Genomic DNA, 57,743 nt, shown 5'->3' on the forward strand with positions numbered 1-57,743 from the left:
CTCTCTCTCTCTCTCTCTCTCTCTCTCTCTCTCTGACACGTATATGCAGTAATATTTATTCAGTTAATCACGTTAAATAACACATTTAACACGAATGTTAAACTATTTTGAAGAACAAAGAAAGATTAATCTTAATGAACAGGGACTAGATAGGTGATGTAAATAATTTAACGTTATCTCCTTGACAATTACTACAAATGTTTTTAAAGCGATACATTAACGTCACAGTTACAAGCTTACCTTTTCTCTCGCAGATAAGCCATACTCGAATGTGGGTCCTCCATATATTGCACATCGTGGTATTTGTCATCCGGTTGATAAAACGGATATGGAAATTTCCGCTTTCTCGTGTAAGTCGATTCCTGTTGTTGAAGTACCACGATACCGTTACTCTCCGGCCTGTTCATCACTTCAATCACGGTCTCTTGCGACGTCGGCTGATAAGCATTCTGATTCTGATCGACATAATAATTGATGATGTATGGCGATTTTGAGACATCGTAAATACCAGTCGATTGATAATCAGCCGTCGTTTTCCCGAACATGTCTTGCATCTCTGGCTTCTTAACGTTTTGGAAGAATGTCTGATCGACAAACATGTGGCTGACAGTGCCTTGCTCGTATTGCGATCTCGAACTCTCCGTAACGGCCTGCTGATCATCGAAAGAATGACGGTTATTCGACGTTTGTACTATGCCGTCATCCTCGAATTTAATTCTGCTCGATCGCGTCGCCTCGTCCAGCAGACTGGAGACACCCTGATACGCATCCTGAATGATATTCTGAATCCGTTCGCGCTGTCCATTCAGATTAACGTTGTTATCGAATCTCACGTGTTGAACATTGTTAAAGGGGTTTATTCGGATGATCGGTTGCTCGATTTCGCCTAAATGCCGGCTAGGTTTGAAGATGTTGGAATCGTTTCGAGAAAGAGCTTCGATGACGGTCGGTGATGTTAATTCTTGGTTACTGTCTGTAACCAGTCTTAATGATGTAGCGGACGTCGTTGTTTCATGAACGGAGTATTGATCCGATGTTGAGGAAGTCTCTTCAAAGATGACTTTCGTTTCGCGAGTCTCTTCAAGCGCTTCGAGGATCTTTGCAAGTGTAAGGCCGATGATCAGAAGACGAGGCAGGAGGAAGCGACACATGGAGATCTTGCGCAACCACATGTTTCTCGTTCGATTAAGTCAGCAATCAGTGCGAATGATGTTTGTGCGTCTGCGATGACGAGCGAGTGCAGTGAACAGTTATTTCCATTGCGAGATGTCCGCGTACTAAAGCATTTGCTACGACGTACTGAGTCTTTAACTTGTTAAAAGGCAAAAGTAACAACGGGCGTATTCTGAAAAGCGTGAACGTGAGAATAATTTCTTAATTACTGCCCACCGTCGTGTTCGTACCCCAATTGTCGTTGACAAAGTGAGTCGCTGCGACGTTTAGTTCAAGCAGCCACAACCGTGATAGATTATGATGCATCATGGCGTAAATACGTGACAAGATCATGTATTTGAAAGCAGTTTCACATAAAATTAAAAAATTAATGACAATCAAAGAGAAAGTAATCAATTTATTATCTTCCCTTCGCCTTTCTTTTTACTCTTCGAGTTTGTTTCTTCTTTTTGATCTCGTAATTTGTAAACTGATAAATTGATTGCGATTTCAAGAGACATGAAAGTTAATTTGTGAACTTTTCTACTAATGTTGTAGCAAAAAAATTATTTATGAACAAGCCTGAAGTATACGCTGAAGCAATTGGATGTTATCGTTTTTCTACGTGTTTATTTCATACGACTTCGTGAAAGAAAACTGGAGAGAAATTCAGTGGCACACAGTAAAATGGAAACGAGCGAAACATAGCAAACTGCTAAATTGCATAAGTAAGATACGAGACGTTACTTGCTCCAGCAGTGTTCGCGGAACATGAATATAATGGACGGAAGGGGTGAAAAGACTTTCTAAGCCAAGTTTTATCGCCGAGCGGTGAGAGTCTGACCCTGTTTCGTGGCGAGGTCATTTCGATATGTTCTATATGCTCCGGGATGATTTTAAGCTCGTATTCATAGTCTGTTCTTATAGAATGTTTTGAAGACTCTAAGTACCTCTTAAGATATCATAAATCAATCACACGTATTAGCATTTTAAGACAATAATTAAAACGTCTTGAAATAAGAACGAATTATAAATACCGGCCTTAGAGAGTATTCATGTCAAAAATATATACTTTTTACACAAGCTGGTTTACATTTTCTTTAAATAGCTCTATACCTTGTACAGTTAATCTTATATGAAACATATATATGACATTTATATGAAAAATATGTGTATGTACTAATATTCTATTAAATTATCGACGAATGCATTAAAGATAGAAGTGAATAATCTACGCGCTATATATATATAACGAAAATAAAATTAATGAAATTAATGAAGAAATAATCATTTTAATAATACATTATTTTTTATTGTCTTTTTGATCTTTTTTAATAGACATTTTTATGTATAATTATATATATAATTTTATTTAAAATGTGGACTCTCACACTAATTATCTAATAAAAATTATCTGATGTACTAAAACATCCACACAAATACTTTCTTTGAAACTTTCTGTCATTGCGTAGATTTCTGACATCTAAGATAAATCTTGCGATGCTCCTTTCCCTTCTATTTGCTCTTATATCGTTTTCATCATCGCGACTCTCCCTCTGATATGATCGGCAATGAAAGTAGTTTGCTATGCACTCGCGGATCATTCTACCCTTTCTTTAACATTATTATAACCGTTTTCGCGGTTTGACGTCTAAGTCGATCCAATTCCGATTTGGAGTAGGCCAGCTAATCCCATAGTAACTGGAATCAGAAGAAAAAAAAAATCCATCTGTCTCTGCAATCTCAAAAACGTGCTATTTCGTTCCCTATGAAAGAAGAATTTGTTTGACGTAATTATCCTAATTCTTCAATGTAGTAAAGATCGATTCATTGATCAACTAACTAATTGTATGCTGATAAATGTGTTGATTGTTTCGAATATTTTAAAAAAGATGTTGCAACTTATACTTAATGCTTTGTTTACATAAAGACTTTCCAAAATTTACAAATTTTTGACTATTAATAATAAGTGTCAAAAGATGAAGAATGTATACATTGTATACAATGTAGATAGTAACATATCTATACGATGACGCAATGTGGCCTTATCTATTAATTTTGTTTATAATGACACTTAATGTAATAAATGTGCAGATATAGCGGAAATCGATGAAAGAGCATTCCTATAGCTGTTCGACAGACGAGAAAAGAAATCGTCCGTTTCTGGGTCGGCGCCAGACAAAAAATCCTAGATCGGTGAAAATCTGGCGGAAGAATCGGAAGCTGCTCGTAAAACGGAAACTGTTAAGATGCGTTTCACTCGCGCGACGAGCAGGAATCACCATCGGCGACGTGAGAGAGGAAGGCACGGATAAAGGAAGAAAAAAAAAAAAGGAGTATGACGGAGGTTTCTGGGCCGCGAAAGCGCAAAAATCGGTAAACGGGCGATTCTACGATTTGTTCGCCGATTCGATTCCGTCTACTATACGTCGAAGAAGGCCAAATCAGCGATTTGCCGAGCATGAAAATCAGCGGCGGCCTTCTTTGTCCTTTACGCCGGCGCGATGCCGGTGTGTCCTTAATTGTGTGGCTATTCAGCCAGAAACATCATTTCCTGTACCATCATTGTGTGTACGATTGAAGACACAAATATATAATATATACAGAAAATATGAATAATATATATATTTTAAATGGATAATTTTTTATGAGAAAATTAAATATGTGCTTGCCAAAAGAGATTATTGCGCATTACAGTTATTTAATTATATATAATAACACTAATTAATATTTCTCATTGCAGAATTTAACTATTTAACGAGAACAAAGTAATTTAAATATTTAAATAAATACCGCGTTATAAATTATTTAAATCTGGTAGATAATATTGAGTATATTTTATTTTAATGTATTTCTGAAATAAAAAATAGAAAACAGATCGTGAAGCTGAAGAAAGAATTGCGTGTCCCTTGGAATAAATTTAGAATTCTCCTGCAAATTGTTTATATGTTTTACACTTTTATCATAGAAATCAGTAAACGAAGTAAGAAATCGGTCTCTAAAGAATTGAGGATTCTTGAAAGATTCCCATACGCGATCTCTCTGAGGCTAGCCGAAACTTCTCATGCCGCGCCTAGAAGAGAGAGCAACCCACCACCGACCCACGTCAGAACGTGAGTTCTGCTGCGTTTAAACGGTGAAAGTAGCGATTTGACAAAAGGTAAAACTCGCGTGAAAATGACACTGTCGCCGATCGGAGCGGCGCGCACGGAAGCGGGCGATGGCGACGTTATATCGTCACCCTGATTGTCACGAGTGCCGCAATTAGCGCGTGACATGAGCGGCTTAAGTCCGTTTCTCATTATCGTTGTCTTCCGTCGTCGGCTTTCCGTCCTACGATTCTCGTCACATTGAGAAGTGAGGGAGGAGGACAATGCAAGTACAAGTAACGACGAGTACGGGGGAAAAGATTGGAGACCGTCTCCGCGCCACTTCAGTTTTCTCGGTCAATCACTGTAATATCTTCGCTCATAAAGCGATCGCTCGCTTTGCTATCGCTAAGCGGCATGAACAATCTCATTAAGAATTAAAATCGCCGCGAGATCGGAGACAGGTTGCGTATGATCGTTTCATTGCTTTTCGTCCGGATGCATTAGACGCGCGAATTATTGTCTGGATTTTTCCAACGTTGTAAGTGTGCTTGATTAGAGATACTGATAAGTGAGAGAGCGTATTGTAAACAACTTGTCGAAATGATTGCTTTAACGTTCAAGCGGACTGATCAAAGATTCGTTAATGAATGGAATGTTAGTAGTCATGATGAAAGCAAACATGGGAATGTTTAGGAATTTCATTTCGACAGGTGTAAATAAATTTGCAGTTTAGTTAATATGCAATACATACATGGAAAGAATATTTTTCCTGAAATAAATATAAAACAATTATGTAGAACGCTTAAACTGGTTGCAAGAATGTCAAACCTTTTTGTAGCATTAGTTATTATGCTTGAAATTCTCACGTTATTATTTTGATGGTAGGACAAAATTATTTTTAGATCTCTATCTAGCCAAATTTTTAATTATTTCAGCAAATCATCATTAATGTGTGTTAATGCAATGTTCCAAAAATACATAAAAAAGAAACTATATTGATCGCAATTACATGGAAAGAAGAGTATTGCTGAAACATTTAAAAAGTTAACTACAAATCCAAATTAAAAAATAATTTTATTGGACTATCAAGATAAATTATGTAGAATACTCCAGCTGATTGTTAGAATGTTAAAATTATTTGCAACATTGTTTATCCTACATAATTATTTTGATGCTTCAACAAAAACATTTTCAGACCTATATCTAGCTAAACGTTTAGATAATAAGCAAAATATTTGTTTCCGTGAGTACATACACTTGTGCAATAATTTTAATATAACATTTTGCGATAGGATCATTCAATTAGGACATGTTAATATCTAATGTACCACGCTATTTGCAATGTAAACTGTAAACAGAATTAGAAAGATGTTTCAGCCTCATTTGAGAGAACTTTCCATCTCCATTATTTTATTCTAGTCATCTAACGCTTGTTATTTCTACAGAAATTCACGCGAAAGCGAGACATTTTGAAATAAATATAAGTATTTCTTCATGCAAGAATATGAAATGCCTTGTATTTCAGTCATCAAGGAGGCTGTTAGAAAAGCGAATGCCTTAGAAACCGCTATATCCCGTGGTACCGCATAACGTACAACAGTGTCTCGTGCAAAAATACAGACATCGTTCACTTGTCGGAGACCAGTGATGGGCCCGATCCCATCGATCATCGATCGTGGCCAGCATGACTGACCTCGCCTCCCATTGTTGTTCCATTGTATTCCAAGAAGGATCGTTATCCAAAGGGAAGGAGAAAGACTCCGTGGGGAACCGTGGTATAGGATGACGGCTGGAGCGAGAGGAAGAAACCGCAAGATGGAAGGAGAGAAAGAGACACGCGCGGAAATCGCGGGCGAGAAGGAGAGACAATGTGGCGCCCGTTCTCCAGGTTGACCAAGCCAAGGAGGTAAGAACGGAATAACACAACAGCCACGGGGAACGGAGGAAGATGCAAAATGGACCAAGCACCGACGAAGTGGGGATCTGGATTAAAAGCAAACGAGGGCAACGTCTCGGCAACAGAGCCATCTCGGACCTTGAGGAGTCGAGGTCGCCGCCGTACTCCACTTCCGTATTTCGTAACATCGCTCTGTTATTGTTGTTGTTGTTGTTTTTATTGTTGCTGTTACTGTTACTACTGTCATTCTGCTGTCATACGCCGGCGCACGTTGCGCGCAATTCCCGTTAACGGATCTCCGGAAACGACGAGCGGGAGACACACGGGCCTCGTTGTTCATGTAATTGAAGGCGGCTCGGACGGCTAATATTGACACGGTTAGTGCGACGCGTTGTGTATCATACATGAAATGTTCGTCCTCTTTCAGCGCTCTGTCGCGTTACAATCACGCAGTAGAATCCTATAAAATCAAGTAGACGTGCGAAGTCACGGGGTGGTCGTTCACGAGCCGGGTGATGACAGTGATCTTGACAAATCGTAATTCTCTAACTGTTTATCTATGTATAAAACTCTAGCCCATTAACACAACACGGTTTCGTCGATTATTTAGAAATTTTTATAACTAATCTTATTATTATATTTAATGTCTTTTTCAAAATAAAGTAAATTTTTCGTAATTATTAATGCGCGATATTTGTTATTCTTATTCTCATGTGAGAAATAAAACTACATAAAAGTAAATTTGAAAAAAATTATTATAACGATATTGGATAGCTACTTGATAAACACGAAATAAAAATAACACATTATGTTAATATTCTAATTTTCTATTCAACAATAAATATAAATAATATAACGTATATAAGACACGTTATATATGTAACAGTTATTATTGAGTAGAAAATTATAATATTGATTGAGATTACCGTTACTTTGGGTGCGGTTCACTTGACGCTACAAATGCTTCGAAGCTTTTGATTGACCAATCGGAAGAAAGAATTTTACTAATTGACCAATCAAAAAAATGTTTCAAAAGCGTTCGTAGCATTAAGTGGATCGTAGCCTTTGTAGAATAAAAATTTTTTTAGCAGGTGAAAATTTCATTAACGTTTTGAAAAATATATAAAATACAGCTCTTCGTGTTTCAGATGACGACGAGAGGAGCGGTGTGTCTGCTCCTGACAATCTTGATGTTAGGAGGTAAAGGTTCTTTGGGTAGCACAAGATACTTTGTGAAAATGCGAACGAATGCGTCCGACATGTTTAAAACGAAGGCGGATAATTTAAGGATTCTTCACGATCCAATAGCGATCACACCGAATCCTCTGTACAATAACGCGGGAAACGGACATCAAACCGATGAGAGAATGACCAAAGAGATATCGAGCGATCAGTATAATCGAAGAAATTCCTTCGTCGAATCTTCGACCTTCAATCCGGACGTACTCAATAAGTTCCTCGAGGATTACGCGAATAAAGTTAAGAGCACCACCGAGAGAAATTTCAAATACCCCTTCAGAATCATAAAACCACCCGCGGAACCTCTTATGCTTGAAATCGATACCGAAACGACGACACTTCACGAACAGGATGAGAAATTTGATCAAATCTCAAATGCTACTTCAACGGACGATGCGGTAAGAAACATATGTTTCAGATAATAAAAAATATTTTATTTTTTGAAAAAAAAAAATGAATAGAAAAGTAAATGAAAAATTAAGCATAAAGGTCATGTTTTAATAATTTTAAATTTTGCAGTACTATTTATTATGCAATTAGTGTTAGATAATAAAAAATATTGCTCTCTTACCTCAAAAGTTACAGTAAAAAACATGATTTTTTATTTATTACCATGAATTACTTAAGTAAACATTATCCTATTAATCATTAAAAGTAAAACTAACTAAACTTTATTAAGGATCGTTAAAATTGTCATAATTAAAAAACGATGATTTTTTATTAAAAAGTTACAAAACAAAAATAACATTTGATTATGCCAAAAGAATATATCTTTTTCACTGATATTATTGCACTTAAAAGTTAATAACTTTCTATCAAATATTGAAATATAATTTTTCTCCTTCTCTCTAGGAAACTTAATTTTTTAGTTGTGTTATTTTTTAAGTAAGGTAGTGATGTCAGCTTATGTTTTGTTATCTTTGCTGATGTAGTTAAGCGAAACGTTAAATGATACCTTGAAGAGAAACAAATACTACGGTACAAACACTTATGAAGATAGAAACGGCTGGGTGACATTGGAAGCAATTCCGTGGTCTAAGAGCAAAATTTCCAAGTGGCAAGCAAATCTCAGTACACAACGACCTTGGCCAGAGATAAAACCATGGGATAAACCGAGCATGAAACCATGGGCCAGCGACTATACCGTCAGACCCACTTATGAAAACAACAAACCGTGGTAAGTACCACAACCGTTAATTTTCCTTTCACTACGTGATCCTATGTACAATTTGAAAATGGGTTTTGTGGTTGTTATGATGAGAGATATTTATCATTAACATCGACACAACTTTCTTTCTTATAAGTGTGTTTATAAAGTCCAACAAGTGTACCTTTTACGATACTCTCTACATTAATATTAAGAAATGTAGCAAGAAAGTCTTGCAAAAATTTATTTATATATTTTTTATTTCAGCTATATTTCCTTCTTTATGTAATAAAACTAATTTATATAAAAAATATCAATAATTTTTTGTATTTTTCTTAACATTTTAGTAAAGATAATTTTTTAGTTACAAAAGAATCTTCAAGCTAAAAAAAATCGCATTACTTGCCTATTAATTGGATATCTATTATTTACTTTATATTATATACTTCTCGACGACATATCGGCTTTAGGCAAATGAGAAAACAAACGATCGTATCTCAGGTACGACAAGCCAAAACCCAACTGGCCAGAGAGTAACGAGAAACCGTGGCAGAAACCGATTTCACGTCCCTCTTACCACCCTGATGACGCGTCTAATCAGGCGCAGAAGTGGCCGCCGGAGAGACCGTCATGGAACAAGTACGATCCTCATCGTCCTAGTAGTGATATCATCACAGATGACAGACCGTCCAACTTTCCCAACACTTGGTCCAGACCGCAGAGCTCCTCATATCAGTTTATCGATAGATATTCGGATCAATCGGGGGATGGAAGTAATTGGCACGATTATCCATCCAAATACGAGCAGGACCGACCTCGGCCGACTTTAATCACCGAAAGGCCAAATTTCTCACATTATCAGTACATAAATAATCATCCACCGAGTCATCCGGCGAGTGGCGACGGTCAGTGGATCCTCCTGTCGACGAATCGAGGATATTCCAAGTCGAGGCAGAGATCAATCAAGTTTGACGCAATGAACTCAGCAGAATCATTCAAGAAGATCAATACGACAGGTCGCGAAAATGAAGAAGAAGAAGAAGAAGAGGAAGATCCTGTACCTGTGATGACATCGAAACGCCAGGTTAGGCTAAATGATCAAAGAGAGGTCAAGAGTCAATTTTAATTAAGCTAAAATATGTCCTCTCCCTTGTGTCGAGCAATTTTTTTTCACTTTAACAGATCTGTAACTTTATTCAACAATAATTATTCAAGCAAAATGATAAATCATGAAATTAAAATAACGTTAACTGAAACATTACTAATTTGAAAAGTGATTTTTAAAAATATTTTAAAACGCTATTTTGACATTATTTTGTTATCATATTGACTTATGTTCTGTCGTAACAAAATGTTGCGCGATATATTGTGATACTAATATCAAATATAAATTATCAGATGATTTAATTTCTCGAGGAGATAATTATTATTAGTAACAAATAGATTTATCGAAGAGAATATTATTGACGGCCGCTTTATGAAAGATCGTTTACCTAGGTCAGATTGACGGTGTTGCCATCGATCAACGGCACGAATACGACGACGTCCCACGGAGGTCTTCTAGAAGTCGAGAAGACATTCAAGAGCGTCGACCAGAGCCGCAAAGAATACGAGATGGAGAAGTTGACGACCATACCGAATATTCTGAACAAAAGACCAATCAGGCACACAACTCTGAACGCGCAACCGTCAAGTTCAGCCGTTTTAGCAGCCGTCGGAGCAGGTATGACTGTAACAAATTAACTTAAAATATATTTCAAGATATATCAACTGCTTATATCGGCTTATATCTGAGATATTTACGTTGTGAATTAATATAAAAATTTAAAAACGATGCTCTGATCTTACATTCTTTTGGTATTTATTAAGATAAAATGTTAAAGGTTGAATGTTTAATTTATGAAAAAATAAAAAATTTTTAATGTGTAATAATATGTGTATGTACATAATTTTAACGTTATATTGAAATTTCTAATTACATCGTATTGTAAAAGTGAATTATTTAATGTTATTTAATATATTATAGTATAAATTCGTTATTCACTTTAATAGAAAACGATGATGAAAGTACTCTTATATCCAATATGCGTAATATATATCTCTAGAATTTCAATTGATATTAATATGTTTGTTTAAATTAATTATCGTACCATTTGTGAAATGACAGGTATGCTGCCGGCGACAATGGCGATGATGATACCGATGATGCTAGGTCGTCGAAAGAGAGATCTGAGACTGATGAACAACGATCTCGAAGTAGACTTGCATAAGTTCGCGAGGGGGTATAACGTTCAACTAAAGAGACCAGTAGGACTGTAGGAATTAAGATAGCAGAATTCGTTCGAGGAACTCATTAGGATGACGAATGATACAGAACGCAACACACATGTGTGTGCAGAATTACGTTGAGGTATAGGACATAATATTGAGGATCCAGAAACGGAAATAGTTTTTTGTCGGAAATTAGTTTCATAATGATTACCCGTCTGTTTCATATCATTAAATTAAACAGAACGCTAATATATTTAACATGTATATATTTTCATACTTTTATGTATAGAATTTTTCAAGTCTATCAAAAATCATTTCAACTGCAAAGGTTGAATTGCAAAAAGATAAAGTTTTAATTTTTCAATCGCATATTGGATTCGAAGTCAAGTAATGCGTTTCACAAATTACTTTTCAAACATTGCGTTATTGTAATCAGACTATATACTATGTATTAATATCGAATACGTTTCTGAATAATCAATGTGTCCCTATTCGTACAGACGAGGGTATAAGTAAGATCGATTTAGAATCACTTGTTGCTGTTCTAGTAGTTACTGAGTAAAGAGTGAACTTAGGGGTAAAAAGTCCATCATAATCGTACTAAAAAAAAAAAACAATTTCCAAGCTCTATTTTGCTATTTCTTCATCATTTTGCATTGTTGCATTTAAATTGTCATTGACATAGTGCTTCGATTGTGTAAAAACAAACGTAATAGATTCCGACTTTTATCGCCATCCACATTAATATTTATTATCTATATTTTACGCTTGATCAAATATCGTCAGTGAATGTTAATTCTCGATTTTTTCCGTGAAGCGACAATCGCTTTGTTTGGAATAAATTAAATTACGTCGCCATAAATTCGTTTATAACTCAGTTTTAGTATTTCAGATTTCGATTTTTTTCACAGATCGACTCGAAGTATTGCGGCAACCTTCCGCTTTAAAGATCAATGTTACGTTTTCACACGAGAGAAACACAAACGTTTACGTTCTCCAATATTTATTTACATAGCGCATATCAGGGTGTTACATAGAGAGTTTGCATACTTATCTATATTTATTTATTTATTCGATCTACTCATTTTATTTATTCAGTTATATAGCGTACTTTACAATGTAATTAAGCTGCCCAATAATCGGCTCCGTCATACGTCTTCGCTCGCCCTCCAGCGAGAGGGTAAGAGAGCAGCGCGCATATACCAAAACAATTGTAGAGAGATTAAAAAGTGACTTTCTCAATAAAGATCCAGTCGATCCTGTGTGTGGAAGAGAGAGAGAGAAAGAGAGAAAAGTCTCTCGAAACCCCTCACCAATCCTGCGGCTATCTCGATCGTCCTGCTTTCGATAAATTATCCCTAGAATGCATCGTATCACATTGTATATCGCGTGTCGAAATGCATTCTCACGCATCAGATCCGAAGGCTAAAGTTAAAACACCTCGTAGTTTTAATCAAATAAAGTTTTTTTTTTTTTTAAGAACACGTTAAAGGCATTGTTGTCGATCCCTCGTGTCGAGAAAGAACCTGAAAGAAGATGCGTCCCCCCTCTGCAATGTTCACGGCGATACCTTGAAGAAGGAGACGCGTATTTGGTGATCATAACAGTAGTCCGTGTTCCCCTTCGTCGTTTTAGCTTTCTAAGTGAAAGGACGATCGCCTATCGTATCGCATCACATCGTTTACGGATGGACAAAAATGATTGCCCGTGAAATCGCGTCTCGAATCAACCGCGAAGAAGTCGGGGGGAAAACAGCTTCTTCGCGTTCCCCGACTACCGTTATTAGGACTACGGTACGGTCGTCGTCACGTCGTCCGTCGCCGTTATCCACCGCGTATCCACCGTATTGCGCCGTGAAATTAGAAAATGTGTATCGCCACACGACTCGAGAACTTCTATCGCTGCTCCTCCGAGTTGTTCTCTTCCCTCTCATTCTTCGCCGTTGATTCTCTTCTGCACGTGACCTAGATACCGCGCGAAACCCTCGCTGGCGTGCTTAAGAATTGTCAGACCCAGTCTGAACTTGATTTCGGCCACCTTCTTTACAAAATTTATGAGACTAAAACCCTCTGAGGGCTTTTTCGTGGTCGAGCTGTCGAACCATTCGATTGTTTCAGGATCTTTCGAGCCCGCGGGATGTGTGGTATCCTTATCAGAAGGCTTCTCTGAAGAGACGCTGGTACCACCGTCATCCATTTTTCCGACGGTCGTGGAAGTTGCAGGTATCTCCGTTATGTCCTCCGTGTGTGTAGTTTTCGTGGTGGACTCTTTTGCGCGCGTATTAGCTTCTTCCTGTTGCTTCCTCCGCTGTCCCTCAAGATCCTCCACTTCATTTTCGCTGCTACCCTTCGTCTTATGTGGCACTCCGCCACCCGGCAGAGCCGAATCAATGATATCCAGAATCTCGTTGCTCAGATCTTCCTCCTTCTCTGCCTCTTCGCGTTCTTCTTCCAGTTCGCGTTTCGTCGGTATTATCTGAATTACTGATTCCCTCTTTGATCTTGAGTGTCGGCCTTGGTTACCCTTGTTAAGGGCAGCGCGTTTAACTTTAAGGGATCGCGGCCCATGCTCGACGGCCACTGCTGTTGGCGTTATTTCGATTTCTTCATATCCGTCATCCGCTCGGATAGTTGATGCTCCCAGATGGCCATAACTGTGCAAGCCGGCCGCGTTCGGGAAATCGAAGTTCTGCGTTACTTCTCGCTCGAATTGCGTCTGTCCGACCTCCGTCGACATGTAACCTTTCTTGCTGTCCACCGGCAAGTTCGCTGTTTTCACGTCAAATGGATACTCCTTAGGTACGTTGCCAACCACGAATTGCCGATTTGCCGCTGAACTCGCACCGACTTCCGCCGCGAAATCTGGACGTTTGCGATCGTAATAAACTGGAGTAGTCTGTGTTTCGGGATATTGGAAATCCGTGTTTCGATATTTCACCGCCGGTTGAGTGTTCTCTACGGTTTTATAAACGGGAGAAGTAGATATCGACGGATATCTCGTCTCGATCTTCTTCGTTTGAGTGTCATACGCACCATCATAATGCTGATAATGATAATAGTTATTGTTGTAGTTATCTTTCGTTCCCGGATACTTATTCTCATACCCTGGAACATTCGTCATACCCTGGAACACCTTAGATAACATCTCCTCCTCGCTCTGCCCGTAGTTACCGCCATATTCATCCATATTGTACTTGTAATTCGGTTCCACGTCGTAGTTCCTTCGGGTGATCGTACCGCCGAAAGGATACAGGAAATACGAAGCAAGACCGAGACCCAGACCTACCAGCGACATGACGCCGAAACTGGGCATCACTTCGCGACTGAGGAAGTTGTAGATCTGAGTGCTAATCGCCTTCTGCGGTTGTTTCTTCTTAGTCTTCGTCGTGTTCGCTCCGACTTTTGTTTCTGGCGCGATCTTCGATTCCTGAACCGCGTTATCCGCGATGGTGGAATCAGTAACACTGTCAATGGTTTCTATTAAAACAGGTATCATTGTCGAGCTTGGCGCCGAGGTCGTAGGCTTGCGCCTTCGAGTCTTGTTCTTCTTCCTCTTCGAGTTATGCCTCGGCCGCTTCGTCGTGGTCGACGCTGCCGTGCTTGTTGATATCGCATCCGTTTCTGTTTTTGTTTCTACATTGATTTTCGTCAATTCAGGATTAAAGTCAAATTTTAGATCTATTCTGGAATCATTAAGATCATCCGTATCCTTCATCACGATCTCGTCCATCTTATCGATCTTCTCAATTGTCAAAATTGGCGCGTTTACTTTGATCGGCTCTATCTCGATCTGTGTGGTCTCATCTATAGGCTTCTTTAGCTGCACCCTTAGCACGTTATTTCCCTTCGTGTTGACTGGCTTTGATCTCACCGGTACTTCTACGAGATCTACAGTCGACAAATTCGACTTGAACGTAGTACTGGTGCTAAGGGTAGTCGCGGTGGTAGCGGGAAGTAAAGTAATCGGAGTCTTCTGAGTGTCCATGAGTACCGACGCTTTTATCTTTGTAACGAACATTGGCTTCTCAGTATTTTCCGCCTTGTTTTGTGGAGTTGCGATGATCGGGACCGGTTTGAAGGTCACCTTCTCGATTTTACCAGTCGATGCGGAGGTCTCATTCTTTACCGTTTCAGGTTTGACCGTGGGTTTTCTCGTTGGTTTTGGTCTCATCGGTTTCGTCGTCGTCGGTTTCGTTGTTGCTGGTTTAGAATGCAAAGTTGTTCTCGGCGTGGTAATTTTCGGCTTAGAAGTAGTTCGCGGCGGTTGACTCTTCTTTGTCGTAAGAACAGTCGTTAACGTAGCTGTTCCATCGCTCGTCGTCGAAGTGCTTGTTGTTGTGGTGCGAATTACCTTCAAAGTTGTGCTCGATAAAGTTTCCGTCTTTTCTGAATTCTGAGTAACTTTTTCCGGTTTTGAAGTAGTCGCGATTTTCTTCGTTGTGGTTGTAGTCGGCTTCTTTGTTATCACAGTTACTTTCTCGGTGGTTATAACAGGAGTCAACTGTGGCGTGGTCTTCTCCGTGATCTTTTCTGGTTGCGGAATCGTTTCTTTCTCGATCGACGAACTTGGTCTTACTGTAAGTCGTACCTCTGTCTGGAATGGCTGCTGTGTCTTCGATTTCTCGGTTTCTACGCTCTTTACGGTTGTAGATGGCGGATTCAGCAGGATCCAAGTGGAGATACCGCCAGTAGTCGTCGGATGATTTTTGTAAGCGGTAATCAGCCTCGTTGTGCTCATCTCTCGTTCAAGCTCCTCCTCCGTCATCGCCATCGCTTGGCCCGGATGGCCACTCTCGAAATAACTGAATTTGGAATTAATTGGCCTACCGAAATGCATGGGCTCCAAATTAATTTCCGAACTAACATCTCTCATCAACAAAGGGATACTGTTCTCCGAAGATTTCGGCGTAGTCGCAATATTGTGTTCAGCCTTGATGAGTTCCTTGTTATTCACATTTACCATGTCCTGCGGATTTGTAACGTTAAGGAGTTGAGTGGCGACGGTTCTTAGAGATTGGTCCATATATTGTAGATCCTTCAAATCACGATGGGTGTCATTCACTTGCCCGCTGAAATAAAATTTAATCATTAGGTTTATTGAGGAATTATAAAATATAGTTTCGCCGAGTATTACTAATTTTTGTGTCATCGTCACGTTAACATCATACTTTATATATAAAGGAAAAGTAGATCATATCATATTGTGATAAAAATTGTATGATAATATTTCGTTTTGTTCTGAATCATGATTTTTATTAATATTCATAAAAAGATAAGCTACACATATACACTCATTCTCTCTTTCTCTCTCTCTCTCATTTCTTATGAATAATTTTTATGAATATATATATAGCCGGATGAATTAAATAATTAGCAAAAATGCCTAACTACGTTATTAAATTTCTTACCTTTTCTGTGCAATAAGTAAGGCTTGATTTGTACAGATTAACACCTTGTCAAACGCCATGAGTACAATTAATTGTAAATTAAGAAAACAATGAAGTACAATGGAGCAATATATATTGGAAAAATAAATTATATCTACAATGTTTTAGAGTAAAATGAAAAGATTAATAAATTGAAATTCTTATATGTAACCCGATCAATTATAAACTTTAGTTTTTTCTTATGAAAGAGGTTTGGAAGCAATAATTTTTAATTAAATTATTTTAATTAGTAGTAATCGAAAATAGCGAAATAAACGATTTTCGCCAATCTAATTTTAGAAGAATAAATAATAGAGGAAGAAATAGATAATGTAAAACTACAATCTTCGGTTTCCACAAAAATTTTTTTTATATTTGATACGTTTAAGAAATTAAAGTAAGTAAACAAAATATAACCGTAAATATTCAACATTTTAGCACAATTTAAAATTACAAAAAGATTCTTTCATTTATGATAAATTTTGTTATTTTTCAACGACAATAATAAAATAGGATTTAAAGGGATCATATAGGTATAAGGATAGGATTGCATATTTTTAAATACAACATACAAACAGGCGAAAGAAATTATATAATCGCCCAATGAGAAAAGTATTAATCTTTGTTTGGTATATTTTATTAACATTACATATTCATTGGCACAAATACTGTTAATGCCCTGAAATGCTGTAAAATTTATAATTAAATTAAATTATCAATACAATAAAACACGCTAAATTCTTTGCAGTTTTATGTTGAATTGAACTATTGAATAACGTTTTACGATAATCTATCGCGGTATATAATTATAATCACCGAACTCTATGTTATTGGAATCTCAATAAATTTCTCTGAATAAATAATAAATATTATTTGATTAATGCTGAATTCTCCAATTAAATGAAATTATAAACGAAATACTTGATCTTTACTTATTTACGAGAAATTTAATCCGCAAAGAAATAATATTAAATATTGTACTCAGAGCATCTTTTTTAAATACTATATAACAAATTTTTATAAACATATGATACGATAAAAAAAATTACGCAATATCTCATTATTCTATATATGATATTATAACGATAAATAGTAATGTTAATTAATAATTATTAATAGTAACGTTATAAAATATTGAGTCAATCATTGCACTGATTATCGCCCAGTTCATGTAATTATGTGATTATGTAAATATAGCGAGTATCTTCTTACTATGCTACATTTGGCGTAAGAATAAAAAATATGTCATCTATTTAATGTTATATAAAAATATATTGTTTGCGAGTATAATTACCTTAATTATTTTACATAAGTTATATTTATAAAGGACGGATGCGAAAACTATTAATTATTATATTTATTTAATTATGATTTTATCCACTCAGTTAAGTAAACCTCATTCTTAATGAATGAAAATACTATACAATTACCTGCGTTATCATTATACGTGCTACATTAGTGTATCCACATAATGTTTTAAAAAAAACAAACATAATCATCTAGCTACCTTCTCTCTTTGCTTTATTACTAACCACGTATCATTTTCAATCTGCTATCAAACGATGCAAAAGATCACTACGGTATATCTTGTAATTTCTATCCAATTTAAGTAAAAGTAATTCTAATAGCGGGAGCGTGTACTTGCTTCATACAAGCTTTATACTGTGGCTTCCCTACTTATCTGAAGATCACTAAGCGTCACAAGATCAATTGATGTACGATTCATCTTCTGCGCTTCCTACGTTTACTCTTCCATTCGTTCAGACGATCGTACTTGTGTACGGCTTGTCTGACGAAATCCTCAAGATTCGGTGCAAAATCAACCGTCTTGTCAGCGGAACGTCCGAAATCGAAGACACTCGGTAGTGCCCATGGGAAGATGAACGCGGCTATGCCAAGTACACCAGCCGCCATTGCGACAAACGGTGCCGAGGTGAGGCTGAAAACACCATAACCCAACGGATTTAAGAAAGAAAAATATGTGAAGGCCTTAGCCATGTACTGCAATACGTCGCTTGGCGACATATCAAAATCAAAATCAAAGTCATCATCATCGTCGTCATCGGGTGACGCTCCTGAAGAGCCTGAAGCTGGCGACAAGGATGAACCAGCACTGCTCGATAAATCGGGTTTAGTTACGCTACCAAGCTGACTGGGAAGATTCGGCAACGCTGACAGTTGCAAAGTACCCGAACCAAAACCGCTATTAGATTGACCGGTCACCGGACCGGGTTTGACTAAATACACCGGCAGTTCTTGAGCGACGGGTACAGATGGATTTTCGGAACCGAGTGTTCCGGCAACAGATGGCCCGCTCGCGGAAGCGCCAGCAGCTGGCGGATTGATCGCGGAACTTGACGCGTCATTGCCGGGACCGTCGACGGATGATCCGGCAGGGCTCGGCGTCTCTTCCGCATTCGCTAATGACAGGCTGATCTGAGTACCCTGGGACACCTCGACTGTGTGGAGGCTATCGATGGTCGACAATCCCAAGGATTGAGCGGGATCTAGAATTTCATTGGGATCTTTCGGAAAATCGTAATAGTCATGTTGGCCTGGTTGTGACGTTTCGAGCAAGCTGGAATCATATGTTCCGGTCGATGCGTAACTACCCACAGAATCCACATAGGAGAGATCGGTAGGCACATTAGAATATTTCTCGCTCTCATCTGCGGTACCGTAACTCTGCGTCGCTAATGAGGTCTCATGATCATCCGCAATCGCCGGCGTGCTGCTCGGCTTAAACACATTCGTATTCAAGATATGCGAGTTGACGATTATATTCAGATCGGTGCATCCTTCCTTGCTCTGAAGCGTATTGTTCACTCGAGTATAAGTGTTTATCATAATCGTCGGACAATTCGTATTGTAAGTCGACGAAGGGGAAGTATCGGTCTCCTGCTTGGAAATATTTTTGTTCTCGTCTTTCTGAGAAGTGGACATTATATGAACGTTGGGTCTCTGCGCTGATGGTCCCAAGGACTCTGAGGACGATTCTGAAGAAGCCACTTGATTTGCAGCTGCCTCGTCTGTTTCCGGTGCTTTCAATTCAGTCACGGTCACATTCGGTTTCTTCAGACCGTCGTTCAGGATGTGAACCACCGTATTCTGCGTCACGTGGGTCGTAGGATTATAAACGGTCTTGTTCTGCAGCGACGTCCCATCAGACCAAGAGGAAGGAATCGAAGGAACGAAAGGATTCGAAGAACCCGTTTCGTATTGAAGTGAACTTGGATCTGACAATCGGATTGGATAGTTTGAGTCTATTGTATCAAGATTCTGACTTGGCGGTGCATCTTGAAGAACGATGGTCTCATAATTGTCGTCGTGGGTGTTTAACGGACGATTGGGTTCCAAGTTTTCATAAACTGACTCGAAATCCGGCTGGATCGGTTTATCATCATTGTAATCGAAATACTGCGTATTGTTTGGAACGATTTCCGGTATCTTTAACCAATGGATGATCTTTTTTACACTGGAATCGAGGATTGGGTCCGTATGATCAAAATAATTATTTGACGATAGTATCGGTGTTTCTTCAGCACTGGAAAGACTCGATTCATGACTGGATTCCTCCTCCAGAGATGAAGTATATTTCTCATAATTGTATAAATCTTCCATGTTCTGAAGTGCCTCGTTCGGCCAGTTCTTCAAATATTGTACGGTTGTATCGTTGTACTTGTATCCCGTTTTATTTCCACTACCAACTTTCTGACTCGGCGATTCCTGAACGGACAAAGAATGATTACTCTTCATCGGTTTGGACATCACGTGATTGTTCACGATAACGGGCTTCTTCGCACCTGTCCGCGTAAAGTACTTTGTTGGCTTTCTCAGTTGAATGCCAGTAGAAATATCGTTACCATTCTTCACCTCCATATTCAACGCGACGTTGCTGGCATTTCGCCAATTCGAAGTCGAGTACGGATACCGGAGCTTTACGAAATTCCTATGGGATGTAGTTGCGCTCCTGCGGCGAAACGCAGGGGATTGTCCAACAACTTCAGATTTTGAATTCGAGATCAAGGCTGCCACCGCGCCGTGAGCCGATGTTTCTGAATTATTCAAGTCACCGTGTTGATTGCCGCTCATGGGGCGAGAAGAATTAGTGACGACACTCGGCTTCGAATTTCCATACGAAATCACGATCGAGTTTGTAATTTTACGAATCGAATTACGATTCTTATGAATAGAACGAGGAGAAGCATCTGCCTGAGAATCGCTCGGAACATTTGTCCTCGCTGTTTCTAAAGAAAATCTATTTACACCCTGCTTCCAACGTGACATCTCGCCTTCAATATCCTTATTCGCAAATGAATCAAACCTAACTGAACTGGACTGCCGACGATTTTCTACTGCGACAGAGATATCGTCATTTGTCCTCTCGAAACCAGATGCATGAGTTGCTAAGAAATCATTTCCTGCTGAGTATGAGTATTTCGTTTGCGCGACTACTGGTTCAAGATTTTCATTTGAAATCACATCGGATTTCGATCTCTCTAAATTTCCAGCATTCGTCTTACCGGAATAATCCATTTGACCGACTTTTAAATCGGGGCTAAATTTCGTCCAATCTATTCGTTCATTCTGAATTATTTTAGAATCGCCGGAGGAAGCGTGAAACGAAGGTTTATTTACTTCGTTCGAGTTTTGAACAGTAGCGATTTTCGCGATATCACCTAGCACATCCGTCCTTGAAAAATATGGTGGAGCATTTATCGCTTTAAATTTAGGCATCGTCCAGATGTCATCGATCTTGGAACGACGAACGCTAAGCGATCGCGCCGCCCCGAAATTGCTGGCGCGTGAATTGACTGCGCCGTGCTCACGCGACGAATCGGCATTATCGCGGAAATGTGTGATATACTTTCTATTACTTCCGGAAGTCCCCGTATACCTGCTATCGTCTCGAACAATGTCGTGTGACTTGCTCGAGACTTGGATGCTTCTCCATCCCGCGTCGTTCCTTTCTATCGTCTTCGCTTGCGAATCTGCACCTGAAAGATGAAAAAAAAGATAAGAATTTTTATTTTCAATTTTAGAGAGGAATTCTAATGACTGAAACCCCCCGACTATCGACACACGCAACGTCGATAAAACTTATGATAATGCACTAATAATAGCGAAACACATGGAATTGCAGACCCGTTAAAACGCGAGGATTTCTTAATGCCTTAAATCCTACCAAGTTAAACACTTCCGTCTTAGGAAATTCGATTTTGCAAGAAAAACGCGGGTGGTAACGTTGATGCACGAGAAGCAGTGGCGTAATTACGGCTTTACAAAGAAGACAAGTTGTTATCCGACACGCTATAACAATTGATGCTATTGAGTAATTACATGCGCGATTGATGCTCTCATATGCGTTTTCTCCATAATTGGAACATTGAACGCAAATTCAATTCTTTTAAAGAAGGAATGAATAATGCGTTACTAAGAGAAAGAGAAAAATACGGTTAAAAATTGTACGTATAAATAAAAATACATAGATCTGGCAGTAAAACGCAAATGCACATATCTGATTACTAACTAATCACTATTTGAACATTTTCTAGCTAATTAAGATACATTACGAGATAACAGATCTGCAATGAAATAAGCACGGTTCATTGGCCATGAATATTGCACCGCGACGAAACTATCAATTTTGCGTTTAGAAAACACTGTTTCCTGCTGCCAGCTCGTCACGTTGCTCGGTTTTATTGCTAAATGAGCGTTTTATTGTACCGATCCAGTCACGTCGTAATTCGTGAAATGTATATATTATCATCGTATTATTTTTTGTAAAAACACCTACCATTGTGCGGTCTGGTGTCACCCGATCCTGCTACCAACAGGATCACCACGATCTTTAGCAGCTGCATCCGCATTTTTGCACTGAAAGAAAAATTTAAAAAAGTTAAATAAAATCTAAAAGATGTAAGACTATATAAAAAAATTTTGTTTAACTCATTTACAAATTCTAGGACAGTATTATGGAGAACGATGCGCGACGAATTGTAAAAAGACAGAGGACGATCCCGCGAATCGAGATGCGCGAGGCTAGAGGCTGTCCTCGACACGATGACCTACACTCAAACGCTGAACCTGATCTTGAGCAACAAAATCTAGATCTCGGATAGGTAGATCTCTCATTGCACTATGTCATCGAGAACAAGTTAGCAGGAAAAGAACATCGGTCGCAAAAAACAATCTTACGTGATCACGAAAGACTCGATTGCACGGCTCTTATGAGGAAAGAAAGGTGGTCGGAAACGGTGGAGCAAACGCGCGGAAGTCGAAGGTTTTAATTTTACGACCGACGAAAGATGCGACGCTTGCGTTAATATTCATGAAGACGGGTACGCACCAGCTATAATATATTGCAAGGATTTGTATGCATCGTGTACTTATGTTTCGACAGTTATTTACAATAATCTGATACAATATGTTTTATAAAATGCGAATAAATGTAACAACCAAATGTTATTTTTCAATTTACCATAAACTTATATTTAACGAATATAGAAATATAATAATTTAATTTGCTTCTTTTTCATGAATTTAATTTTTACCATTTTAAATAAAATTGTAAATATATAACGATGTAATAAACATTAAATTAAATTTGTACATAAACGTAAGATCTTGGATATATTAAATTTAAATATTAAACAATTAAAATCAATAAATGATAGAGATAGATATCTAAAGTATTCTAGGCTACATTTAAAAGTGTCCTCTCCAAGGAAAGCTTTACGCGATATATAATGTACGTATACTATATATTTTGAGTAAAATTTTCCTCAAAGTGAATGCTTTGGAATATAGTCTTATAGTAATAATTTGTGTTCGTGTTTATTTTATAAATTGAAATTTATACTTTTATATAAATTTCCAATTTTTGAGATGGATGTTGGTCTTTATTCAAAAATTAAGAATTTTACAACTTATACATTGGACGCAAAAGTCAAAAATCTCAAAATGTATGCAATCGTTAATGATTACCAATGACGCAATTGCCGAGACAGTTGCGACTCCAGGGAGGGTTTACGAAGGTTACACGGCACGAATTTCTGATCATCGATTTGTCAACTAAGGTTTCAATTGAAAGCATCGTTCGTATTCGATGCCCATTTCCGATTGGAACAATCGTCTATGCACGCGGAATGCGAACAATAACATTACCATTGACGTAAGTTAAGCACTTATCTGCGCAATAAAATTCGTAAAATTTGATACTATGACATTTGCAACGGAGATAAGTTTTTTTTTATTTAAAATCGAGTAAAAACCGTCATAATCATCTCTGAATAAGAATCGTAATAGACAGATATATATAATATATAAATATAAATCAAATTTTAAAACAATACATTGTGCAGATAATATTTTAAATATTGTGTATAAAGTGCGGTGGCGACGAAATGCCGAAGCAGGAGGAAACGGACTGATGATAACCCAATAGAACATTCTTCCTCCTGCGTTGAAATCTCCATCGAAGATTTCAACGAAGGCTCTTAGCCTTGACCTGAAGTAGTCGATGCGCCGTAAACCCTACATTAACATCTCCCGTGGATGGAATTCTCTAACGATCATGGGTGATTGTCACGTGGATACTTTTTTACCGTTGCATTTTTTCCATTTTCATATTCGTGTCCGCTAACGGTATTAAACGGGCGTCGATCTTCTTCGGGTATCCACCGTATGTGACGTTGCATCATACTATACATCTCAGAGAATTGTAAGCAGTCAAAGTGTGCGAGAAGTCCGACAAGACATTATTCCATCGGTAGAATAGCCGTAGAATCCGATGCGCAAATTCTACGAGCGAGGTACGTACCGTTAACCATTTGAATGTTTCTTCATGAACCAGAAAACCGCAGGCAATTTTATTGAGCCACAAACAATGTTGTGAAAAGATTTATAACTCGAAAGGGATGTGCTGGATCAGTAATATAATATGAAGCAATACTTTTAATTGCCTGGTTAAGTATAAACATTAGAATTTTAAGCATGTCGCAAGTTAGATTCAATTTTCAAATACCATAAACTTTTCAAAGTTAAAACTATATTGTTAAAAATTATTAATAAAAGCAAAATGTAACGAAAATTATTATTTGCTACGCTTATAATATATAACTCCAATTTAATATAAATAATTAAAGCATTTGTATTTTACTATAATTAAAGCGTTTATGTGATAATACAAAAATTGAATAAGAATTTCAATTGAATATAATTATTTTAATAAAGTCGACAATTTTCTAATGAATAGAACCGTTGTACGCAACAATAATTGTTACTATACATGCTCTTTTTATTTACGCACTGACTATTTTCGGTGGCAAGCCTGATAGCAATTTTCTATAACGTTCTAGCGTAAATAGACGCAAATGCATTTACGAGGAACTATTCTCCCCCTCTCCATATCTAATTCAAATCATTTGATAACGAGTAAAGTTCAATATATAGACATAATAAATCAACATATTAATTAATAATGATAAAATTATTAAAAGATTGACAGATTAATTGTAATAAATAAAGGAAAAACGATTCAATATTTTGTAAATTTATCAATTGCATCAACAAAATATTACTTGCTTAAAATCCAATAGATGTCCGCAATTCTTACACATGTTGACAGTGATTGAAAATTTAAGTAAAAAATAGACGGAAATAGCTCGTATCGATCTCTAAGCTGACTACCTGATAGAGGGAATCGCTGAAGATTATTTGTATAATATTTCCAAGATCGCAAGAACGATATCCCCGTTTCCGGAACGTTGAACGTCAGCGGAAAAGATCGCGGGCAATGAAGACACGCTATTTAACAAACAGATTTGCGCTCTAACGAGCGCCGAACATCCATTGCCGCTAGAATTAGATCATAGCGGATAAGAAACGAAACGACAAGGCATGAAGAATGGCAGATGATCGGCCGACAGCGAGTCTTTCGATCATCCAGGTCAGCAAATCGCATTAATTTCATTGCGATCAGATTAGATTTTACTCAAACGAGTAGATAAGCAATTGTATTATGAAAATCGGATATGCCTCCATACCGTGACTGTTTCGCGTAATAAACGTTTTTCACGCAAAAGTGCCGATCTTTAACTTAATCTATATTAATAACTATAGTATTTGTTATTTCACTATCGCAAAACGTGCCACATTAATTTTTTATCCGTGTGAAACTTTTATTATAAAGAACAGTTTCAGTAAAGCGCGTTTGAAAAACTAAATAATTTAATGACACAGAGAAACAGAGACTGATAGACAGATAGACAAAGAGAGAGAGAGAGAGAGAGAGAGAGAGAGAGAGACACAACAAACAAAAAATGAAAGCATTCACATAACAGAAACGTAACAGCTATTTTTATTTTCTTTTGTATAATATATATGAGTCTCGATCTTTAGCCGTGGAATACTAATAATTATTAAAATTTCTTTTCAAGTGACAGAATATCTTATGCAGAATGCCACGTATTTTCTATTCCCTCCCTATTACAGAAAAGTTTAAGTGAGTTTGCATTAACAAAAATATTCCTTTATTGATATTTTACAAATAAAGAAAAGATAAAAAATTTAAAGAACTAATTAAACTTTACAAATGTAAATATCTAAACGAACATATTAATTTAATTATTTAAATTTATAATTTTAATGCTAAAGAGATTTTAAAGGTTCGAAACTTTATATATATATAACTTCATATTTATTAATTCCTGCCATCTTCAACAATCAATGCTTGATTCGATAAAAATAGGCCACCTAGCATATTAAAATAATCTGTCCATTCATTCTCAAATCTCTTTTGGAGCGTGGCGCATAAATTCCAAAAGTGCTCTTATTACCTTTAATCATCTAATGAGACAATGTAGTAAGACAACCGTGCAACACGATTCAACAAGTGTAACGTAACGTAATGATGCAAAAAAAGAGAAACAGGAAGAAGAGCAGCTCTTCACGAGGAAGTGACTGTAAGTTGTAGCGCAATGAAATAGATACAAGTGTAATTTATCAGTGGTATCATATCTCGAACCTGGACCGTGTGATGCTTCTGTTCGTTTTTGTATTCCAACGTCTCATAATATCTTTCATTTACATTTCTCGACGGGATTTCTTCGCGCATTTAATAAAATTCATTACCGTTATATAATTATGAATGCGGAAATTAATTATTAATTATTTCGAATAAATTTCGTGTGTTTGTCATTTTTAAAAAGTTTATAATATCGACATATTTATAATATAGTAACATTACATTTAAGACAATACTTGTTCAAGCAGTCAAAATGCATGTTAATAAATGCAATTAATATTTTTTGAAGAAAAGCTATTAAATTAATGCATGAGCCAGCATTATACGGACAAAACTTGATTCAATCAATAATTAACATTTGAATAAAAAATATTAAAAGGACTATAAACCGAAACTGTTATTATCTACTAAATAAAGAGAAATAGATATTGTGAGAGAATATATTATATTTTAAATACCATAGTCCGTTTTTATTCATTAACTGTATATCTTTTACTTAGATTTTTATAAGAAAGAACAAGCAACCTTTTTTGTTCTATTTATATAATACTTTCTAAATAATTACGTGCAAAATACTTATTATTAAACAATTAACAATAAAAATAAGTATTTAAACAAATTGGCATGATTCAATAATAATATAATCAAGTGTTCTACAAAACGTATAATAATCATCACGAATTATCAATCTTACCTATATCTCAATTAATTTGATGAAGCATCGAATCACTTCAAACGCGAATCGCTACACACACCCGACGATCTCGCGGAGCGCACGATCGCGAAAATACGTGGAACGGTTTTACAATGCACCACCGAACTCGTTCGATTTCGGTCCTCGACTGAACGACCACCTGTTCGGAAGAAAAAAAATACCGCCGAAAGAAACTCTAACGCTTAGAATGAACTATTATATCCGACCGAGTACCGCGATATTTGTCGAAATTCGCGAAAAGGAAAGGAAGAGAGACCGCGACGTCGCGAAACCGGACAAAGCGGACTGAAGAGTATCGGGAGACGCGTGTCGACTACCCGGACGATCTTTCGACAATGGTGCACGGCTGACTGGCTGCCCGACAAGTCGTGCTTGCGTACCCAGGTTGGAGAAGGTTCGTAGCGGGCCGAGGAAGAGGGTACGGTGCACGCGCGTTCTCCTAGCCGTGAGGAGGCAAGCCGAACGAAGGTGGAGCGCGCCTGGCCGGCGTGCGCGGGCCTTAGGACCCGTTATACCCGACGGTGCTACGAGATCCGCCCGAGTTGAACAACCTTCGCCCGTCGTCGTTACTGCTCGATACCAACGCGTATGCTAAAAGCGCGAGCGAAAGGCTCTTTCCGCTGCCGCCGACGACGATCGATGCGCGAAGTGGGTGAACTTGACGTACGGTGCACACAACGCGATACGGTATCTCTCGAATGTCTCCAGCGGTCCCGTATCCGGGGAGCAGGGAGAACGGAAGGGCACGAGTTCAAATTCAATCTTTTTTTTTTCTTATAAAGATCAAGCTGAAGTATCCTGAGATAGGATAAAATGGGGTAATTTGGATAGATTGACGGAAACTTTAAAATTGTTTAAAATTTGAGATCGCTTAACTCCAGTTTCTCATTGGCTGGTTAACTCAATCTGATTTATTACATAATAGGCTTCATAATGACATAATCGTGAAACCCTTTGATGAAACATCAGGAATTTTAACTATAAGTTAACCAGCAAATAAAACACCAAACCATAGTGTATTCAATAAAGCATGCAAAAAAATATATATATTATTACACCAATGTGTGTGTCTTATCTGTTGATCGAATATACCAAGTGCTCTCAAAAAAGCACTTTAAATAAAATATAAAAGTACAGTTGTACTAAAACTTGCATATTAAAAGACATATATTTTTAACTTTTATTTCATAATCATTATAATCAATCCGAAATGACATAATATAGAATAATGAGTTATAATTTATATAAATAATAATTTTTGATGTAATAATAATTACGTCATTATTTTGTGCATTATATATAACGGTTACGTAATTTGCACATGTAATTTGAAAAAAAAATCTTTAGAGAATCCTATTTACATAAAATAGAGACTGAGAACAATGGCATATTTCAAGCATAGACTTGTGAGAACACTATGAACAAATCATAAAATCAATGAGAGAGAGATAAACTGATTTAAATAAATCAGGCATGATAGAATTACGTGCGAAATGATGGCGACATCAAACTAGTTCAGGAAGTCGACATTAGCATTAGATCAGGAAGAAAAGTGAATAGCCGAACTTTCACGAGTATGAATGCTGATATCAGTATCAATATCTATGCACGTCTGAGAAAGTTATAATATTCACTTTGTTGTTACGGTGCTGTAAACATTGCAATGCTCCAGATAGAATTGATGCACAACGGCGGAATGCATCCATATCTTGATTGAAAGATATTTATTGACGTTTTTAGTATATAACATTAATTAAAATGGACTCAGCTATCTCGAGACGCTATTAGTTGTATGACATTAGATTAACTGCTACGTACAACTTTATTTTTTAGTTTTCTATTAAAAACATAATGAAAACGTAATTCTAAAACCTGAAAAGATATGCGACAAACTGAGACATCTGTCCGATATCTGTCGCGTAGAAAATTAAAATAATTATTGAAATAATGGTATGTTTTTTTGCTGTCAAAAATCGCTGCTATTATTATTTCAGTAATATAGGGATTTTTGATAATGGATTAATAAACTGTTATTGAAAAATTATTTTACACTATACACATAATCAATACACCTTGAGATAATCGAGCCTACAAATTTTCAGATAGCTACCAGAAATTACATTTCGAATTTTTATAAATTAAATTATTTTTTAAATGTCTTCATTTTTTTAATATTATACTTTTATATAAAAATAAATTATAAGCATAAAACTTTAATAATAGTTTAAATAATATTAAAAATATCAGAATATGTGAAAAATAAAAGAAATAAAGAAGCTTCTCTTTTTGTGCATTTAACAAAATGCATATGAAATTATCACATTATTATTACATACAGAAATTTCAAAATTTCTTCTTTTTATCATTACATCATAAATTATTTAAATAAATAAATAAGTTTGTAGAAAATTCGGATTAGATAACGTTACCAGCAAGAACCAAGTCAGATAAATGTTAAGTAATAATGTCAAGCAACTTTGTTCCAGTCCATATTTTACATCCTGCACACATTCTGACAACATAATGAAGGGTTCGCACTATCGATGACGAGGCGATACGTGATTCTAACTGATGGTTATAATTCAGGAAGTAGTTTTTTCTGAAAACTCAGAATACGAGCGGGTGCTTCGACCGCGAAGAAGATGAGCGTATGTCAGACGGCAGACGCCGAAGAACGGAATGCGACATTTTTTTTCACTTAAATCAGAACCCGAGGAATTAGGAGAAGAACCGACGCGCGATGAAACATCTCCCGATTGACAAAGATATCGTGGATCCAATCTAATGACACTCTAACAATTTTTAGTCCGTGCCAGTGATCCACTTATCGCGTCGTAACGCATAATTAGACGATTCCTGATGTTCGCGAAAAAAACATTTGTTTCCGTCTTGCCACGCGGATGCGACTCTGAAATCGCTCCTTCGGAGTAACTTAGCAAAAAATTCACGTAACATTCATGACACTCGTATAATCACAGGCTTTTTCTTCATAACAACGGCAAAAATGCGGACGCGTTATCTCAGCCAGTAAGGATATGCTGAATTACGAGTTAAGTGGTTCAACCACCATCTGCGCACTTGAAGTGGAATAATAAGCAGAGAAAGGACAAGTCATGGCATTTAGTAGCAAAAGAGCCGCTCGTAAATCTTCACATTTTTTTCACTTACTTCCAAGATACTCATATGATTATAATTTCGAAAGTAATTTTAATAGGAAAATGTTCATTCAGCGCTTCGCGATTCTGCTTATCATCCTCTTGTGCGCAGATAATACAAAATATTTATTCTAAATTAACTTCTAAACTTAAATTTATCTAACATACTTTCTTATTAAAAGAAAGATTTCTAATTTAATTTATCTAAATTAATTAAAATTAAATTTACTTTCTATTTTAAATTAATCTAAATTAATTTTCTTCCGAAAAAATTAAGTTGGAAGAATTAAAAATAAGGAATTAATTTAGTAATTTTATCATAAATGAGATCAATTTCGAAAACAACTCATTCACGAAATTTCTCGAAATGCTTACGTGACTCATCACGTCGAAGCAATTCGTATAAAGTCTAATATATATTTTTCTTTTCTTAGTAAACAAAGATACCGGGGAATACTAAAGTCCGTTAAAAATATCACGTTTAAGAGCCGAAAAAAAGCAATCGCAAACCAGACCCGGAAGGTACGTAATAACCGAACGCACCGGTCGGTTGTCCCAGAATCATCCTCCGCCGCCTCGGCTCTTATGTAGGACATAGCGGCACTTCTTGCGGACTTAGATACCTTCGCCGGCTGACAGCAAGTGGAGTCGCATCGACGTCATCGCCGAGGAACCATTTCTCAATTAATTCCTACGCAAAGCGCGCCTAGGACCTAGATCAGTGCCCAGCTGAATGTCCCTCGCGATAGGAATCACGCTCGAATGACCTGTCGACAGCAGCGTATGCTAATATGAATTGCAAATAGCGAGCAGTTTAATTCATCGCTCGACCGCTTGATAAATGAGATAACAGCTTTCGATATGTAACAGATCGTTAGAGGGCTGGCCAGGCGTGAAGAGCAGTGAGATAATAATATGGTAATTAGATTTGTAATAAAGTGAATTTATATTGCCCTTTGGTTTCTCTTCTTGTTTTTTTTTTCTCTCGTTACTCCAAATCTTATTAAACTAATGATTGCATTATTGTATAATAAACAATTAATCACAATTAAAAGCTGACTTTGAATGCATGTATGAACATTGATATATTAGCAATTTCCGTATAACTTCCTAGTTCGTTTAAGAGCAAATGGAAACGGATTATTCTTTTCGCTTTCTTTTCTCATAATGTTTTAAGCCTAATTTACAATGTGCTGTTTGTTTTCTGTTTCTCGATTTTTACTTCTTGCCTTTTTATCTTGCAGTTTTTTCGTTTTCTGCCCGAGATAAAAGTTTGCAAATATCAGAAGAGACAAGAAACACGTGAAAAGAAATGCGATTGTCGATAAAGCGATCGCAAAAAAGAAAAAAAGGTACGAGGTAAAAAGCAAGAAAGAGGAAGCAAACAACACATCGTAGATTAGGCTTTAGAGACATCCCACTGTTATGTTATCAAAATCATCATCCTTGATTATGTTTCCCTCATCGATATAATCTTAGAGAAATTGTTTTATACTTTCGAATAATTTTCACCGAAGACTGCATTCATCATATGCTCACATTCATAATTGAGATGTCGGATGGACTTATATAAAAACAATGAATTATAGTAATGATAAATTATAGCGTGATTTTGTATTTTGTTTTATATTTGCCACACTGCCATCACACAAAATTGTTCGCAACGCTTTAATGATAAATTCTATAGATTTGTGGTCATTACATTTGCAAAATAAACTTTAGCTTTGTTTCATAAGAAAAAGTAATTACGTTTTAGAAGCAAAAATTGCCTGATTTTAAATAAATGTTAGTAAATGTTTAATATAAAAAAATTAATAGTCACACTTTTTTACAAAAATTATAAGGAAAATTATTGATTTATTAGAACTTTGCGTATACTTTAATTTTTTTTTAAGATATAAAAATTTGGCATCAATTGGTAATGAAAAAATTAACATGTAATATTTTTGAAACTAAATATTCTTGCAATCAAAAAATAACATAAAATGAAATTATTCAAATAAGTCGGTAAATTTCTTATATAAAGAATATAAATAGAAATATATATTGTATATATATATATATATATATTATGTTGCGACAGCAAATCAGCTGGCATATGGCCTTGGTGCTTATTCGCGGCATATAGCGGACTGTTCTATACACAAGGTCATAGCATTTGCGAAGTTCAAGCCGATCGTATAGCGGCGTTCGTCGTGTTGTTGGTATCATGGTGTTATTATCCTTTCAAAAGAGGGGATGTTGAACAACGTAAGTATAGAGCCAATCACCTATCAAGAGATTCCAAGGCTCGATTCCCCCCTTTTTCAGTCCTGTTATTTCAGTATACATAGTGAGTAAACAAGAAAAATTTTTATAACGTTTTATTTATAAAAAGTAAACATTAATAAGCAATTTTATAAAATGAGTATATTCTGTCCTGATATAAACAAAAAGAGCTTCACAAAAATAACTATGCTCATGACGAGCTAAATTTTTGTACTGTATGAATAATTTTATACGTCCAACTAATAAATAAATAATAAATAAATAATATAGTTTTTCATTTTCATTGATTTTTAAGATAATACATTTTAATCATTATACGTTCTCTTTTAAATAAAATAATTTTGAGATATATATAGTCTATTTTATTTTTTGTTAATAAATTACTAATTATTGTTTACTTTTTAAAAATAATGTTTTTTATAAGTTTTTCTTGTACAAGTATTTTTTGTACTCATTGTAATAGAAGTTTTGAAAGAAAGAAATTTATTTATATTTAATGTGGAAGAAATGAGAACTACAATTCGAAGAAAATTAAGATAATAATATATCAATTTCCATCTCATATCCTAATGCATTGTGTCCTAATAGGGGCAAAATCTTTCAATAGAAGAATAGAGAGAAAATACATTAATAGAGAAGAATCTCTTACAGAGGATGAAAACTTCATTCTTTGTAAAATTTCAACTTCTGTACAATGAACAATTATCATTCTGCGCAATTAATTAAAACTTATGATTAATAATTCAATCATGAAACAGAAAATTACTAGTTTATCGAAATAAATATTTCATGCAACGCAATTTATTTGTTATTTAAAAAAAGAAATAGAACGACAAAAATTATAAGATTTAATTATATTTTATTTATGATTTTAAATCATAAATAATTTAATTAATAGGTGAACAAAACGATGTGTCTATTTTTCGTTAATAAATATATCGTATTATGTATATGTACTTCTCAATATTTTTGTAAGTCCGAAATGTGTTACGCGTAGTGAATTTTGATTATATATTTCCGGACGATTTATCGCATCTTAATTAGTCGTTAGCTCGAATTTATTTGCATCGTATCACGAATATCAGAGTAGTGATGTTTTTTTTTAATTTTCGCTTATTAACAGAACATCGAGGATGCGGAACGGATTGGCGCCAACTCGGGAAGGCTTGAAAGGCGATGCGTTTAATTACCAAGTACTGGCGTAATTAAGTCTGTATTTTAATATCTGTCAGTCGCGTAACATACAATCGGTATTTATACATCAGTGATTAGTTAAGAGTTAAAACTCCTCATTGTCCTAGATTCGTCCGTATTGCTGTACTTTGCGAAACGTTATATGCGTCGAGGGGATCATAGCTTGATGCAATCGTATTTTTTTAACATTATTCCTCTGTCACGACGTAATAAAGTGCACATCGCGTGTGAGTAAGGTCGGAAATGCCACGTGTGAAGTACCGCGTGATTATCGTGTTCTAATGATTAGTACGTGCGATCATAATTAACCGTGTTTTCGTGTATGGCTATTGTATGAGTGGCGTTAGTAAAAAAGCAGCAATGAAGGTTCAAGAAAGATTCGGAAAATATATATCGGGCGATTATAAGATAAATAATTCAGTTATTACTTTTATTTTTTACCCGTGCATGAAATTAATCGTTTATTTATTTCTATTTATTTAAACAATTGATATAAGGTTTAAGAAAAATAATTTTTATTTATGAAAAATTTCTAGGACTTATATATGTGAACATACATCCTGAAAAAGAGTTTGGTCCAACGAATCGTTAATTAATGTTCAACTTAATATCCAATTAATTTATTAATACAGTAACTGGATTTATTAATATAATTATATATTTATTCTTGCAATGTGAATTTTAGTAATAGTTTTTTAATCTAAATCATTATGAGAATTCATTGAACCAATTTTCATTAATTCAATGAACATTTTATTGTATTTACGTACGGTTTTGGTTCAATGCAAGAAAGGAAATAGTAAATTACCGAGCAATTTAATTGTGATATTACCACTAGTTTAATCGGTTTGCGTTTCAAGATCGAAAAATTAATTCAGCGCGCAATTTAAAAAGCTACAGTAGTATATTTTAAGTACTTAAGATCCAGCTTATAGATTTCATATTTATTGCTTTGAAATAAATATATTGATTAAATTGTAAATACTTTAGCTCTAAGTTATAGACATTTATTAACCTAGCTACTAATACATGTACGAATGTACATGTATACAAAACATGTACACAAAATACAGTTATAATATATTGATATATACTATTAATCAGTTTAATCATTTATCGGTACATTTTATTTGATAAAATCTTCTATGTCTCGAGCAGCAAAGGAATTGTACAATTCCAATTACATATATTATTACAAGTTTTAATTATAAACCGTATAAATCATCAAGTAATTGTTGTAATCGCGTAATTAATCTTGATACGGTGTTACAACTAGCAATCGCTCAGAACTATCATCTTATCGTAATAATCATAATATCGTCTCGTTGATCATCGTCAATCTAATAAAGGGTTGCTCATTCTGGTGAGTAAAAAAGAAATAAAAAAAAAAACAAACGTTGCATCATTTATTCCAGAAGATTGCACCATCGGAACTTCTGATTACGATAAGCGTTAATTCGTGGGACGTGTAGATCGCAGATATAAAGCGCGGACGCGCAGCAAGATAAGGTAGAAGCACACGTGGAATTATCGGGTACCGGTATTTGAACAGAAACGGTAATTGGCACCTCGACAGCCTCAACTACTGCAACTACTATTGTGTGCATATATACACACATAGCTGAAAAGGTCTTATCAGAGAGTCCCTAAATATATCAAAGTATTTCTATGACTGTGAACAAAACCAGAAGCGAGCGCTTGACATTTGGTAATATTGAGTGCCTTCCATTTAATGACACAAGTCGATACAAACATCATTATATCTTTTTTGATACTCAATTAATTACAAAACAGAATTACACTTGTATCAACCCGTATGAAGCTGGCACCCCAATATTGAAAAATCGATTTTTTTCTTCATGCATTCGTTTGCTCATTGTTTGCTCACGAATGCTCAGTTGGAATTTTCGTTTACTCACCCTTAGTTCAAAAGATACACGAAAATTATGTTTTGGGGGGCCAACTTCACACTAGCCCCCCAATATTAAAAAATCGATTTTTCTCTTTATGCATTCGTTTGCTCATCGTTCGCTCACGAATGTTTAGTTAGAATTTTCGTTTGTTTAAATATACAATAATTTATAACAATTTTCACTACGTGTATATATTTTCTCCTTTTTAATATTACAATCTAAGATAGCAGTTGTCAATAAAAGAGTCTTAATTGCTCCAATGAATCTAATTGCTATGTGTTTTACAAGTATTTTGAAATGATTATACTGACAAGATTATAAATTAATGTTGATTAATAGTACGTCGATAGACAGTAAGCTATATTTTATGAGATTTGTATATGTGTGCATTTTACTAGTAATATGTATAATAAATTGACGAATACCCCTATAATTCACGATTAAATAAACGGGGTTAGCAATCTTTATTTATTAAATAAAATCATTATTATATATTATAATTCAAGAGTATTTCAACGCACTTATTTTTAAATAATAATAAAAGTTATTATAGATACATCTATTGTATAATATACTGATGATAAGAATAAAAAACTAAATTTATCATCAGCTATTAATCTTAAAGTGCACAGTAAGTCGCGAAAGTGATTGTTAATCATCACCGAGTTATTTAAATGGCTTGTTTGTAAACAGTCAGCACAGAATCATCTAACAGTGACTTCCTTCATGAAATTCAAATCAGACGATCCACTTCGTTTCCTCTAACGGACTGTTGAATTCTTAATCTTTACGCCTTCAAGTGCTTCATTCTCTCACTATAGAAGTATATGCTACATCACCGACGTCTCATTTCTCATATAGGATATAACTACATGTAAATGCATGGTATTGCCGATTATTCAAAAGCATTTGGTGTTTGATCTTACAATTACAAGTAATATATGAAATATATAGATAATATAAGATAATTATATCGTGTTTAGATTATTAAAATATCTTGCAAAAAATCTTATTTTGACTTTTATATTTAAATGAATATTATATTAATATCATATTCATTGTCAAAATCGCGAACACAAAATGAAAATGCACGAAATTTGTAAATACATCTCGACAATGAAACGTTTTGCATAAGTCGTATTATTTAGAAGAATTGGATACTTTAGTTTTGTAAATTCGTGCCACTTAATGCTTATGCATTTTCGAAAATTCGTATGTGATTATTCTCAAAGTGTACCAACATTTTTTACACATCCAATGGAATACGCTATTTATTCCTTTTTAGATAAAAAAAACTTTATCATTGCTATGTGTGTTTCTTTATGTAGATTGCAGAATAATTATAATCTATAGAGAAGAAAATAGAATATATTTTCGAAATCAATACATTAAAATTTTAAGAAAATATTAACTTTTATTTATGGAAAGATGCTTTGTATCTAATTATTGAAAAGAATCCTATTTAAACACCAAAAACAGATTTGATGATTCATACAATAAATATTTTTTAACCTCAGTTTTTATATTAATTACAATTAACTTACCTTTTTAGTGTATTGCGAATTGAGTCATTAATTTCCACAATCTAGTAGTAGCTCTGGCTGGTAGTTTTTCTGTTTAGTAATTCTGGAAATGCAAACATTCCTGTGTAACTTCATATTCCAGTTCCTTCCGCAGTTCGCGATGAGGTAGACTGATTCAGTAGGCGAGAAAACGATTGCATTATGATACCGCTGGTAGCTGTTTCTCGCATTTCAATGGGACATTTATATGGCCGGTAAATTTGTGAGGCGAGACATCCGATCTGAAAGGTAAGCCTGGCATGAAATATCAAATTGAGAGGCGCTAACGCATGACGAAAATGTCGGAAAATGTTAATTTTCGCGACTGAAATATTTACAATTTACAATCTTTCTTAATTTAAGTTGAATATTTTGCAAAAAATAAAAGTATTGATAACACAACCAATAAGAGATAGAAATGAAAGCCTGAAAAATAAAAGTATTGGTAAATATTGTAATGTAGATATAAGAAGTTTAAATAACAATATCTTAGCAAAATTTAAGACGTTCATATATTTGACAAATATTTGTTTGATTTAATATTGTTACTATATTGTTACTATAATTGTAACAATCCGATATATTTAAAAATCGCGTTCACAGATTCTATATATTCCCATGGTCATTACTGAAAAATTTCTGCATACCGCAAGCTGCGGTATTCAGAAATCCTGTTACAACTGTCGCGCAAATTTTTGCAAGTACAAGATACCTTGAAATTCTCGATTTTTACAGCTTGTTTCTCGTTCGGTTGATCCGGGACGCGGCGCCCCCAGTTCCGAGTAAAATCCCGTTCCTCCCAATAAGATCCAATCTCCTTAGTCCGTTTAAGCGTTATTCAGATACACACGGAGTGGTGCATCGCGATTAACGTCAGGCTGATTTATCGCGCTGCTTCAGCACGAAACCGTGCTACGTCCATCAACACTTCATCTAATAGTCCCTCTTGAATGACCGGTGTAAGTACACAAGAACTTAATACCCACGACAAACCGCTTCTCCACACCTGCCCACAGGTGTCCCAATAGATTTCACCATAACGCGCGGCAGTTCCTAGCCGGGGAAAATCAGAATCGTTCGACGATTATGCACGCCGTAGATTCATCGTACGTACCTCATTCGAACCCGTTTTTCATTTACCGCACGCGGTTTCGACGACGCATTGAGTGGAAATTTCAACGTCATTCGTGCAATTTTCTTCAAGCCGCAGTTAATCTGCGCAAGTACCTCTCGGGTTGATTGCGACCAAGATCTTAATATTGAGCTACCGCTTTGCCAGATAATCACTCTATCGAGTGACGGCAGATGTTTGTGCGACGATCTCAATTTTATTCTTCCTGCGTCATGTAATATGGAGCAATAATGTGCTCGACGGGACTCGAAGCGCGATTTAGAATGTTCTCCTTCGACCCTTCAAGTTTATTCCTGTTTCTTTCTTCCTCGATCTTGATTGTCTCTCTACCTTTCTATCGATTCGCGATTGTACTTTCGCACAGAATAAAAACAGCAACCTCCAATCTTCTCGCCAATTTCCCTCGTAGAGGGAATGCTCCCGCCAGAAATTCTCTTCGTGCGATCGTAATTGGATACAAATTGCAATGTTCCATCAATTTTAAGTAACGCCGACCTAGTGCATCGAGATTAAAATATATATACGATCGAAATATACGATAAGAAAATAAAGCCTTGGAATTCCCTCGGTGTTATACAATATCAACGGTTGCTGCGGTAATTATTCTAACTGTTGTTGCGCCTTTGTCGTTTCACACGACTGGCATCGCGTAGCTCTTGCTCCGTGTGAGGTCATCCGTCCCGTAAGTACATTCCCATTCTTCTTTAAGCAACGGAAATCCACCTGCGCTAATACACTCGGCCTGGCGTTTCATCGCGCGATCCACGCCGATCTCTTTTTTTTCGTCCACTTCGCCCTCTTCGATCCGCTTTCGCCGCGGCGTTTCTTGCTTCTTGCCGCGTGCACGCTTCAGTTCATCGCGTTTACGACGGCGTTTCCGGCCGGAGGAAATCCGCGCCGGTCGCTCCGATTTTCCGTACTAAACGCGAATTTCGCGGATGCGCATTATGCAAATCGAGATCTGTAAAAATCGTGTAACGTTTTCGCGGAATGCGATGTCCCGTATTCCTTCCACGATCCGTAAAAGCGATTTAGAAATGCACGAATTTCCGAGAGAGATTCCTCCTTTCCACGTACCAGCGATTTGTAACTCTATCCTTATCGGTATCCTCGATATACGATTATCCTCGATATCCGCTTTCTCCATAGATATCTTCGGGCTTCTCTTAATTTACATCACGATTCGCCGGGGCGATAATATACTCCCGTGTCTAACGCACTTTATTAACGTGCTTGGAACGCTTTGTTGGGATAACGGAAATACCTTCGGGCGCGATTTACCTGTTACTATGTTCTCTCTTTTCTCGACTTGTGCGGCACGCGCCGCTAAATTGCCGGTTATAGTGGCTTGTTGTGGATTCTTCGGGTCTCGTTCAAAGCGACATTACGATTGAATGGGCATTCGTTTTTGTCGCTCGTTGAATCTGGGGTATATCTTAGACCATCTGACAAAGACGAACAACTTCCTGCCCTTTTTTCTTGATCTCTCCCTCCCTCTCTATCTCCGTCAATTCTCTGTTATATTTCCGCAGAATAAAAAAAACAGTACAATGTTTTTCGAACTCCTGAAGCTTTTCCTCTAAACCGTTGCAATCGAACCCCGTTATGAATACATCCTTCTATATCCTCTCCTTAAAAAAAGAGATTTCCTCTTAAGATTAGCCCTGGCATCCGTTTTATTATTCTACGACGAGAAATCGAAGCAACGGCTGTGTTTCACGACTTGTCGTAAACACGATCTACGAAAGCACTTATTGGTATCCGAAGCAGAACCACTTCGCTCGCCGGGGTAATGTCTTCGATATCGCGAAGATTGCCTTCTGGTTCGTATAGTCGTACCCTCTCGCCGCACGCGTCGTTTATGCCGTAAACTGTGTTAAATCCACCGTCGGCATCCTTCGCATACACTTTGCGAGTTTGTTCAAGGCAGTTTCACCGGCTATATCTGACTCTCTTTCTCTTTCTCTTTTTACCTCTCGTACATCTATATTGGACACGGACATTTATTGCGCTCACGCGGTGTCGGCAACGTTCTCGATTCTCCTCTTCCTGAGGAGATATCAGATCGATCGGGGTTCCCCTTCGCGGTCTCACGTGGCTCGGCTTTCAATTACTAGATATAACAATTCGAGTCCCATGCGATCGATACCCGATACTCCTTACTTCGCCTCCCTCGCGTTCTCGATCTCCTATCTCGCGGTACGGTTTACTTCGCCCTTTCTCCTTGCTCCTTACCGGGTTATCCGCGGCCGCAACTCGCGACGATATATATCATCTATCTCTTATTAAAAAGTTGTGCCTGCGCAAATCGCGCCGCACGTTTTGACCTCCGACTTCTCCGTCACGAATCCTGCTTGCAGCGTTTCGCTTCGTCGCGGTGATCAAGCGTCACGATTTGTCCCTCCGACAAGCGCAGACGTATCTTCTCCTCATTGTGCCGTCACTGCAGTTACATCGCGTACACGACGGAGTGTCATCAACGTAGTTACTCTTCCGTGTTTCTGCGTCCATTCATACCTCGTCGCGAATATGTTGTTCCTTTATCCGTGGCTTGCTTCTTCAAGGCTTCAATTGGAGACTCGCGGATTGAATTTTACGCTTAACGGTCGCTTTGAAACTTGACGATTTAACCCCCCGGGTTTGCAGCTTCGCGACGTGCTTCCGTCAGTCAGCAATTCCCTCGGCGATTTACACGTACCATTCACGCGCAGTTGAAGCTACCGTCGTAATTCACATGACAGAAGAACCGTATAATAACAAGAGTATCATACGATTGTAACAATCGTTCACCTTCTTAATAGAATTCTCCGATATCATTAGAATCGTGCTGAGACCAAGGAATCGATCATGCAATTGCACTCGCGTACTTCGTTTTTATTTTGCCGGTTTAGGAATCGGCACCGCAAACTATACGGGAGCCTCCTTGCCTTTGTAACCACTCGACGAACACCGGGGTACTACCGAGACGAGCTGGAGATAGCTCTCTTTTGTGGTGTAGACAGACTTAATTATGGGAACGCGGCTCCCTTTTGCCTACATTATTATTCACGGCCTCGTTCGTTTAATATTCCTCCTCTCATGCCATTATGTCGACGCGAACACTTTCCGCACGATCTTTTTCTCTCACTTCCTCCTTCTCTCCCTTCGCACGGTTCATTCAAGAAACAAAAGTCTCGTATTATATACTGAGCGCTGAACAATTACGGAGGTAATCCGCGTTTCTCTTAGATGCGACTTGAGTATTATACTTCTCCGGTTAGACAGTTTCGAAAATGCAATCCATACATTCTTTCCTGTCGCTTAATTACGGGCATAGAATAGATTAACTTCTTTTTTTTTATGCTCGCAGCAAGAGTTGACATTAAACGATTTTCAGTTGCATTCAAACGAATTAGAGCGAACTTTCTTCTTGCTATTTTTCAAAGTCGTTTATACCTAAGCTGAAGTGTCTCCCTTGTCATTCTCGTTCGTTTCGATGTGAGAAATTTAGTTGGATGATCATTCTGTGCTGTGCAGGGATAAAGTTTCTCGTACCGTCACGTGTTAAGTCGTTTTCGTTAACTTCCCTTTTGAATCGAACCTCCCACGACAGAAACTTGACCAGACGTTTGTCCCTTTAATACACTTCCCAGTATGTTATCATGTAAGTAAACTTCGCGGATGGTGGAATTGTACTGAGGCTAGATGTTGTCGAGCCGCCCCCGATGTAGCTCCTCCTTGCGTTCGCTGCACAGTCGGGCTATTTAATAGTGGGGATCCGGATCCCTTCTTTCGCTCTGACTTGTGGACCTGCTTGCCTCCTCGTGTCCTTGCTCCATGATCATGATCCTCGATTCTAGGAGTTCCTCCCTACTGCCTTCTTTATCGCGATCCCCCTCATTCTCATGAACTTCGGTACTGCACTCCGTTTCTGAATTAAGTGCGAATTCGTGTCGAATCAACACACTTGTAAAGCCTCCATTTTAGGACTTTCACGGTATATAATAACCAGATTTTCTTTAAGCTTAAGAACAAAAGGTCATCTGTACTTATAATAAAACAACATGAATCAGCTGGGTAGCTCATCACATATTTAGCTAAAATTACGAAGTATTAAAATAATTAAGTAGATTATCAACAGTTTATCAACAGGAATTAATTACATTACTTAATACATTACTAAAAATTATGAGTTTATTAAATACCCATAGCTAGTATACTTAAAATTCAATATTTGAAAAATGGATTCAAAATAAGTGTTATTAAATTAATTCTGTTCGCGTACATAAGTAGTACATAATTAGTGTAGAGCTTTTTTTTCCAATATAATAATAAGATTCTCTTGAAACTTGAAAGCTTGAAAATTAATAAATGTTTATCTGCACGTAAAAGGAAAATGTGTTATTTAGAATAAGCGTTACTTGCCATTACTTTCAAATTTGCAAATTGTAAATCATCAGTCAGTAATCGTATTCAATCTCAGCCTAGCCATTTTCAGTCGGCATTTCTTCATCGTTATAGAAGTTCTATAACGAAAGTGGTTAGAACCCTAGAACATACGAAATATGTGTTATTCGCCGTGGGAACTCTTCTCTAGAGAAAATCACTGTAAAGGTTCCACCTGAAAAAGGGCGTTCTCACGCGAAGCGCGAGCTCAAGTGGTGCTAACAGTGGACATTTTCTAGGACGATGACCTCGATTTCTGCACATGCCGCGTTTCGCTACAGCGGAAGCGTTTTCGTTTAATACCTACAAGATCACTTCTGCGAAAACGTCTTTCGGGGGATGAGGCAATTCAGAGAGGCGCTAAACGTACAACAGCTATCATATGCTAAACGGTCAGTGTAATATGGTAATCTTACATACTTTGCGAGGAAACACGCAATTAATGCTCGACATTGCTTGTTAATCGACTTCCCATTTTCTTTCGTAATATTCGTGCTTCACCGTTTATTGTTCGCCACCATAATTTCGCCATAAGTAGACAGAGAGAGAGAGAGAGAATTGTTTTAAAAACATATAATTAATTAAAGGCAGTAGTCAAATCAAGATAGTTTATAATAATGAAACATTATAATACATTTCACATAAAATTCCTATTGATAATCTCAAATCTTTTGGCTTAATATCAAGCTATCCTTAGTAAAAACGAAATTAAACTTAATATAAAAAGATATAAAATCGAATAAAAAAAAGTGCCGTGATTAAATTTTCATTCATTATTGCTCACAAATAAGAAACTTATAATACGGGCGTTGTGAATATAGTCATCGATCACAATAGGTATAGTTAAATGAATCGATGTGAAATATAGTGAAAATTTGTTTATGGTAAAATCGTTCAGAAAGTAAAAAAAATGTACAAATTGCTGCCATAATGCTTATTCTATGAATAAAGAATTGAAAAGGAATAGCTGAAAAATAATTACGAATTAGAAATTGCGAGTAATAATGAGTTTAAACAAAAACGAAAAATACAAAGTTTATGTTATCCATTTTAAGAGGAATCTAATATCGTTGCATGCAGTGGTCACCAAATATAGAAAGAAGCTTGTGTATTTAAAAACGTGTATCTAAATAACAGTAGTTTATCATCGTAAACATCTTAACGGGTTACGATAATGTATAATAATTTTAGTGATTTATACAAGGCACTTCAATACGGGATTATTTTAATTTTGTCACCCGAAAGAAAGGTCAACTGCTCTAATTAACTGCTATACAGAAATTTTTTGGAAGAAACAACAGAGATTAATAATTCACAATTCAGTCTCTTTAATCAGTATAGTCAGTTTGTTAAAGAAGGAAAATCGAAAATGTTAAAAAGACATTGATTTCTGTTTAAAAAGGTGTAAGTAAAAGGAATGCACTTTTTGTAGATTTTTTATTTCCTGGATATGAAATTATATATATTTGAAGTAAAATAAAATTATATTTAAAAGTTTATAACGTTTGAGGAATATCTCGAAAATTAAGTAAGATTATGGAGAATATAAAATTTTAAATACACATCATGTTTTAAATTTTTAGAATGTTCCTCAAACGTTATAAACTTTCTTATCGCATCCAGGAAACCAAAATCTACAAAAAACACTATTCTATTTCCTCTTACACCTTTTTAGGTAAAAACTGACCTCTTTTTAACATCCCCTTTTCTTGCGTATTTCCTAGACAAAAAAAGTAAAATCTGTTTCGTTGGTATCGTAAAAATTTGTATCTTATACATGTAGGTCTTTTTAATCAACATAAGCAGTTTACGGGCAAGTTATCTAATAGCGGTACTTTAATAAAGCAGAAAAAATGAAATCTGGTTCTGTGAAACTGTAAAGGTATTCAAGAAGGTACAAAAATAGATAAAAAATTAAGTAATTAACATGTCTTTCAGAGCTTCCGCTCTTACACGTGTTGTTCAGGTTATTCTCTTTTTTCCCTTCACTCGCATATAAATTGTGATTTTAATTAAATGTCTCACGTTCGTGTTTTTTATACATATAGACACTTCATTCTTCTTTATCGCGAAGTCTAATAAAATTCTACGATACGGTGAAAACTGGTCCTCTGTTGCAACTCATCTAATTATGCATCGATTTATATTATACTGCTCTTCTATAATAAATATCAAGGTTATTGGGAATAAAAATAAGTAATTGATGGCATGAATGTAGGCGTTTACAAAAGTAGGTCCGTACTTTTCAGCAAGCAAAATTTGCCATTTAATCGTCATACATAATTGCATTTTCTATTTATGCATTGCATACATATGTCTCTAATTATGAATAACATAAAAGGAACAAAAGTAAAAACTGTTTTATCAATGCTTCTCAACGATTATTTTTATTATCCCGTCATAGTCTATAAATAACAATAAATTCTTAGAATGTACTTTATAGATTTCTGATGTTGTGCTGTAGCTAATGACGTTTAATCATTGCTTTAAACGTTCAAATCAATAATCACTTTATGTTCAAGCATCGTTGTACTTCGTAAAATAAACTTTATGTAGGCTAATTATATCGTTTGTAATAATTATATCGTTTGTAATAATTTTAGAAAACGCAAGATTGATTTATTCGTGTCACACATGCTTTAAAAAGCGTAAATTGTATTGTATAGATATAAAATGAAAACTGTTACACTTATAGTTTATGACGTAAACTTAATAAATTTTACGGAGCAACGATTTCTGAAAAGTCATGCGACTATTGAAAGATATTACCTAGATAGAGATATATACTGCTCTAGATACGTCAAAAACGTTTGTATCGCGTAAATCTTAAATATAATATTCTGCAACTTAAGAAATCTCTAATGAAATGATCCGAGAAAGCGTTCGCGTTCTCTTTTCTGTCCGTAAAAAATATTCGCGAACAATATTAATAGCTTTATATAACTTACGCTCTCCGAGCAAATGGCGAAAATAGATATAATTAACCGAATAATTACACGTTAAACAATCCATTTGATATAAAACGCTTATTCGAGCGCCGAAATGAGAAGATCAGAGCACCCGGCAGCACCCGTTGCGCTCCGTAACACGAAGTGATTTAGACTTCAAACGATCTGATTAGGAGAGGAGCATGTACGCATACTAGCCGTATGTATAATTAGGGTAACAATTATGATTACGGTATACGCGCGCGCGGTTGCCCCGAGTTTACGCGTTATAACGCGCCGCATCGTTTAGTTTAGCTTAAAACGTAAAGACGCGACGTCCTTTCTTCGCGGTCAATTAAGTAGATCGGTGCAAAATTTACGAGTCTCATAAATAACGAAAAAAAATGCGTTAAAAATATCTGCGAATAAACCCGCTTTGTAACAATAAAGGCGACTTTTGTAATTAAATGATATTTCACGATATGTATATTATGATTAATAATAATAGACATAAATTAAATTAATTTATTAAATGAATTTATTTATAATCGATTCTTATTTGCTCTTTTGAATTAGTTTTATATTATTATAAAAAATTAAATTAAATATTAGATAATAATTTAATATGAAATAATGTGAATCATATTGTTTTATAGAAGATAAACATATCACATAACAAACACTAATGCCATTTATTACTGAACATTTAGAAATTATACAGCCTTGCACGCATAGATATAAGATTAGTTTTTCGCAAAAAGAAGCAGTTTTCACCGTTACATAAAAATAAAAATAAACTTGAAAATTGATAACACTTGGACATAATTATGATACCGTGATGTTGGTTTACGGAAAATGCGAGGAAACCACGCGTATCATTTTTTTTTTTCGAGATGGTTTTTCGAGCTGAAGAACCGTTCCAACAAAATCGCATATCATACATCATCTTAGGAATTCTTATAATGTTTTATGATAGTGGTATACTGTCTGTTAATTTCTCGGAATAGCCCATGCCATTACCAGTCAACGATGAAATGTAAGGTGTATGGAATTATGAAGAGAATACGAAACATAGGGATCGAAGTGGAAGATAGTAATAAAAGTTAATACAGTTGAAAGTAAACGGTATTCCGTAACGCCGGAATAATGGCCTTTAAATTTCCTTTTACTTCATCGCGAGTCAAATGTTGAAGTTTATTGCGAAAATACTGTGCACGCACGATTTAGAAGAGGGTGCGTTCTTAATTAGGGCGCATCTCCCACAAAAAGAAGGTAACATGTGAAAATATTCATGTAGACGCTTCTAAGAGGTTTAAAGATATTTTTGATAAATTTATTTTAATCTCTTTTTACCTTCATATATTCTGCTTATATGTTAACAAGATATAAAAAATTCTTATATAATTGTTTAACAACTTCCTCAAAATATATCATAATCTTATATAATTTTAAATAATAAAATATTTATATTTGATATAAATACATATTTTATTATTTGTGTATATAAATACCTTCATATACATAACATATATACATGTTTAATAAGGATAATTATATTTTATTAATAACCATTGAATGTAATCAGGCGTTAAAGATGTAACCGCGGAATTTGACCGCAATTTAACAATACGAGAATTAACAGGATGGTGTTGAATTTCCGGTTTCATGCCGTTTGCTTAATGAGGTAACGGGTCACGAACTTCCAAATTACCTTTTAGAATGGTAACGGAAGTCTTTCACCTTCCCTGGATGAGATGGGCTTGTCATGAATAAACGAAACTATTATTTTTGCCGTTCCACTTTTCAAGAATTGAGACATGGCCCGGAACATCCGCTATGTAATTCCAGAATTCGTCAGTTTGACAAGATAAACCCGGATCTACAATAGGTTTTTAAATACAATAGGTAATTAAACAATAATAGAAATGAACTCATTTAAATGAATCTTTAATTAAATAGAAAAAATAAGTAAAAAATTATATCGATAAGAATTATTAATAGAAAAAGTAAATCAATGGATAATGTAATGTATGTGATTTGAATTTAATAAATAGGCTAAGGTATCAAGTAAAAAAACAAGAAGAGTTAAATGACAATATTTTTTACCTTATATTTATTTATTTACACGTAAATATATTTTTTATATATGTATATATATTATATATATATATATCACTGTGTCTCTTGTCGCATTATAACTTTGACATTTACATGTAAATGTTATTTTTTCTATTCTCATCGCTCTCACTAAGGCGGCCTATACATGATCAATATCGTTGCATAATATTATCACATTAGATAATAATATTGATCATTTAACATTAATGTCGTATCATTATTATTAATTAATGCAACTGAATGTAATTGTATCAACATTATTAATGACATATAGAAGCCGCGTAACACACAGATTCAAAAACATTGACGTTTTCACATTAGTATTTTCTTCTTCAACATGTCATGACATATAGTAGATAGAAGGGAAGAAGTAAACCGTTAGTGGACCAAGCGTGTAATCGCATCAGATATTAGCAGGCGAACCTTTTCTTTATAATTAATTCCATTCGTTCAGAAGATTATCATTCTGGTGTTAGCTACAACACAAAGAAAATGAGCCAAGTTTTGTTACTTCTGTAAACGCTTTTAGTCGATCTGACATCGGTGGATGTATCTTCATCACTTTTTTCTGTCGTCAAAGAGTGCGATTTTCAAAATTAGTATGCAACAGGACATAAATGGGAATTGTAAATCTTATTCATCACACATCTTATAATTTAGATTAATTTATAATTTCATAATACCATAAGGACATGTCCACACGCTAACAGAAAAGCAGAAAGCAGGAAAATAGCAGCCAATCAAAACTCGCGCTGAAAATCGATAATTTCGGTTTTCTATACTGTTTATTACTTCCAACGTGAGTTCTGACTGTTACTTTTCTACTTTCTGCTTTTTTGTCAAGGTATAAACACCTTAATACATAAGAATGTCAATTTTTCTTAATCCGATAATTTAAATTCAGTAAAATAATCGTCACTGTGTATATACGTGTCAACAAAAGATTCTGTCAAATTGATCGTTTTTGCAGTGAGGAAACTGCTCGTACACATAAAATAAGAAAGAATTCCAACATAAAAATATAAATGATTTACGGAATTTAATCATTTATGGATTCAAGTCTTTTATGGATGTGAATCAACAAGGAATAAGTGGTAAAAGTTCACACGCTTAAATATTTAAACATTATTTACATTAATCTAAAAGTCACGACGGTCGCTACCATTTTATTTGCATTGAGAACATCACCGATCTGTGGCTTTCTCATTGGTGTCTTGTCTCGGTAAACCTTTCCCAATTTTAACTAAAAACGTTCGATCTTGAAAAAGAATACGTTATCTTTTGATAATGTAAAATAAAAAAATGTTGTCTACTTTAATCATAGTATAAATCAAATATCATTTGTCGAATATCCTTTTTGTACCTGAAGATGAAAAATTCTTAGTATTCAAATTGCAATTGCAACACACTTTTTACAAGGGTTAAGTCACCCTTTTGCGAAATTGAGAGACTCGCTTACAAAAACTTCTTTCAATGTCGCATCATGTTTGATATAAAATTCTAATCGGGACAATTATAAAAAGTTACTTAAAAAATGATTATTCAAGCTGGAGAACCTGAATGAAACGTCATATAAATCTATATATATACTCTATGAACAGATGACGCTAATTCTTGGATACGACATTAAAAGAAAACATTACTTTGGTCATGCACTTGCTATATTGAAAAAAAACTTATGGCCTCTGTGTGGGTATTTAAACAGCTTTTAATAAAAAGTTCATCCCGGGTAACTCACTTTTGCATCAACAAATCTGAATACGGACTAAAAAAAGTTTCTTCATACGTACATGTCATATAAATACATTATTAAAAATGCAAATGCCTGTCATCTCGAAAGTCTCACAATCAATCCATATAAAATATTTACTATATACAAGTTGCCGTTTTATCGATTGGCGTTTATCCTTTCGTTAGACGGTAAACCACACTTTCAACCTATCTTGATTTGCTTACAATCAAATTTGAGATATATAATGGCCTCTCCTACTGCACGGCAGGTAGTTACTCCGATCACTCGTAATGTACATGTATACCACGACAACGTACCATATGAATGATGCGAAAAGCTCTCATGTAAGCGTTCTAAACAACCCTATTTACCGATTGATAGCCGTTAATTACTATAACATAAGTACGACTACAATTCAGTATTCAGTTTTAAAACAATTTCATAAAAGCTTTTCTTTCCGTCATAAAATTTGACTTATTCAAAATTATTACATTAATAGTGTCTTGGCACATCTTTCCTAGTACGTAAATATTTTGTTTACACATACATATGATATTCATGCAATTACGAGCGGTTCGTCATCCGAAAAGCCTCGGATTACCGGGCTATCTTCTTCTTCTATAAAAAAAAGAGAAACAATCAATAGATTTTCACATGTCGTTTTATATCATTCTTATCCCTTTTTTCCAAATTGCGAGACAGCACTCACCTAAACCATCTGTTGTACCAGGAAAGGTAGCTTGTCCTCGTCTCGTATCGTAATGGCTATTAGCGAATTGCGTAAAGCTGTGAGATAGCCTCCTATGTCGAACGATGAAATATGCGAGCGCAGCACCAAGCGCTATAACGATCAAACAGATCGGAATAGCGAGAGATAATATGCCCGATGTATTCATTATTACTGGGAGCTGCGATCCTACAGAACAAATAAAAAGGGAAAAGATTATTATTAAAACATGTCTTAGTTTAAAAAGAAATGTTAAAGATAACTTACCTGAAATCTGCGTGCTCCAAGTTTCGCTCAATGGACTTTGGTATCCTTCATTTGTGACCAAACGCGCGGCAAAGGTATAAATCGTATCCGTTTTAGCATCCTTGTAGCGGTAAGGCGGCGGATCTTTGACTGACAAGACTTTGGCGGTTGATTCGTTTATTGTTCTCGATCCTTCGGCCACCAAAATTTCATAATACCTATCAGTATCCTTTCGGATGTTCTCCGGTTCTTGCCAGTAAATCAAGTATTCCATATTATCATGTAAGACGGTGAGCTGATGAGGCGGCTTAAGCGGTGGCGCTATATAGATGAATGGTTTCGTAGGTATAGCATTGTCGACATCTGTGGCTACTGTAACATTGTACGTCCCACCGAATTTGATGGCATGGAATATATGCTTCAGAACAGTTTCGTTAGTTGGTGGCAGTGTCACAACTATCTGCTTGTTTAGAATCATTTCCGTAACGGAAATCTATAATCGAGAAAAAGATATAAGATCAATGAATAATTTTTGCTACAAACAAAAAAATACATGCATTTTATAATTTTTCTCTAGTAAAAGGAAAATGGTATCTTTGAGAAACTCTCCGCGCGTGCGCGTGCGTAGATAATAAATCTCAACTTTCTTAAAATTTCTCGCATTGTCACAACTATCTGCTTGTTTAGAATCATTTCCGTAACGGAAATCTATAATCGAGAAAAAGATATAAGATCAATGAATAATTTTTGCTACAAACAAAAAAATACATGCATTTTATAATTTTTCTCTAGTAAAAGGAAAATGGTATCTTTGAGAAACTCTCCGCGCGTGCGCGTGCGTAGATAATAAATCTCAACTTTCTTAAAATTTCTCGCATTGTCATTTTTTCAGGAAAATATTTTGTAGCATTATTGACTCACCGTGTAACTGACCATCTCGTCCATTACTGGACAACTTGACATCCACGAAACGATTATACTGTCATTTTTATCCGTCGATGGCGCTACTCGCAATTTCTTCGGAGGTGCACGTGCATTGTAATGCGTCGTAACTATAACCGGTTGATTTAAAGGTCCTGCTCCGTAGTCTCCATAGACGCCAACAGCAAAGACGTATGCTTCACACGCTTCTAAATCCTTAATCGTAGCCGTAAGATTAGTGGTGATAAAATTGGGTGGTGCTAAAAATAGAAATATAAATATATATATTTTTTCTTCTGAAAGAAAAACAAATATGAAGAATAAAACGATGTCAAATAGTATAATAAGAATAAGATATCTATTATCTCATCCAAGATATTAAAATAAGAATTATCCTTATAAGAAAATCGTAAATGTAAATGATTCCTTACATTTAAAGAATTCCTCCATGAAGTGAATTCCATAGTGAACAGCATATTTCCACTTGATCTTCCTAGTGCTCTTCGGGGGATCCCAAGTAAGTTTTACGGTTGTTCTCTGAGACTTCACCAACTGTGCGTCGAAGTTATTTATCGCAGGCAATGCGGTGCCATTCGTCGTAGCTGTTACCAAGGTGAGTTTACCGATGTACTGCTTCTTTGTCGCGCCGACTTCAAAGGTGTATTTAATGCCCGGCGCTAATTTTTCGACTTTCATCAGATTGTCTGTTGTTGAGACAGTTTGCAAACCTGCATAGTGCGGTGGTCCTCTGGGAGTAATACTATATCCATCCACGTCCTGCATCTTCTTCCATGTTAAAGTGACAGAGTGATTCGTTATGGCCACTACACGAAGATCCTCAATATCGTCGATTTTAGCTATGCCATCAAACGTAAGTGTGACAACTTTCGATGAGGCTGAGTGATGCTGCTTATTCTGTGCCACGATCCAGAAGGAATAATTCTGGCCCGCCTCGAATGCCATGTCGACAGTTGTGGAGGTTTGTTGCTGTTTAAATTCTAATGGTGGTATCGGTGGCGTGACGTAGCCTACATATCCACAAATAGGACCATTAGAAAGTAAGGGTGGTCTCCAAGCCACCTCTACACGAGTGCCATTCTTCTGTGTGACCGTCACATTCCACGGCTCACTTGGCACGCCTTCGCTAGTCAACGCCGTATAATACTTTGCCGGTGGGAATACTTCGGACTGGCCCTTCACTCTCACATAGACTGTTAGATTGTATTTAGTAAACGGCGAGAGATTGTTGAATTGATACTCCGTGTCTTCGATCCAATGGGTAGCGTTACTCCACGTAGCATTTGGTGCCGCCTTCGCGACTGATGGCAAGAACTCGAACGTCACGTTCGATGGTATCGGCATCCACCAAAAGAGGTAGAGACTTGTATCATTGATAGAACGTTCATCAACACCCATCACTAATACTTGATATACGCGCGAGCTATTCTTACACTGATCCTCATCGAAGCCATCTATACAATCGTGATTGCCGTCGCACATAGTTGCCATTGGGAAGCAGCGGTCTTCATCGCATGAGTAAAGACCTATAAAGCAGGCTGGCTTAGCAGGTGGATTCATCTCTTTCTCACAACCGAATTCGTCACTGCCGTCCGGACATTCCTTGACACCGTTGCACATGCTCGAAAGCGGTACGCATGAACCGTCTTGACGGCACATAAATTGATCGTTCTCTCGGCACGACGGCCGTTTATGTTCACATTGTTGTTCATCCTCGCCGGACGAACAGTCATTCAAACCATCGCACACCCACGCGTTTTCAATACATTCACCGTTATAACACTGAAACTGATGCTCGCGACAGATGTGTGACTGCTGCGTCGTGTGAACTGGAGACGTGGGTTCCAACACACCATCCATATTGCCACAGCCTATCTCGTCGGAATCGTCGCCGCAATCATCCACACTGTCGCATTTCCACCAATAGGGCACGCATTTCTTGTTATTGCACATAAACATCCAGTCATTGCAAGAATTTGTCGGTAACACCGGGATTATCGACGTTGGTAGAATAGTAGAGGTACAATTTACCTCGTCCGAACCATCGATGCAGTCTTTGTCACCATCGCACGCCCATGATTTATATATGCATCGATGTCCATTTTCTTTGGTGTTGTTGCACGTAAACTGCCATGACTCGCATACCATATTATTGCAATCCTTCTCATCAGCACCGTCCTCGCAGTCTGGTTCGCCATCACATTTCCAGGATGTCGGTATACACGAGTGATCTGATTTGCAGACGATCTCATCGGATCGGCATGTATTCGGTAGAACGTTCTTGGTACAGTTCTGTTCGTCCGAGCTGTCCCGGCAGTCATCCTCACCGTCACAACGCCAACGATGCGATATACAGCGGCCGTTGTCACATTTGAATTGCGTTTCGGTGCAATTGCTGTACGTACAATTCATTTCGTCCTTGCCGTCTTTGCAGTCACGATCCAGGTCGCATACCCAATATTTAGGAATGCATTTGTTATCATCGCATTCAAAATTATTGGGGCTACACGTGGCGCGGTTGCATTGAATCTCGTCTGAATTGTCGCCACAGTCGTTATCACCGTCACACTTCCAGAACTCGGGGATGCATACATTGTTGTTGCAAGCAAATTGGTTGGACGAGCAGGTGCTAGCGACACGCGGGCACGTTGAGTTGGAGTATGGCTCGTTACCTCCCGGGCACAAACATATACCATCCGTCATCACCATGCCATCCGGGCAGAGACAGACGTAGCTATCATCAGGCGTGCCCAAACAAATGTGTGAGCATGTGTTGTTTTTCGCGCACTTATTCGAGCCAACTTGCACGCTGTGCGCGAAGATCTTCAAATCCATTAAACCCGCAATCTGAAAGCCGAGTACTGTGTTAATTCCGACCCCATGATCTTTATCGGCAACAAATATCATTGACTGCTTCCAGTCATCCCAGTACAAATTGTCCTTAAACACAGCGACCGCGAAAGGATGCATTACACGCGTTTCCTGAGCAATAATCTTCTTAAATTTTTTACCATCAAGATCCGAGGAAGCTATGTAATCTAATCGAGCATCCACCCAATAGAAACGTTCGGCTATGTAATCAATCGTTATTCCATTCGGCCAGTCGACAGTAGGCTTAACAAATAGTCGTTTAACATCTGTACCATCCAGGTTAGCTCGAGATACTGAGGCATTGTTTGGTGCCCAATCGGTCCAAAACATATAGCCGCGTATGGGGTGAACTGCGATACCTCGTGGCTTTTGCAGATTGTTTGGCCCCAATATTGTCCTACGCATTCTGCCCATAGCAGATACATCTGTTCGGATAATTTGTATTCTCATCTTAACACCGTCTACAAAATATAACACCTTGGACACCCAGTCAAAAGCCATTCCCTCAATGGAACTCAAATCGGTCTCAACAAGAATCTCAGGATAACTAGTACCATTCAGACACTGTCTGCCGATTGTATCGTTTACGATATCCGCCCAATATAAACAATTAGTTTTCATATCGAATTCGATTGCAATAACATTCTTTAAATCGTGCACAGGTAACGCTTCCGATTTGTTTTCCGCCAAATCGATTCGTGTAATGTGTTCTCGTTGAGCGACCAATAAGAAGTCTGCTCCTTCGCCCATCGGGCATGGGATTTCATCGGGCTCATAGTTTCTTGCAAGGCCGCCGGTACAATCATCATCGGATATTTTGACGTAGCCCTTCGTGCGATTATAAAACATACCAGGTTGACACGAAATCGGCACAGCATATGGGTCATAATCGGGCATGGTTTTGTTATGGATGCAGTGATACGGATTTCCGTTGGGTACAAAACCGTAAGCACACTGATAATCATTTGCATCGCATTGACAGGTCTCCAATCTCACTGGCCGATCGTAGTTTACGCCTTGATAACAATTGGAGCGAGCCGCACGTCTCTGATACGTTTCCTTACGTCCTAACACGCAAGCCATGACCGGTTGGTCGGTGCTCGATGGAGACCAAAACTTGTAATCGTCTTCCGTACATTCTCTTTCAAATACATTTCGTAGATCAATCTTGATAATAAGCCACTGATGTTGTCCGCTGTCCGATCCGAACATAGTGAATACCGTGGTATTTTCTCCAGGTTCCGTCATGAGACCGTAAACACGCAACATCTTTTCGTTGAATTCGTACGTCTGCCATGTTTCGCCCTCATCCGTTGAATATGAAATATCTCTAGTCTCTCCGCGCGATTTAAAATACTTAACTGCCACCAATAAACCTCCATGATCGCCCATGTTAAAGAAGTAATACTCTTTTAACACTTGTTTCCACGTAAGACCAGCATCTTTAGATACATAGAGTGCGGGATGACCCTTCAAGCTAGACCCAATGACACCAGTGGCCATTATTATTCCGGGCGCTGATTTTGAGCTCATAATAGTAACAGATCTCGTCACCGGATACAATTGACTGAATCTTTGACTTAAATGTAATGAGCAGTCTTTTCCACAGTGAATGTAGAAGCCTTCGTGATTTGCCATTGGTGCTTTAATGCTGTTCCAAGTGGCGCCGTGATCGAAAGTAATTAATGATTCCAAATGTTCTGGTCCAATGGAGCTTGATTTTGGAGTACCTTTGACCCGCGATGCTATGAATATGCCTCGAAGACCTTCGACCTTATAGAGATCCGTAAATGCCTCATCAGCCACATCACTGCGCAAATATAAAATCATATAAGTACACGAATAAATTAAGAAGATATTAACAAATTTAAAGAGAAAAATTAAATTAACAAAGAATTTTTTAAACTTGTTATCTTATTTTTACAAATTTCACAGCTTTTACAGCAATTATAAGTTTGTAAAATTTCCAACTTTACTTTTATAAACAATATATAGGTATCCATTATATTTCATTACTTACTTCAACCAGCTGTCTTTCCAAGTGCTGTTGGGGAAAAACGTGAGGATACTCTCCAGAGATAACGTAAATATAGCTTTCTCATGATCTATAACTTCTGACACGTAAAGATTAATCACAGTGTCACTGTGTTTCACAGCGATAAAGACTCGATTGAACGATACATCTACAATATGATATTCCTTGCAATTCAATTCCGTGTTAAAATGCGCTTGGACAAACGTCTGATTCTTATAAGAGACAAAGAGGTCTAAATGTTCCGTTCCATTCTGTTAAAATAAATAAAAACAATGTTCAAAATGAAAATAATTAAATTCTGAATCTTACAAGAGATTCCACAGGTAGCACTTTTATTGTGATCCTTACCCTTTTCTTAACTGCAAACATGAAATCGCCTCTGATTTGAAAATCTTCAACGTTTTCAACGATGGTGATAAATTCCTTTCGTATAGACATTCTTACTCGTAAATGATTGTTTCCTCTTATATAAGAGGATATATTTCGCAGATCCAATTTCAAAACCGTATTCGCTCCATCAGACTCCGTGCGTTCAATTAATAGCTCACGATAAGGAGACCAAAAGAAAGCCTTTACCGATTGATGAATTGGCATCCAGGTAAATCCACGATCGATTGTCAACCACAACTAAAATCGAAATATTCCACAGTCAGAAAAAAGAATTCTTGTATCATTTTATATTTTTTAAAATAAGATAATAATGGTAGCATGTAAATTTAAATAATTGTAAAATAATAATATAATAAGTTTTATACATACCTTCCGCGTTGGATCGGCTTTGTCTAGTGCGACAAGTATCCGTGGATCTAATTCGAAATACGAGACTTCACTTGGATGAAACGACAACGAGATCCTCAGAATTGTTAGACCGTTATTATATGTTATGAAGATTAAACTATTCAGACTGTCCATAAAGACGCACTACAAAAGAAAGGAAGTCTCGCGAATACTCTTTAAACAATAGAATTGGAGATGCGCCAGGAAAATATACCGGCTATTTATTTTGTAAGAATAATTTTTGTAAAGCGGGACTCACGTGTTGATAGTACTTAGGATGATTGGTGAATTTGTCTACAACAGCATATGGGGCATCGGCCTCAGATGAAACCCTGAAGTATTCAGTCTTATTCTCAAAGGTATCACCATAATCGTAACTGATGTACACAGCGCTAGGTTGGTTCGGGGAAGAGAATTTGCCTCCTTGGAAGCGTACCACGGGCGTGCTATCCCTTGCTAGACATATTATTACATTGGAACCCTCCCCGACCCAATGTACCATCAATTGCTGATGCGAATCATTTAAAGGATTGATCTGTAACGACAAGAAACAAAGTTTTCATTAGAAATGATCGAAAACATTAGATATATATAAATTTATATAACGTAAAAATAAAATAATATTTATCCTCGCATAACAATATGACAAAGAGAATGAAGATAAGAGATAAGAGATAACCGATAAGAAACTCCGATAAAATAAATAAATAGAGAGAGAGAGAGAGAGAGAGAGAGAGAGAGAGAGAGAGAGAGAGAA

The 57,743-nt window shown here is 36.5% G+C and overlaps 3 protein-coding genes across 3 annotated transcripts in view; 1 reads left to right on the plus strand and 2 right to left on the minus strand.

The window, feature by feature from the left end:
- Window positions 1-6,192: 6,192 nt before the first annotated feature.
- Window positions 6,193-10,846, plus strand: LOC108772393 (uncharacterized). The gene is made up of 6 exons (XM_018537914.1): window positions 6,193-6,315; window positions 7,290-7,778; window positions 8,313-8,557; window positions 9,029-9,611; window positions 10,025-10,250; window positions 10,695-10,846. The coding sequence occupies exons 1-6, from the start codon at window positions 6,193-6,195 to the stop codon at window positions 10,844-10,846; spliced, it is 1,818 nt and encodes a 605-aa protein (XP_018393416.1).
- A 780-nt stretch (window positions 10,847-11,626) lies between these two features.
- LOC108772394 (uncharacterized) lies at window positions 11,627-22,093 on the minus strand. Its single transcript, XM_018537915.1, has 3 exons — window positions 22,021-22,093; window positions 17,998-21,220; window positions 11,627-15,866 (listed from the first exon to the last, which is right to left on the minus strand). The coding sequence occupies exons 1-3, from the start codon at window positions 22,091-22,093 to the stop codon at window positions 12,728-12,730; spliced, it is 6,435 nt and encodes a 2,144-aa protein (XP_018393417.1). The 3' UTR covers window positions 11,627-12,727.
- Window positions 22,094-48,733: 26,640 nt separating this feature from the next.
- Window positions 48,734-57,743, minus strand: part of LOC108772477 (sortilin-related receptor) — a 13,178-nt gene continuing 4,168 nt past the window's right edge. Inside the window, exons 2-10 of the mRNA XM_018538010.1 lie at window positions 57,246-57,521; window positions 56,969-57,130; window positions 56,558-56,836; window positions 56,195-56,460; window positions 51,717-55,984; window positions 51,286-51,545; window positions 50,386-50,857; window positions 50,101-50,307; window positions 48,734-50,009 (exon numbers count right to left, since the gene is read on the minus strand). Coding sequence (XP_018393512.1) covers window positions 49,948-50,009; window positions 50,101-50,307; window positions 50,386-50,857; window positions 51,286-51,545; window positions 51,717-55,984; window positions 56,195-56,460; window positions 56,558-56,836; window positions 56,969-57,130; window positions 57,246-57,521 — 6,252 coding nt within the window. The 3' untranslated portion in view covers window positions 48,734-49,947. The remainder of the gene's footprint in view (window positions 50,010-50,100; window positions 50,308-50,385; window positions 50,858-51,285; window positions 51,546-51,716; window positions 55,985-56,194; window positions 56,461-56,557; window positions 56,837-56,968; window positions 57,131-57,245; window positions 57,522-57,743) is intronic.

The sequence above is a fragment of the Cyphomyrmex costatus genome, unplaced genomic scaffold, assembly GCF_001594065.2.
Source record: "Cyphomyrmex costatus isolate MS0001 unplaced genomic scaffold, Ccosl1.0 scaffold189, whole genome shotgun sequence".
Classification (NCBI taxonomy): Eukaryota; Metazoa; Arthropoda; class Insecta; order Hymenoptera; family Formicidae; genus Cyphomyrmex; species Cyphomyrmex costatus.

Bases quoted from the DNA above. Each gene is read 5' to 3' on its own strand.
- LOC108772394 (XM_018537915.1), bottom strand. From the start codon at position 22,093: ATGCGGATGCAGCTGCTAAAGATCGTGGTGATCCTGTTGGTAGCAGGA. The intron at 21,221-22,020 runs GTAGGTGTTTTT...TTCATCTTTCAG, and splicing joins TGACACCAGACCGCACAATG to GTGCAGATTCGCAAGCGAAG. The intron at 15,867-17,997 runs GTACGATCGTCT...ATTTTATTTCAG, and splicing joins GTCAGACAAGCCGTACACAA to CGGGCAAGTGAATGACACCC.
- LOC108772393 (XM_018537914.1), top strand. From the start codon at position 6,193: ATGCAAAATGGACCAAGCACCGACGAAGTGGGGATCTGGATTAAAAGC. The intron at 9,612-10,024 runs GTTAGGCTAAAT...TCGTTTACCTAG, and splicing joins TGATGACATCGAAACGCCAG to GTCAGATTGACGGTGTTGCC. The intron at 10,251-10,694 runs GTATGACTGTAA...GTGAAATGACAG, and splicing joins TTTAGCAGCCGTCGGAGCAG to GTATGCTGCCGGCGACAATG.